The sequence below is a fragment of the Ambystoma mexicanum genome, chromosome 1p (genome assembly GCF_040938575.1).
Source record: "Ambystoma mexicanum isolate Mex_15411 chromosome 1p, UKY_AmexF1_1, whole genome shotgun sequence".
In the NCBI taxonomy this organism is placed as follows: Eukaryota; Metazoa; Chordata; class Amphibia; order Caudata; family Ambystomatidae; genus Ambystoma; species Ambystoma mexicanum.
Window position 1 is genome coordinate 147,938,812 of NC_090921.1, and position 72,089 is coordinate 148,010,900.

Below are 72,089 nucleotides of genomic sequence, written 5' to 3' on the forward strand. Positions count from 1 at the left end.
CCGGGCATCCCGTGAGTTGTTGCATGGGGACCTCCGCACACTCATCCTCCAGAACCAGACCTACCACACCCGCATGCTTGCAGCCATGGAGGAGCAGACTAGGGCCTTGCGTGGGCTGCCTCCCATAGTGCAACCACCTCCGGATGCAGCTGCACAGGGTGATAATAGCGACAGCAGTGATACTCCCACAATAGGGTAGCCGTGTGGGCCATGAGCCCATGGAGGTTTTTTTTTTCCCAGGATCCACGCAGGTGGGTTCTGGTGTGCATCCTGTCCTCAGACCTCCTGGGTGGCCTCCCCAACCCCCCCGGGCCCTTCAATGGCCATTTTTGATTTTTTTTTATTTTTATTTTTATTTTTATTTATTTTATTCCCTATTTTTTGGGACGATTTGTTGGCTTCCGTGGTTCCTGTGGGCATACGCTGCATTGTGGCTGGGCACATGCAGGCTTGTAATGTATTTGGTTCAGATGCTTGGGTTTGAGTCACACACACCCCTCCTGCTTCCCGTTTCCATGGGCTTGCAAAGGGTGTGCCCAAGTGACAGTGAATTACACAGTGACGTTGGACTCCCATGAGCTGTGTGGGCAGTCTGTAGTCAATACTGTGTATACATTCCTAGTGCATATTGCTGTTGTGTTGTACACTGCATGTTGCATTGATGTGTAACTCATCTTCTGTGTCTACCTCCCAATTTGCAGGTCCCTTCCTCATGTCTACACAAGGACCTCTAGTCTGGAGATGTGGTCCATGTTGGCAGCAGTGCACCTACAACTCTACATGGCGCCAACACTGCACAGTTGGTAGTGGTGGGAGTGCAGGCATTTCCAGGTGGTGAGACTACTAATATTTAACATTAGTGATGTCATGTTAATGGTAGTACGTGCTCAAGTTTGTTGTTGGTCCGGCATTACTGTGAGCATTTCAGGTGTTGCAAGTATCTAATAGAGACACTGTACATTGTGACACTAGTGTCATGCTGTGTGGATTACTTTGTTTACCTGCAAATAGCATGACATGGCACGGTGTGTGGTGTGGCGGTGCTGGGGTTGGGTTGGCTGACATGGCACTGTCCCCTTGTTGCATTTTGCAAGTGGGTATTCATTTTAGCTGCTTGAATGTGCAACTTCACAAAACTGCATTGGTGGTGTCTGTGTGGGTAGGGATGCACACATTGTGACACTTCCAGGTGAACAATCTCAGGCTGATATGGTTTTCACGGTTCTTTCTCCAGACATTCAGGGTCAGTGTCAGGTTGAGTCATCATTGATTGTCAGATGGAATGTGGCAGGGCAGTGTGCACTCCACAGGGGTGTGATTTCTATGTGAAGTAATTAGCCACTAGCTGTGTACGGGCTGCCTCCCCCCATGGCCTTTCCCCTCCCATGCGCAGCTGCTGTGCATGTGGTTGGGGATGGGGGGGCACCACCATGTCCACGGCCAGGCCCCGGCGCGTTGCAACGTTGTGCAGGACACATGCTGCCACTATGATCCTGCACACTACTGGGGGAGTGTACAACAGCTACCCGCCAGAACGGTCAAGGGAGCAAAAGCGTGACTTCAGCACTCCGAATGTGCGCTCCACTATGCCCCGGGTTGTAATGTGGCCTGCGTTATATCTTACCTGGGGTGGCGTGGTGGGTTTTCCGAATTGGCGTCATCATGTGGGGGCTGAGAGGGTAGGCACTGTCCCCTGTGGAGGTGGTGATTGGTATCATTGGTGGGGTTGTGACCTTGCTCAGTATCTGACATGCATGCATGTGCAGTGGCATTCATACTCACCAAGCAGCCATGTATCGCCATGCCGCCCAGCTTCTAGGTCCCGGCTTAGGGTGGACATTCGGTAAATGAAGCTGTCGTGGGTGGACCCGGGATAGTTGGCATATACTGAGGTGATGATTCCCTTGGCATTACATACTACCTGCACGTTGATGGAATGCCAGTGCTTGCGGTTCCTATAGATGTGCTCAGATGCCCTGGGGGGACGTAGAGCCACATGGGTGCAGTCGATGGCAACTAGCACTTTGGGGAATCGTGCCACAGCGTAGAAATCCAGGGTGGCAGCATGCCTTTCTGCAGGGGTTCTGGGCAGGTATATGTGCCTGCGGACTGATGGGCGTGCAGTGATGATGTTCAAGACCTGGTGTGGGCAGCGTGACTGGGTGGCCTGTGATACACCACCCACAATGGCACCTGTCCGCTGAAATGATCCAGTGGCTAAGAAGTGCAGTACATTGAGGAACTTCTCCAGGGGGCTGAGTGCTTGGGAGCACAGGGTGGGTGATGTGAGGTCATCCTCCCACTCACTCACCAGGTCCAGTATGATGTGTGGTGGAAACCTGTACCTCCCATGCACCTGGTCATCAGGCATCCCGAAAAGGCTGGTTCTGGGTGTGAATATTCTGGCCCTGACTATCCTCCTCCTCCTCCTCCTTTGGTAGGCCACGCCCACTGCTGCTAGGAACGGTATGTTCATCCTGGGTCTGAGCTTGTTATTTTTTTAGCGCGCAAATTAATGCGTCGCGCGTGTTGAAGGCGAGCGTGTGACCCGCGCACCCCTGATATCCAGTACCCAGTCCAATAGCGTGTGGAAATTCCCGCGCACACCGGGATACAGGTGCGCTGACGTACTTGCGTGTGTAAGTGTCCGCGCACACCTGATATACACGTACATAGGACAATCGCGTGTACGCGCACTTTTGTCCAATTACACGCGATGACACCCTGACGTGCTGTCCAATTACACGCAATGAGACTCTGCCGTGCTGTCCAATTACACGCGATGACACTCTGACGTGCAGTCTTTCCACGTGTGCTCTGTCATCATGTGCTGTGTGGGAAACACCCGTGCGGGTCACGTCACAGACGCGCTTATGCGCTGAGGGCCTTTGGTCCAATAGATTCGCGTATGCGTGCTGACGCATTTACGCGCTAAGGGCCTTTCCTCGGTTTTCACGCTGACGTGCAGGATTTTCACGTGCCAAATCACTCCGTACCAAGCTGGCCACGAGTAAGCACACGGAAGACCACGCTCCTGCCCAGAAGGCCGGACTACTGCCCCCCAGAGTCCCGAGCACGCTCCCACCTGCCATCTGCTGCTGCCTGACTGCCTGCTGCCCACGTGCACTGCCATTTGCTGCCTGCACATCAGCCAGGGGTGCTGTTGCTGTGACCACCCCTGCTGGAACCGAAGACTCCCGACTGGAATTCCATCGCTCCACAGCCCAGCCCCAGGACCCAGTTGCCCACCCACTCCTGCCTCTGGGGTTGTCATGTCGGGGCAAACACCATCTGTGACCACTGACAACCCCCGGCCAGAGAGGCAGAGGGGCACCAGCTTCAGTGCCACCGAAGTTGGTGTCCTGGGGGAGCAAGTCCTGGGGCAGTATGATGCCCTCTTCGGAAGTTCCCGCGGCGACAAGGAAGGACGGACTCGGATCTGGACTGACATCGTGACTGCCATCAACGCAGAGGGGGTGGCAGTCCGGGACTTACAACATGTCAGGAAGCGCTGGGAGGACTTCAGGTCCAGGACCCTGGACAAGGCCCGGCGCCTCTTGAAGGCAGCGGATGCCAAGGGGCGCCGGGGCTACTTGTCGGAAGAACAGATGGGGGTCCTGGTACGCATATCCCCAGCCCTCCACGTCCAGGTCCTAGAGAAGCAGACCCGTCTGGAGTCGAGCGGTGAGTGTACATGCATCCTGATTGTGAGCAGTGCGTGTGGTGATTATTCGGCATTGTGCCGGTTGCACATCTGTTTGTATGGGGTCGAGTATGGGTGGGGGTGTACAGGGCCGTGACACATGCGAGGGCTGTAATGTGTGAGACATAGATGGTGTTTGTGTGTGTGGGCTTGCATGGCAAATGCAGTTGTGCGTTCACACATGTTTGGATGAATGTGTATGTAAGTAGACATGTCCGTGATGTCAGGCATGTATGTTGTTTTCGGCTGCATGTATGAGCACTGTGTACATGTGCATGTGTGTGTATTTGTCAAGGGTGCAACAGTGATGCAACATGGATGCATGTGACAGCGGTATGTGGAAGCCTGATTGGCAGATGTGACATGGATGCCCGTCTGAACAGTGCAACACTTGGCAGAGGTGTAGACATGCATGCAAGTGTGGTGCTGTGTGTACATGTGTGGTGCACTTCCTGTGTTGCATGTGATGTCTGGCTCCCCTTTGGCTGCTGATGCTGTTGTATGTGTAGGGATGGTGGTGGCAGTTGCGATATGGCTGTGGTATGGCTCATGTGTTTGAGTTGCAATGACATGTGTGTTGGGGATTGTGATGACATGTCTGAGGTTTGCCAATGCCACTCATGTGCAACTGTCATGCGTGTATGTGTCCATTGTACAGTGCCCTGATGCCTGTGTTTTGTTTCTCCCTGTCTGCAGCGTCAACTGATGAAGAGGGCGGAGAAGGTGCTGTGGAGCACAGCGCCGGGGATCCGACCGCCAGCCGGAGACGCAAGGCCCAGCTCCCCTCCCGTGTTGTCATCTCGTCGGGGAGTGAGGAGTCCGGTGCCGCGTCCCAGGCCGCAGCTGCCAGGAGGAGGTCCAAGAGGCGGAGGTTGCAGTTGGACTCCTCGGCAGCAGAAGGGGCAGCTGGGACCCCAGAGGGCCCAACAGGGGAAGATGGCACGGAGTCATCCAGGTTGGTGGGGGGATTGGTGGAGGAGGGGGCCGTGCAAGCACCAGAGACGGAGTCTGGAGGTGGGGATCCCACTGGTGCTAGTGGTGCAGTGCAGGACCAGGGACAGGAGGCAGCACAGGCGACCGCGGAGGTGCCTGTGTGCTATCCTGTCCCCGATCCTGTCCCTGCATCATCTTGCACCAGCAGGGATGCCTACGTCCAGACCCATTTTCAGGCAGGGGATGAGCTGACGTCAACTGGCCTTCCACTGCCTGCGGACGTGGCCATCCAGGTCCGGGTTGAGCCTGTCCTGGCTGGTGTGGCGTTGCGTCAACGGGCCATGCGAGGTGACCTGCAGTCTTTTCATGGAGAGACTGCACGTCATCTCGAATGGCTCGTTGACCACGTCAGCCTGCTGGGACAGGTCACCCAGGCCGGATTCCTCCATCTGATGGGGCTTGCTCCGACCCCCTCCTCAACTGGACCCCCTACGCGCCAGTCGTCCTCTGTGCCATCTTCCCACCCATCAGTCATCTGGGTGCCCTGTGGAGCTGCCTCTGACGGTGCGGCCAGGCTGGTGGAGGAGGCATCCCTGCCACAGTCGGGAGTCGGAGGTCCAGCAGGGGTCGCCACATCAACAACTGCACCCCAGCTGGCGGAGAATGTGCAGGCAGCAGGAGGCAGTGCATGGGCAGAGGCAGAGCAGCAGCAGCAGCAACATGGTGGGAGACATGAAGGCTAGGGGCTTTCGACATCGGAGGGGCAGGCATCGGCCGGAGGGCAGGGGGACCCAGGACAGAGAGTGTCTTCCGTGTGGCAGCGGTTGGGCCACGCCTTAGGTGCGGAGCGGCGGCGGGCGGAAGAGGCGCGCCTCACAATGGTCAGGGCGGAGAACTCCATGCGGAGGGCCCTGAGGTGGGCCGAGTGCCTCGAGGCAATCCGCAGGGGGTTTGAGGAGGACACAGCATCATCCCTGCGGACCCTCGGGGCCATGGAACTGGACCGCCTCCGGGACATCGAACAGGAGTTCGATGATGCCCTGGCCCGGGACACCACGGAGTGAGCCGCTGGACTTGCCCGCCGCCTTTGTATATAGTTCTTTAGTTTTAGGTTTCCTTTCTTTCTTATTATGATTTGGAGTCGACGGACACTGCTCCACTTTTTGTATATAGTTGATTTTTGGGTAGGTTTTTTAGTAGGTTTCCTTTGTTCAGTTGGGCTCATGGACCCTTGGTAGTTTTTTACATAGTTCGTTATTGCATGGAGATTTGTTAACTTTTGACTTTGGGCAAATATTTTTAGTATTCTGATTTTCAGTTTTGTGTTTTTATACAGACATGCAGCTTTTTTTTCTCATTCACATTGTAGTTTGTTTTCTTTCTTTAGCATTCTTTATTTTTTTCAATACAATTTTTGTTTCCATACTTCACTGTGTGGTATCATCTCATTGGTTTCATGCATGTCATGTTGTGTGTTTTCCTATTCAATTGCAACCATTGTGTGTGACGGACATGGGTTCATTAGCTTAATGAACATTGGGTGTGTAACATGTGATTTCCATTTCCATGTGGGTGAATGGGTTACTTGGTAGGGCTTTTTGGCTGTGGTGGCTGTCCATTACGCACATGATTGGGGATTGTGAGGACCTGGTGGGGGCTGCCCCTGCACTGCTGGGGGGTGGGGGTGGTGGGAGACATGAGTGGGGGCTTGGTGGAGGGTGCCCCTGCACTGCTGGGGGGTGGGGGTGGTGGTAGACATGAGTGGGGGCCTGGTGGAGGCTGCCCCTGCACTGCTGGGGGGTGGGGATGGTGGTAGACATGAGTGGGGGCCTGGTGGAGGCTGCCCCTGGTGGCTGGGGGGTGGGGGTGGTGGGAGACATGGGTGGGGGCCTGGTGGAGGGTGCCCCTGGATGCTGGGGGGTGGGGGTGGTGGGAGACATGAGTGGGGGCCTGGTGGAGGCTGCCCCTGCACTGCTGGGGGGTGGGGGTGGTGGGAGACATGGATGGGGGCCTGGTGGAGGGTGTCCCTGGTGGCAGGGGGGTGGGGGTGATAGGGGACATGAGTGGGGGCCTGGTGGAGGCTGCCCCTGCACTGCTGGGGGGTGGGGGTGGTGGTAGACATGAGTGGGGGCCTGGTGGAGGCTGCCCCTGGTGGCTGGGGGGTGGGGGTGGTGGGAGACATGGGTGGGGGCCTGGTGGAGGGTGCCCTTGGATGCTGGGGGGTGGGGGTGGTGGTAGACATGAGTGGGGGCCTGGTGGAGGCTGCCCCTGGTGGCTGGGGGGTGGGGGTGGTGGGAGACATGGGTGGTGGCCTGGTGGAGGGTGCCCCTGGATGCTGGGGGGTGGGGGTGGTGGGAGACATGGGTGGGGGCCTGGTGGAAGCTGCCCCTGCACTGCTGGGGGGTGGGGGTGCAGGGGGACATGAGCAGGTGTGCAGGGTAGTCCCCTGTTTTGTGGGCTGCCTGCAGGGGCTGTCGAGGGTGTACAGGGTACACCTGTGAGGACCCACCCAGCCTAATAGCGTGTGGAACTTCCCGCGCACCCCTGAAATACACGCGCCCAGGCTATTCGCGTGTGGAACTTCCCGCGCACCCATGAAATACACGCGCCCAGGCTATTCGCGTGTGGAACTTCCCGCGCACACCTGAAATACACGCGCCCAGGCTATTCACGTGTGGAACTTCCCGCGCACCTCTGAAATACACGTACCCTGCTGAAATCAAGTGTAAAACTTCCCGCGCACCCCTGTAATACACGCGCCCAGGCTATTTCGCATGTGGAACTTCCCGCGCACCCCTGAAATACACACGCCCAGGCTATTCGCGTGTGGAACTTCCCGCGCACCCCTGAAATACACGTACCCTGCTGAAATCGCGTGTAAAACTTCCCGCGCACCCCTGAAATACACGCGCCCAGGCTATTCGCGTGTGGAACTTCCCGCGCACCCCTGAAATACACGCGCCCAGGCTATTCGCGTGTGGAACTTCCCGCGCACCCCTGAAATACACGCCCCCAGGCTATTCGCGTGTGGAACTTCCCGCGCACCCCTGAAATACACGTACCCTGCTGAAATCGCGTGTAAAACTTCCCACGCACCCCTGAAATACACGCGCCCAGGCTATTCACGTGTGGAACTTCCCACGCACCCCTTAAATACACGTGCCCAGGCTATTCGCGTGTGGAACTTCCCGCGCACCCCTGAAATACACGTACCCTGCTGAAATCGCGTGTAAAACTTCCCGCGCACCCCTGTAATACACGCGCCCAGGCTATTTGCGTGTGGAACTTCCCGCGCACCCCTGAAATACACGCGCCCAGGCTATTCGCGTGTGGAACTTCCCGCGCACCCCTGAAATACACGTACCCTGCTGAAATCGCGTGTAAAACTTCCCGCGCACCCCTGAAATACACGCGCCCCGGCTATTCGCGTGTGGAACTTCCCGCGCACCCCTGAAATACAGGTACCCTGCTGAAATTGCGTGTAAAACTTCCCGCGCACCCCTGAAATACACGCGCCCAGGCTATTCGCGTGTGGAACTTCCCGCGCACCCCTGAAATACACGTACCCTGCTGAAATCGCGTGTAAAACTTCCCGCGCACCCCTGAAATACACGCGCCCAGGCTATTCGCGTGTGGAACTTCCCGCGCACCCCTGAAATACATGCGCGCAGGCTATTCGCGTGTGGAACTTCCCGCGCACCCCTGAAATACACGTACCCTGCTGAAATCGCGTGTAAAACTTCCCGCGCACCCCTGTAATACACGCGCCCAGGCTATTCGCGTGTGGAACTTCCCGCGCACCCCTGAAATACACGCGCCCAGGCTATTCGCGTGTGGAACTTCCCGCGCACCCCTGAAATACACGCCCCCAGGCTATTCGCGTGTGGAACTTCCCGTGCACCCCTGAAATACACGTACCCTGCTGAAATCGCGTGTAAAACTTCCCGCGCACCCCTGAAATACACACGCCCAGGCTATTCACGTGTGGAACTTCCCGCGCACCCCTTAAATACACGTGCCCAGGCTATTCGCGTGTGGAACTTCCCTCGCACCCCTGAAATACACGTACCCTGCTGAAATCGCGTGTGAAACTTCCCGCGCACCCCTGTAATACACGCGCCCAGGCTATTCGCGTGTGGAACTTCCCGCGCACCCCTGAAATACACGCGCCCAGGCTATTCGCGTGTGGAACTTCCCGCGCACCCCTGAAATACACGTACCCTGCTGAAATCGCGTGTAAAACTTCCCGCGCACCCCTGAAATACACGCGCCCCGGCTATTCGCGTGTGGAACTTCCCGCGCACCCCTGAAATACAGGTACCCTGCTGAAATTGCGTGTAAAACTTCCCGCGCACCCCTGAAATACACGCGCCCAGGCTATTCGCGTGTGGAACTTCCCGCGCACCCCTGAGATACACGCGCCCAGGCTATTCGCGTGTGAAACTTCCCGCGCACCCCTGAAATACACGTACCCTGCTGAAATCGCGTGTAAAACTTCCCGCGCACCCCTGAAATACACGCACCCAGGCTATTCGCGTGTGGAACTTCCCGCGCACCCCTGAAATACACGCGCCCAGGCTATTCGCGTGTGGAACTTCCCGCGCACCCCTGAAATACACGTACCCTGCTGAAATCGCGTGTAAAACTTCCCGCGCACCCCTGTAATACACGCGCCCAGGCGATTCGCGTGTGGAACTTCCTGCGCACCCCTGAAATACACGCGCCCAGGCTATTCGCGTGTGGAACTTCCCGCGCACCCCTGAAATACACGTACCCTGCTGAAATCGCGTGTAAAACTTCTCGCGCACCCCTGAAATACACGCGCCCAGGCTATTCGCGTGTGGAACTTCCCGCGCACCCCTGAAATACACGCGCCCAGGCTATTCGCGTGTGGAACTTCCCGCGCACCCCTGAAATACACGTACCCTGCTGAAATCGCGTGTAAAACTTCCCGCGCACCCCTGAAATACACGCGCCCAGGCTATTCGCGTGTGGAACTTCCCACGCACCCCTGAAATACACGCGCCCAGGCTATTCGCGCGTGGAACTTCCCGCGCACCCCTGAAATACACGCGCCCAGGCTATTCGTGTGTGAACTTCCCGCGCACCCCTGAAATACACGTACCCTGGTGAAATCGCGGGTAAAACTTCCCGCGCACCCCTGTAATACACGCGCCCAGGCTATTCGCGTGTGGAACTTCCCGCGCACCCCTGAAATACACGCGCCCAGGCTATTCGCGTGTGGAACTTCACGCGCACCCCTGAAATACACGTACCCTGCTGAAATTGCGTGTAAAACTTCCCGCGCACCCCTGAAATACACGCGCCCAGGCTATTCGCGTGTGGAGCTTCCCGCGCACCCCTGAAATACACGCGCCCAGGCTATTCGCGTGTGGAACTTCCCGCGCACCCCTGAAATACACGTACCCTGCTGAAATCGCGTGTAAAACTTCCCGCGCACCCCTGAAATACACGCGCCCAGGCTATTCGCGTGTGGAACTTCCCACGCACCCCTGAAATACACGCGCCCAGGCTATTCGCGTGTGGAACTTCCCGCGCACCCCTGAAATACACGTTCCCTGCTGAAATCGCGTGTAAAACTTCCCGCGCACCCCTGTAATACACGCGCCCAGGCTATTCGCGTGTGGAACTTCCCGCGCACCCCTGAAATACACGCGCCCAGGCTATTCGCGTGTGGAACTTCCCGCGCACCCCTGAAATACACGTACCCTGCTGAAATCGCGTGTAAAACTTCCCGCGCACCCCTGAAATACACACGCCCAGGCTATTCGCGTGTGGAACTTCCCGCGCACCCCTGAAATACACGCGCCCAGGCTATTCGCGTGTGGAACTTCCCGCGCACCCCTGAAATACACGTACCCTGCTGAAATCGCGTGTAAAACTTCCCGCACACCCCTGTAATACACGCGCCCAGGCTATTTGCGTGTGGAACTTCCCGCGCACCCCTGAAATACACGCGCCCAGGCTATTCTCGTGTGGAACTTCCCGCGCACCCCTGAAATACACGCGCCCAGGCTATTCGCGTGTGGAACTTCCCGCGCACCCCTGAAATACACGCGCCCAGGCTATTCGCGTGTGGAACTTCCCGCGCACCCCTGAAATACACGTACCCTGCTGAAATCGCGTGTAAACCTTCCCGCGCACCCCTGAAATACACGCGCCCAGGCTATTCCTGTGTGGAACTTCCCGCGCACCCCTGAAATACACACGCCCAGGCTATTCGCGTGTGGAACTTCCCGCGCACCCCTGAAATACACGTACCCTGCTGAAATCGCGTGTGGGACTTCCCGCGCACCCCTGAAATACACGTACCCTGATGGAATTGCGTGTGGGACTTCCCGCCCACCCATGGAATACACGTACCCTGCTTGCACTGGCCCATTCGCGTATGGAACTTCCCGCGCACCCCTGAAATACACGTACCCTGCTGAAATCGCGTGTGGAACTTCCCGCGCACCCATGAAATACATCTACCCTGATGGAATCGCGTGTGGAACTTCCCGCGCACCCCTGAAATCCACGTACCCGGCCAAATCGCGTGTGAGGCTTCCCGCACACCCCGGTATACACGCACACGTATTTTTTGTCAGCGGGTGTCCGTGTTTGTGGGTACCCCTTTGCACGTCATTTGTCCTGGAGGGCCACAGTATAGGACATTCATCATGGCAGTATATAGGTGCTATTTGTTGGCGCACCTTTTGGCGCACATTTCTTACAGCCGCAGAGACGCTACCGCCTGCTTTCTTGTGGCGGTCGTGTTTGTGCCTGTGCGCTGGTTTGAGCGTGCGCTTTTTTGCCCTATTCTATTCCGAATACGTGTTGGAGGCGAGCGTGTGGGCGTTCCGCGCACTTGTGCCCTGTACTTCCCCCGTGACGCCCACGTTTTTGCAAGTTGTTCCCCATTCCGAGTGTTACGCCCGTGTTCCGCCTACTTTTGTTGCGTGCGCCGCGCTATGTACGAATTTCGCTGTGGCGTGTGCGATTTTCGCTGTGACTTGGCGCACGCTGTTAGATGGCCTGTGCGCCAATGTGCGCGGCGCACTTTTTTATCGCACATCCGCTGGTTTTCTCGCGCACGGACTTCCATGAATCGACGTGCGCTGCTTTTCGTGTGATTTTTGCACTTGCACTGCGATTTTCGCTATTCCACTGCGATTCGCACGTTTTTTTTACCCACTTGCGCCGCGCTAATTATTCCATGAATCGGCCTCTGTGTTTTTAGTTGCGGTCACTTCCGCTCGTAGAGCGAGTGAGTTACAGGCACTTTCAGTTAAGCCACCCTTCACTGTGTTTCATAAGGACAGGGTTGTCCTTAGAGTTCGTCCTTCCTTTCTTCCGAAGGTGGTGTCAGAATTTCATTTAGGGCAGAAGGTTATTCTTCTGGCATTTTATCCTCCTCCGCATCCTGCTAAGGAAGAGGAGAGGCTCCATAGGCTCGATCCTAGGAGTCAGAGTGGACGATCAACTCTTCATTGGTTACGCTGGAAAGCATTTGGGACAAGCTGTGACTAAGCAGACTTTTGCTCGATGGATTATTTTGGCAATTTCTGAATGTTACCGCTTGGCGGATAAGGACCCACCGGTCGGCACACGGGCCCATTCTACCAGGGGTATGGCTGCCTCTACTGCCCTACAGAGGGGTGTTCCTATTCGTAACATCTGTGATGCAGCCACCTGGGCTTCGGTCCATACTTTTGTACGTCACTACTCCCTCGATTCCATCTGTGGGCAGGATCTGGCCTTTGGCAAGGCGGTCCTTTGCTCCACAATTTGATTGGGCATTCTAAATTTCTGTATTCTAAATTCTTTTCCCACCTCCTTGCATTGGTACTGCTTTGGGAGTCTGTCATAGATATGGAATACGTCTGAGGACCCAATCCCCTGGAAGAACAAGTTACTCTCTTACCTGGTAACGTTCTTTCGATGGGATGGTCCGACGACGTATTCCATATCGCTCCCTCCCTGCCTTCCCCGCTACAGAATTTCTTATGCGATTGCAGTTTGCGTTTCCAAAAGGCTTTGTGTAGTCAGACTGGCAGAAGACTGGTGCCACACGTTCTGGGAAAAAAGTACAACTGAGGCTACGGGCGTCGTGCGTCCTACTTGTAACATCCAGTGACTTCGGCTGTCGGAGGAGGTCCTCCAGGGTGGCGTATCGACGTCATTGACGCAGGACGCAGACACCGAAAGATTTTCCGAAGCAGCACAGCTGTGGTGATTACTGTCATAGATATGGAATACGTTGTCGGACCATCCGATCGAAAGAACGTTACCTAAGAGAGTAACTTGTTCTTCCATATTACCTTTGTAATATCACATACCACACCATGTTGGAACTTGTGCTCCTACATGCTGTAATAATAGGTGTCATTGTCCAATACAATGATACTTGAGTGCATCAACCTCTGATGGATGAAAAGCTTAGATGCCCACGCCCTGCAAGTATTTGAACCTGTAACCGCAGGCCAATATCACTCAAAGGTTCTATTCCTCCAGTGTGCTATTTTCTTTTCCTTTTGTGTCTTCTCCTGACTTGTCTTGGCAGTCTATGTCCCCAGACCAGACCCCTCCCATGTTCGGATGTCTGATGTCATGTTTGCGTGCCCGTCCCCTTACTCCCATTCCTTGATGCCCCCATGTTTTTGGTACTACTACTCACTTCCTACCTAAAAGTGAGATTTCTGAACCACCAAAAATGTGTATTCTTCGACTTTTATTGTGTCGTTGTTTCAGGTTTTTTGTCTGTATTTTATGTAGCTCTGATGCACAAAAGATCCATGTCCGAAGCATGATTTAATTAAAAATGTCATTGACATGGTGCAAAGAGAAATGCTACGTTAAAACGTACTGTCTGCAGGGGAGGAATTGGGCCGGAACAAGGCAGAGCTACACTCCAGAAAAAGTTGTTTTGCTGGAGCGCCGTTCAATAGATGTGCAAAGCCCAAACCCACCCACGTTGAAGCAGCACTGTGCCCCCGAATGAGCATTCTCCTGGGGCTGTTTTAAGTTTGAATGTGCCTCCAGGAGTGTACATAGCAGTAAGCAATTGATTTGGAAGCTGCACTGAAAATTCGTCCTTTGCTCAGCAGATCAGCCTAAACCAAAAGGTGGAAGTGGTCCAAAAGAGTGCATATGCCTCGCAGTTTGCGGACATGTTACTATTAGGGTGAGTATTGCAACAGATGCATTAAGCACCACGCCCTGCTGTGTGCAACACATGCTTAGAAGGATTTCATGTTAAATCACTATCATGGGCATATCTGTCAAATCGCTGGTCATCCATATGTTCCCAAAATGTACCTTAATTGTATGCAAAGCAGCCAGCATCCGAAATGCAGGGCATCTCACATCATTGTACAAATATAAAATATTATTCCAGCAAAACAAGCGGTCTATTCCTCCAAGATGAAACAAGCGGCCAATTCACACAAATGCATTTTGCAAACCTTTTGGCTTTTAGAACATAAAACCACCCCGCAATTCACCAATGCTGTCACAATTAACTGGCTTCAATAAATTCCTTTAACTACGGAAAACAAAATCCAACATATACGAGACTCCATTGTTCAGTTAAATACTTCAGAGGACCCCATTCGCCCTGCCCGATCCTTTGACTCTAACACACTCTTCCCTCAATATTAATTTAAGACTATATCCGATGACCGTATTAGATGGATCGTTAAAGTGATGCGTCCCGCTTCTTGCCTGGCTAATCTTTGTCCTATCTTCCTGATCCAAGACACTTTGGAACTCCTGCTTCCTTTTCCGAAACGTATGAGGAAAATCCGATTACGACAACACTTTGGTGAACATGATGTAGAAGAAGATGTTAATAGACAGAAGGACACCACTGGACTCCAACCGAAATCGACTTTCTCTCCACAGAACATATCTGCTGAATCCATCACCTTTGAGAAGGCAATCATTAGAAAACTGGAAACTCTTGAGAAAAATGAAGAAACTACTTTTCAGAACATCTCAAAGGAAGAACATGAATTAAGTAACAACAAGGAGGTCATAATAAAACCAGCAGACAAAGGAGGCTCTATCGGTGTCATGAACACGGTCGATTATGACCAGATGGTGACCAAACTTCTGAATAACAGGACTCATTATTAAATCTTACCCTGCGACCCCCCTGAAACTCTTCATACTTTGATTACTGGGATTGTGGAAGAAGCAGCTTGTGAAGGCCATATTAGCACCAAAGAAGCAGCGTTCCTCTGTCCTAGATTCCCTAAAATACCTGCTTTCTATGCACTACCAAAAGTGCACAAGGGTACTCTACCCCCACTGGGACGCCCTATTGGGGCAGGTATACAGTCAATTCTTGAGCCATTACCCGAATTCGTGGACTTCTTCTTAAGACCAGAAGTCCCTAAAATGTGGTCTTACCTTAAAGACACTACCAGTATTCTGAAGATGGTTAACAACTTAGTATTTGACCCGGAGACACAGTATCTAGTAACACTTGATATAGAGGCTCTATATACTAATATACCACAGATAGAGACCCTACAAATTGTAGAACAAGTTCTCTGGGACATGAGCCCTACTTTGGACATGTCCATTCAATTCATCCTCCAATTGACAGAAATCGCACTTACAAGGAATTATTTCCTCTACAAAATCATCTTCTTTCAGCAGTGCTCTGGAATTGAAATGGGGGTGACCTTTGCCCCTTCACTGGCTAATCTCTATGTTGCTCATTTTGAATGGAAACACATATACTCTGTCACCAATCCATTTCTGGCCAAGATCGCAGTATGGACTCGTTATAATGATGAAATTTTACCATTTTCACAGGTGACTCAATCGCCCTTAATGAATTCATGTGTCATGACCACTGTCAGGGGCCACAAGCGGTGCCACAAGCAAGCCCCCACATCTACTCCAAGGGCCTCAACACTTCTGCAAAAAGGCTCCTGGAGCCAGTCCTGGCGCATCTGGCACCAGGCTCATGTACTGTAAGGAGATACTTACCAGGCTTACCTTCAATTGACTACATGGGTCTTTAAATCCAACATGGAAGAAACCACAAAGCCTAGTTCTCAGGAACCAAGCCATGCGGTCTAGTGTTCTGGGCGTGGCAGGTCTGGAACTACTTTCCCTGATACTACTTTATCTGGGCTATATAAACCACACCCTGACTGCAGAACACACTTTGCGTTATTCTGCAACTAGCAGCGTGACACTCACTGTGTCCAGCTCCTGGTCTTCAGCATCTTCCTGTAGTCCTGCAAGAACAAGATTATTATGTCTTACCTGAGAATACACCATCCAGCACTCAGCATCTCATCCGGGTTGCAATCAGTGGAACCGAGAGAAGAAGAAACATCACTCACCTGTGAGTACTAGTTTAAAGACTTCCGGTGAAATGCTACCACAGCTGCTGCTCAAACATCGCGACCTGCAATAACGAGAAAAGGAAAAAACAGTATTAGAGCGCGCGCGCTTCCAAAACATCGAATTCCATCAGTCTCACCTGAATTCCATCGTGCTACACTGCGCTTCCATCCACAGCACCACAGCAACATTCTGCAAAGGAAAAGGAGACATATTCAGGTTCGCTTTCAATATACAACAACCGCACAGCACTTTACTTACCTTAACGGATTCCAGGGGCCAGTTTTTCATCGCGCTCTCACCCACCCTTGCTTGGACAAGCTCTTGATAACAAACTCCTGTCCCTCCGTCAAGGAAATCAAGATTTGCTGACTTATATTGCCACCTTTAATAGACTGGTCGTGGAAGCGGGGTGCCCTGAAGAAAAAGAATCACGTTGTTCCATCGGGGCCTACAAGGCGACCTGAAGGATATCCTTGCTCAAGTTGTAGACCCACTTAAAGACAGCACAGAGTTTATCAACCTGGTAATGCAGTTGGACCACAGATTACAGGACAGAAGAACAGACTGAAGTAGACTCGAAAATCATGCCATGTACGTACATTCGAAAGATAATGTTCAACGTCCATCAGAAAATACCACAGAACCCATGCAGATTGGAGGAGTACGACCTCTTTAACCAAGGTTGAAAGAGACAAGAGAAGATAGCTACAGTTATGCCTATATTGCGGTAAATCGGGGCACTACCTCAAAGAATGCCCACTGAAACCTCCAGGGAAGGTAGTTGGCGCTACAGAGAAAGAAGATGATGGAAAGGAATCGGAAAACTACCAGGCCCGGCAAGCATAGGGGTCCGCTTGTCGAGCGAGAAGGATGAGTCACATCATATTTCACCCTGCCAGTAATCTTGATCAATCACCAACAACCGTCGCAGATGCATTCCATAGAGGCATATATAGACAGCGGAGCAGTTGGCAATTACATAGATCGAGACCTGGCAGCAGAAATGGGGCTTCCTTTATGCACAAAATCAATTACTGAAAAGGTAACTACTGTTGACGATACAGAAATTGCTTTGGGTCCAGTAACTCAATGCACAACAGAATTAACCCTTCTGTGTCAGGATGGACATCAAGAAGCAATCACATTTGACCTCATCAAAGCTCCTCAGTTCCGGTTGATCTTAGGGATGCCATGGTTAGTAACTCACAATCCCCACATAGACTGGCGTGCAAAGAAACTGACCTTTTCTAACGATTGCGCCCACACTTGCTACCCGAAAGCTATACCACAGCCAAACCTGAAATCTGTCCAAGGAATAGCATCTTGAATCGCGGAACCAATGGACACTTTACCAAGAGAATATCCGGATTATCAAGATGTTTTTCAGAAGAAACAGGCTAACACATGACCGCCACATAGGCCCTATGACTGTCAGATCGACCGGATTCCTGGCGCACCGGTTCCTTGTGGTCGGATTTATGCACTCACGTAAACCTAAAATCTCCACTTGAAGTCCTATCTGGATCAATACCTGGCTAATGGGTTTATCCGCCCGTCAAAGTCACCGGCAGCCTCCCCCTTATTCTTCGTGCCAAAGAAGGGAGGAGATTTGAGGACTTGTATCGATTACTGCGCACTTAATCAAATCACAGTAAAAAAACGCTACCCTTTGCCCCTTATCCCGGAACTCTTGGACCAAGTCAAGGATGCCCAAATTTGCACCAAACTAGACCTCAGAGGAGCATACCATCTTGTATGTGTAAAGAAAGGGGATGAATGGAAAACCGCATTTCGCACCGAGTATGGCCTGTACGAATATCAGGTAATGCCCTTCGGGCTGTGCAACTCTCCCGCAGCATTCCAATACTTTATGAATGATGTACTGCGGGAGTTAATCAATGTCTGTGCCCTGGTCTATATTGACGACATCTTGGTGTATTCCCCCTCTGAAGAAGAGCATGTTGAACATGTCCACTCAGTCCTTGCAAAACTTTGCCAAAACAAACTGTACGCTAAACTCGAGAAATGCTCCTTCCATGTCACCCAAGACGAGTTCCTCGGTTTTGTCCTCTCGCCAAAAGGAGTCAAGATGGATACACATAAGGTTGATGACATTCTTAATTGGCCGTCAGCTTCTTCACTTAAAGGAATCCAAAGCATGCTTGGCTTTCCGAAATGTTATCACCGATTCATTCCAGATTTCTCACAGATAGTATACCCAATCACATCGTTATTGAGAAAAAACAGCAAAGAATTCCAATAGACTGAAGAAGCGGGGCAGGCCTTTCGATAACTCAAGATATAATTCACCCCTGCGCCAATACTATGACATCCTTGCCCATACCTACCCTATGTAGTGGAAACTGATGCTTCCAGCGTAGCTATGAGAGCAGTTCTCTCTCAAAGAGATCCAGAAAGGGGCCAATTACACCCCATGGCCTTTTAGTCACATACATTCTCACCACCAGAACTTAACTATGCAATTACAGACAAAGAATTGTTAGCAATAAAATCGGCCTTCAAAGCCTGGCGGCAATATCTATTAGGTGCCAGACATACCATCACAGTAATCACACATCACCGAAAACTTCAATACCTAAGGTAAGCAAAAGGTCAATCATCATGACAATTACGGTGGGCTTTATTCTTCGCAGAATATGATTATGTGATAACATACCGACTGGGAGTTCAGAATGGCAAGGCCTTATCTCGTATAGGTGTTGAAGAAAAAATGTACAGTACCCTGGACCCTGTTGCCATTATCCCAAGTGATTAATTACTGGGACTTACTACCACATTGACTCTATGTGAACTTCAAGATAAGATTCGATCCTTAATGTACCTCGAGATCTTGCAAAAATGGAATTCCCAAAATGAACATCACACGGTTCTGGACGGATTACCACACTTCAGGGAAAGACTATATCTACCAAATAAAGATCTGCAAGAGTTGGTCATGTCTAGCTATCATGTTTCCCTGATTGAAGGCCATCCCGGAATTGCTAAGACTCTAGCCAAGGTTAAGTGGAATTATTGGTGGCCAACCTGGCGTAAGGACATTGCTCAATTCATTCTATCCTGTGGGGTGTGTGCACAGAATAAATCACAAAAGCAGAAACCAGCTGGCCTTCTACAACCACTGGATATTCCACCAGCTCCCTGGCATACCCATTCTCTTGATTTTATTACAGACTTACCTCCCTGTCAAGGATTTAATACCATCTTGGTGGTTGTAGATCTGTTCTCTAAAATGGCGCATTTCATTCCGTTCAAAGGATTTCCTAACGCTACTGGTCTGTCAAAGGTATTTCTTGAACAGGTTACAAAACTGCATGGTTTCCCCTCAGTCCTAATCTCAGATCGTGGAAGTCGATTTATATCCAATTTCTGGATGAAATGCTGTACAATGTCACAAATCGATGTTCAATTATCCACTAGCCATCACCCTCAAATGGATGGACAAACTGAAAGAACAAACCAGACATTAGAACAATATCTACATTGCATGCTGCACCAAGTGGAAGAGAGCTGGAAAGACTTGTTATGGATAGCGGAATACGCATACAACAACTCCATATACACCAGCACTGGACAAAGCCCGTTCTACATAATATACAGAAGACATCCACGTACCTCTGAATTAGACTCCCCCACAACCTTGGAAATGCCAGCAGTAAAGACTCTACACACAAGTATAACCCAAGCCTTCAAAAAGGCAACTGAACAATTACAGCAAGTCAAAGACAGACAGACTTTTTTTCTGGACCAACACCGGAGGAAGGCTCCTGATCACCAGATTGGGGACAAAGTCTGGTTAGCATCAAAACATGTGCCCTTTAAAGGAACCTGGACCTTTCGTCCAAGATATCTAGGACTCTATACCATCAAATCTGTGATAAATCCAGTGGCCGTCAAATTGGCCTTGCCACCAAGCATGCAAATTCACCCGGTATTCCACGTATCACTTATAAAACCTGTCAAACCTGGGACCCGAGTCATAACCCCACCAAAGCCTGTCCTAATCGATGGAGAGCCTGAATTTGAAGTTAAGGACATCCTGGATTCAAAACGTACCAGATCTAAACTATATTATTTAGTGGATTGGAAAGGGTACAGACCTCAAGACAGAACATGGGAACCAAATGAACATATCCATGCACCACGTCTGATTAGCACCTGAATAATCCCACCAAACCAGGACCGGACAGGAAGAATACCATGAGAGGGGCCTTGGGAGGGAGTGCTGTCAGGACCACTGTCAGGGGCCACAAGCTGTGCCACAAGCAAGCCCCCACATCTACTCCGAGGGCCTCAAGACTTCTGCAAAAAGGCTCCCGGAGCCAGTCCTGGCACATCTGGCACCAGTCACATGTACTGTAAGGAGATACTTACCATGGTTACTTTCAATTGACTACATGGGTCTTTAAATCCAACATGGAAGCAACCACACAGCCTAGTTCTCAAGAATCAAGCCATGCGATCTAGTGTTCTGGGTGTGGCAGGTCTGTAGCTACTTTCCCTGGTACTACTTTACCTGGGCTATATAAACCGCACCCTGACTGCAGAACACGCTTTGTGTTATTCTGCAACTAGCAGCGTGACGCTCACCGTGTCCAGCTCCTGGTCTTCAGCATCTTCATGTTGTCCTGCAAGAACAAGAACAAGAACAAGAACAAGATTATTCTGTCTTACCTGAGAATATACCATCCAGCACTCAGCATCTCATCCGCGTTGGAATCAGTGGAACCGAGAGAAGAAGAAACATCACTCACCTGTGAGTACTAGCTTAAAGACTTCCGGCAAAACGCTACCATAGCTGCTGCTCGAACATCGCGACCTGCAATAACGAGAAAAGGAAAAAACAGTATTAGAACACGCGCGCTTCCAAAACATCAAATTCTATCAGTCTCACCTGAATTCCATCGCCCTACGCCGGGCTTCCATCCGGAGCACCACAGCAACATCCTGCAAAGAAAAAGGAGACATATTGAGGTTCACTTTCAATATACAACAACTGGACAGCGCTTTACTTACCTTAACGGATTCCGGGGGCCAGTTTTTCATTGCGCTCTCATCGACTCACAGCACCACCGCGGCCTGTAAGGAGAAGAAGAAGAAAACACAGGTTAACTTTAAAAGATAATAAAGGCGCCGTGCTTCGTGCTTTCTCTTACCTAAAAACGTGCCTCTCCATCTGGCACGCCAGCAGCAAAACCTTCGCACCTGAAAATAAAGTGATAAAGACATTAACGGAATCCCACCACAAACAGAACAAAGACTTACAATTAACAAACCTAAGTGCCTATCAGCAGATTCAGGGTCACAGCAGGCCTGGGCCCAAGCAAGGCGCACTGCACCAGTGAAGCAACTCGGGCAGCTCGCCAACAAACCTCAAGGATCCCTGCACAAGAAACGCAGGACGGATAGCTCACCCTACAAATAACTAAGGTGAGAAAGAACCAATGGGAAGGGGACCGGTCAGAGGGAGGTGGCATTAGAGACAGTTATCACAAATCCTCCCTCCTATAATTGCAGATTCATTCTTCAGCACTGAGCAACTACGCATCCAGAGTTCCAGATCTCAGAGCCTTCCAGACACCCCTGGGGATATCAGGTGAGCGTAACATCATGGTGTGGCTCAATTCTAGAAACAGATACTTGAAATTCACCTACAATGCCACAAAACAGATAACACAATTCCTGGATATTGAGATACGTACAGAAGCAGGGAGGTTGAGTACAACGGTATTTAGAAAACCCACAGACCCTAACTCACTCCTGGAATATTCTAGCTTCCACCCTAAAACCCTCTGCGATAATTTGCCCTTTGGCCAATTTTTACGGTACAGGAGAAACTGCTCTAGTCTTCAGGAATATGACATCCAATCACAGATTCTCATAGATGGTCTGCTTGAGAGAGGATACCCGAATAAGCAAGCAAGAAAACGTGCTAGAAATATCCCACGAGATATAACTTTACAACAAAAAACAAGAGCAGAAGGACATAAAACCATTACTGCAGTCTTTGGATACTCCACTAAAACCAATATGATCAAAAGGGAAATTCTAAAGCTCTGGCCGATCCTCAATGTGGGGACTGTTAGTCTCCCACCACCTAGGTTTGCAATAAGAAAAATGAAGAACCTTCGAGACACCTTAGTCCACTCTTACCAAGAGCCGAGTGACAACATGCAACAAACCACATTATGGGACACCATGCCCACAGTTGGACACTCCCCCTGTGGACATTGTAATGTCTGTACGCTTACACACGCACCAAAACGTTGGACTTGGGCCTCCGAACAGCATGGAGACAAAACTCGTTGACGAAATGGAACGTCTTCTATATGATCAAATGCCCTTGTAACCTTATTTATATAGGGATAAACAGCAGACCCGTAAACAAATGGATACAAGAACATATGTCTTGTATAAGGACCAAATGGGAAAATACCCCTTTAGTTGCACATTTCCTACAAGAAAAACACACAACACAGGATATAAGATGGAATATTGTGGAACAGGTAAAATGCCCCAGGAGAGGAGGAGACGTTGCTAGCATGTTGCTGAAACGTGAGCAGAATTGGATCTTCCGTCTAAGAACAGACCATCGAGGCCTCAATGAAACCATCCCTTGGCAAGCCCTGTCTATTATAGAATACACTTTTTATCTTGCCTTACATACAAGATGGATATTTCCTGTTGGCATCATGCATTAACACATGGGGCTTATAGATAGTATTTATCGACACAGCAGATAATATGAAGTAAATAACCTAAAACATAAAACATAAAAATAAAAATGCAAATCAATATAGCAACTAACTTTATCACCTGATGGGCTTATTTCAAGCTGCCCGTGTAGGCACACATATATGTACTATACTACTTTGTAATGTTTAATGTATAGATGCCAGCCTTAAGATTTCCATCATATTGTGGCTTTTTTGAGCGTTGGCAGTGGTGCCTGACTGGCCTGGTTTGCTGCGGTCTCGTCGGGTGGAGCGCATTGGGACCACAGTTTCCCTTTCTGGAGAAGCGTCCTTGCGCGCCAGTCCGGATGTCAGACGCAAGCCCGGACACGTGATTGTTACACGTGATGTATCAGGAACTGCCAGCTGTTACGTTCTGGCTCCGCGTGGAGGCAGAACGTTGAGGGCCTCTGAAGTAGGCCGCAGTGGCGCTGCTCCGGCCGGAGCGAAATGAAACACGCCACACGTTGTTAGAGTCTGTGCCCAGAACTGCCTCCCTTGCGCAGGGGCGGGGCTTTTATTGAGACGCCCTGCGTCCCCGCGTTACGGGGCGCAGGGCGGATATAACATTCCTCCTTTATTATAAATAAATTTAACAACTAAGCACACACACAAAAACATGCCCCTGCTTATGAACACAACAACACAGGCACTTTTCGCTTCATCAGTTCTCGTGGTGCAAACTACCACACATAGTCCTTGAGCCGAGCTGGTGGGTTGGTGGCGGTTCTTAGTCCATATCTCCCACCCTGGGAGCTGGGCTCCACAGTCTCATCTGAATTCTCACCTTCCACCTCCGGCTCACACATGTCCGGTTCACTCCACTGCTCCCACATTCTGTCACCGGCATTGTCTTCACCCTGAAAGTTGGCGGGTTCGTCTTCGATCAGCGGGGAGTCCTCATCTTCTTGGGGACAGTCCCCATCAGTCCAAAGGTTGCGCGGCACAGCCTTGAACCACGACACATTACGCATCACCAGACCGTGCCCTCTTTGCACGGTTATCATGGTCCCTTGTGTCTCGCTGACGGTCCATGGGAGAGTCTCATAGCGGGAGTCCAGCTTGGACTTTGTCGGGTTCCGCAACATGACCACCTGGTTGCCCACCTGGTGGTTGGATGGTTTCGACCTCCTCTTGGCACTCATGTGGGCATTGGCATCTGTTCTCCTTCTTTCGGTGCGCCCATTGTCGTGCTCGTCCGGTCTTCTGCTGGGGTGATGTGGAATGGACGACTTTATGACGGTGCCGAACATGAGATCAGCTGGGGGGACACCAGTCGTGCAGTGCGGGGTGACCCTGTACTTTCTCAGGAAGTGATAGAGGTCGACTTTCCACGGACTGGCATTTGCTTTTGATAACCTCAGCACTTTGTTGATTGTTCTCATGAACCATTCCACATCCCCATTCGCCTGGGGCCACCTTGGCATGATGTGGTGATACCGGATACTCAGTTCTTGCAGGTAGTGTTTAAACTCCTCCCCTTGGAAGGGTGCGCCGTTGTCACTCTTAATCGTAGTGGGTAGTCCATGTGTCGCAAACATCTTCTCAATGGCCGGGATGACCACTTCTGCCGCCGTGGATTCGACCACCTCAACTTCGGGGTATCGGGAGTGATCATCGATGGCTACCAGGAGGTACAGGCCTTCTTGTAGTTTACAGAAGTCAATGCTTATTGCGTCCCACGTGCCAGAGCTGCGTTCTGCCGACTGGATAGGTTCTGGATCAGGTGGGGCTCCGGTTTTCAGGCATGGTAGAAAGGTCTTGACTAGCCTTTCCACCTTTACATCTATCTGTGGAAACCACACCCGGTGTCGAATTCGAGCCTTCGTCAAGCCATCCCTTGGTGGTCCTCATGGGCGAGGGCCACTATTCGGTCCTGCGGGCCCGGCGGGATGATGATGCGATTTCCGCAGAGCAGCAAACCTTGCTCTGTTATCGACAGATCCTGGCAGACGATGAACATCCCTGTGAGGAACGCCTTTGCTACCTCAGTCCTGTTGTGGGTGTTCTTCATGAAGGACCTCCAGTCACCTGAAATGATGGCATCCTCTACCAAGTCGCAACATGGGTCCTTGCATGTTTCCCCTGCGATGTCATCGATGCCGACAGCCTTTGGCCTCATGGCCCGCACCACCTGGCAGATGTGCTCCTCGGTCTCTTCGGCCATCTGAACCTCCTGTGGCGTCGCCGCTCGAGGGTGTCTTGATAGGAAGTCCGCCGGGTTGCCGCTTCCCGGCTGATACATCAATTCAAAATTGTACTGCTGAAGATGGAGCAGCCATTTGGCTATTCTAGCCGGCGGGTGCGAGGAGGTGCCCATGAAGATTGGCAGGAGGGGTTTGTGATCCGTGATCGCCGTGAACCTACGGCCATACAGATAGAGGTGGAAATGGCGACACCCCCACAGTACGGCGATTGCCTCCTTCTCAATGTGAGAGTATCGCTGCTCTGTCATTGTGAGAGCTTGTGACGCATAGACGATGGGTCTCTTCACTCCCTCTTTGGTGACCTGCATGAGGATGGCCCCCAGGCCGACAGGGCTGGCATCCACAAAATTTCAGTCGGAAGCGCGGTGTCGTAGTATGCCATTTTCGTGTCCACGGATAGTGACTCTTTGATACTTTCAAAGGCTTCCTGCCACGCTTTCCCCCATTCCCACTTCGCGTTGAGCTTCGTAAGTTCTCGAAGGGGTTCCGAAAGAGTGGCCAGCTTCCGGATGAATCTCCCACAGTACGTGGCCATCCCCAGGAAGTTGCGGACGTCGGTGGGTGTCATGGGCGGACTCGCGGCCTGTATGTCAGCAACCTTCTGAGGGTCCGGTGAAATGCCAGTGCTGCTAAACTAGTAGCCAAAAAACGATATCTCTGTCTTGAAAAACTCACATTTATCCTTATGGATGGTTAGGCCCGCGTCTTCTAATCGGCCCAAGAGCATCCGTAGTCTTCTCGAGTGTTCAACTTTGTCCTGAGCATGGATTAGGATGTTGTCACTCACATTTAGGACACCTGGTATGCCTCGGATGACTTCTTGAATTGTCAGTCGGAAGACTTCGGCCGCCGAAGATATCCCAAAGCTTAGCCGCTTGTATCTTTGCAGAACCAAATGTGTTGAAAGAGTAGTTATGTACCGAGAGTCCCTATGCAGCTTCAGCTGGTTGTAACCTGCTTTCAAATCAACCTTCGAGAAGATTCTCGATCCCGTGAGGTCAGCCACAATTTCATCGAGGGTTGGCGTGTTGTGGCGCTCCCGCTTGATGGCGGTGTTCGGGAGGCGCATATCTATACAGATACAGACATTTCCCGGCTGTTTGGATTTCTTTGTGACCACCATCGGGGACACCCATGTTGTTGGCCCCGTCACATCTTCTATAATGCCAGCTTCTTCCAACGCTTTGAGTTCTATCTCCACCTGTTCACGCATGTGGAATGGGGTCCTCCGGTGTCTGACGGCCTTTGGCTGGACCGACTTATCAATATGGAACTTGATCGTCTTTCCCTTCAAACACCCAATCCCGTTTTGCAGGTTAGGATAATGAGCAAGGATGTTCTCGACCTCTTGGGCTTCCTTGACTTGACTGACGAACTGTACCAGCCCTAGGTCCTCAGCTGCATCGCCACTCAGAAGGCATTCAATCCCCGCATTTACTACGTAGATCTTGGACGGTAGCCTGTTTTCACCAAGGCTGAGGGTGGTGCGGAATCTGCCAACCACCGGTAATGGTTTTCTGCAACCATATGCAAACAGAAGAGTGTCTGTGTACTTGAGGGCTGGTCGTGGTTGCAGTGTTTGAAAAGTGCTTGCGGGCATGACGTTTACCGAGGCTCCCGTGTCTATAGTCATCTATAACTGCTGGTTTTGGAGGGTGACCTGGCTTTTGCGCCTCCGGAGCCCTTTTTTCTGCGTAGCGTGCTCATGATCCAGAGCTGACACCAGGTAAACTTTCCTCCCTTTTGTCCGCTGCTCTCTACCGGCGTCTTGTTGAGTCCCTGTGACGTCATCCTCTTCCTTCTTCCTCGGTTGAAGAGTTGGTCATTTCGACTCGCCTTGTGATCGCCTGCTTCTATTTCTTGGTTCCACTCTTCTCCTGGGGATTCTGCGGAGGCGGTAGTGGAGCGCCCGATGATCGGCACACCTTGGCATAGTGGTCCTTTCTGCCACATGCTCCACATGTTGTCCCTTGCGCCGGGCAATTTCACCGTCCATGCCGCGATCCACCACACCATCCACACTCCGTGGGTGCCGGGATCCGTGGCTGCCATCTGGCTGGTGAGTTGTTGCCGCCAGATTCATCTCTAGTGGACTGTCTATTGGTGACATGGGCCTCCATGGATGATGCGAGGGCGGGTTGTAGTTTTTGCAGAGTCATCCCCATGTTGGCGGCCATGGCATGTGCCAGCTCCCTTTGACGACCCAACTCCAGACTGCGTGTTAGGGAGATGGCCCTCTCACCCAGCACCATCCTTCTTAGTTTCTCTGATTGGATGCCGTTAATGAGTTGTCTCTGGATTTCTTTCTCGACATCCGTGAATTCACACGAAATCGCCAGCTTCCTGAGTCGGGTGTGGTAGGCATTCAAGGTCTCCTCTTCTGCCTGAAATGTGGTGCAGAACATGAAAGTTTCATAATCCGGGTTGAGTTGTGGGAGAAAATGAGCCGTCAAAGCGTCTTTTCATTGTTGGTAAATATCCTGGCCATCAGCAACGGCTAGCGAGTTGAAGATTCGTAGCACCTCGTCCCCCACGTTTAACAATAGGTGCGATCTCATTTTCCTGGCGGAGCTTATGTCCTTGCACTCCATTACCATTTCGAATTTTTGGAGCCATAGCTGCCACCGGGGGCCAACAGATGATGGATCCGTGAATGGGTCAAATGGCTGAATCATTGTGGAGGAGCTACCTTGTGGGCGAGCTGGCAGTGACTACATCGACAGATTTGCCGTGAGTCTGGAGGGCATTCCGGGCCTAGGGGTGGACATGCCGGTCGCCATGGTGGGGCGTTGCCGTCACTTGACGGTGTCTATCGTCCTCTCCTTGGTGTGTGGTTTCAGGTGTCAGTGGTCCCTTTTGAGGCCGACCTATGAAGCAGTAGCGGATGGGACCGCTGCCTCGCTCCACGTGCCTGCTGCCGTGATCGCACGTGCGCGCTGCATGTGTGGTGGACTCACACGTCATGTAGCGGCGCCTGTGGTCCCTGGATGCCAGTCGGTCGTGTGTCGCAGGAGGAATCAGCTGGTAGGGCGTCGAGCACGTGTGCTGGATCCCATTTCCTTCGTCGCCAGTGTTACGTTCTGCCTCCGCGCGGAGGCAGAACGTTGAGGGCCTCTGAAGTAGGCCGCAGTGGCGCAGCTCCGGCCGGAGCAAAATGAAACACGCCACACGTTGTTAGAGTCTGTGACCGGAATTGCCTCCCTTGCGCGGGGGCGGGCTTTTATTGAGACACCCTGCGTCAATGCGTTACGGGGCGCAAGGCGGATATGACACCGGCTATGAGCGTATTACAGCGGGATACGCCTATGAACGGCTCCTGTTACCGTGAGGGACCAGTTTGTGTTTAGATTCAAGTAAGTACCCCCCGCAGCACTGATACGAGTGCGCGGCCCTGGCCCTTGTGTGTGTTTTTGTCATTTCGCGGCTGTTTGGACAAACAAGCAGTTGGTATCCCAACACGCCAACAATATAAGATGCAAATGGCCATTCATAGCGGCACTAGTGTTTTGGTTCACACTATCTAACTCATTGACATGTTTTACCTAACAATCCATCCCATTAGGATTTAGGATTGTTTTAGAGGATCATAATGGGACAAAACCTGGCACAGGGACGTTATAGAATTAATTACTGTGTTACATGCTATATGTAAGCCATCTTCAAAGGAGACATAAATATAGGCCAATACATACATATATATATATATATATGCTCGTCCTTTTTGCATAGACTTGCATAATAGCCTGGCACTTAAAAGAATCATCAATATAGACTTCAGATTTAAAACAGGCCTACAGGATATAAAACAAAACAGCTAAAAAGGGCTGACATTAAAATATGCCATCAGACACTTGGCTATGTATGTACAAACCTAAGAGATAAAAAGCCATCATATGAACGATTACATTTACATCATGACGTTCAAAAAGTTTTTCACACGTTTCGTTAATGTTTTCAAGGTCAAAAGAATTGTCATAGGCCTTCAAGTATTTCAGTCTTAGCGTTTCAAGACTCTCACAGTGACCTAGAATGTGCTCAGCTGTTTCAATTGTTTTAATCCCACATAGCCTACACCACCGACTGTTTCTTTCAATTCCGCGCTTTGCAGCGACAATTTTCAGACATGTTGAATTTAAACAGTAGATATCGCCTGATCGATTTCCTATCTGGGAATGCATTCAAGTATCTGGGGGTTGCAGAGCGCTTCAGCCATTGCTGTATAAAGGTACCACTGATGACATGTGTTGCCAAATGTACCATGTCTCTTTCTTTTCCTGCATCATGTATGGCTTGTAGTTCTTGCGTGCACTTCATTTATCCACTCGTTTGCTCTATCCGTGGCCCATTTAATATGAATAGATCTAAGGTATCCCAGCATGCAAAGATTGTCGATGTTATCAATTCCTCTAAACGCTTTCAACAATAATTCGACAATAGTAGTGTCATTATCTAAGGTGCATAACTTAGCATATAGCATTGCGACTTCATATTCCATAGTATCACCTACTCACATCATGTTGCATTCTAGTAATATGAATTCAATCGGAAGTGATTTAGGCATTCTGAACAAAATATTTCGAAATTTTCCCTTTAAACCTATTCAATTCCTTTTTTTAAATTTTTCCCCCCATATGTCAGCCTGATGTAGGAGACAGGGGACAACTTTTGCAGAATATAACAATAGGATGGTACTTAGGGAACATCGACCTTGTCTTCCAATAAAGTGACTTACTGCCATAATGATTTTCATACACTTGTCTTTGGTCTCGTTCCACTGTTGGTTCCAACTCAACCTCTGATCTACAAAAATACCCAGATATCTATAGTGTTCCGCCTGATATTCTGACCAGCAATGATCCATCTTGGTTTGTTTATTTATTCATTTTTTTAAAGCGCTCACACAGCCCATGGGCATCCAGGCGCTATTACAGAACGTTTTTGTTTGTGGTTGTCTTAGTTGCTTATTTATAACGCGCTTAAATACCCAGAGGTTTCTAAGCGCGGACCCGGGGATCGAACCTGTGTTGCTTCGTGTCGTCTTGTTTCCGGGGATCGAACCTGTGTTGCTTCGTGTCGTCTTGTTTTCGGGGATCGAACCTGTGTTGCTTCGTGTCGTCTTGTTCCCGGGGATCGAACCTGTGTTGCTTCGTGTCGTCTTGTTTCCGGGGATCGTCTTGTTTCCAAGGCGAGCACGTTGCCACTGAGCTAACCTCCCGGGATGTTGGCTTTTGTTTTTCCCAAGAAAGCTATCATTTTTGCCTTCCAGGAGTTCATTTTTAGCCCATTCTCATTTGCAAACTTCTCCAGCGCCATCAATTTAAGCTGTAGCCCCTTGGGGCTATAATCAAGTAGCAATAGGTCATCGCATAACCTAGCCAACCGGTTTTTAGAGGGCCCATTCTGATATCATTTGAGAGGGTCGCATTTAGTGCTATGGCCAATTCTAAGTACAAGTTAAAAAGGGTGGCAGCCAGTATACAGCCTTGTTTCACTCCTCTACAAGTCGGAGTCGAGTTGGTAACTTTGCCCTCTCCAACGAGCCTAACTCTAACCGAGGTGTTACTATACGGTAGCCTAATCATGGTTAGCAGCCCGTGAAGGATACCCCATCAGATGAGTTTGTTCCGCAAATTGTTCCTTTGAATTCTGTCAAAGGCGGCCCTAAAATCTATAAATGCTCCATATACTGGGAGCTGACGCCTGTTCCACGCTTATTCAACAGATGCTACAAGAATGGTGACATTCTTAACTGTAGAAGTCTTTCTCCGGAAACCTGATTGACGGGGAGGAAGAATGTGATTTTCAGCAATCCATTGGTTCAACTGTTGTAATAATACCTTAGCGAATACTTTTGCCGGGATGTCTAACATGGCTGGCATATGGTAGTCGGGTCTTTCCAATGGCTACAATGGAACGCTCTCTCCAGGTGTTGGGGACCTGACCGTGTTTGTCTAGCCACCGGAATAAGAGGTATAAGGCATGTGCCCAATGTTCAGGAGAGAGCCCGAGTAGTGCCCGAGTAGTGCATTACAGGTGCCATCGGTTCCTACTGCTCGTGAAGTAGGAAGGGCTTTAATCATTTTTGGGAGTTCAACCCATGCTGCCTCATTGTTAGCATATATACAGAGCGCCAGGGGACCACTCCGGTGGTCATAGTGCACGGTACAAATATCCTTTAACATTAACATATATCTCATCTGCTTCATCTTGAGCCCCCAGGGATTTTGGACATGAGATAACCAGTCATGTTCGCATACGCTGTTGATGGGCAAGGTTTTTTTTTTTGGTGGCGTTACTAACAGCCCAAAGTCCTCTGTTATTATTGGTTCTGGCGAAATGAGCTAATGACCGCCAAACTTCATTGGCAGCAGTAGCTCTGTGCTGTCGCAGCCATTTTTGTGGTCGCTCTTCGCTTTTTTAATTCTGAGAGGAGAATCTATCTGGTCGTTATTTTTTAGCAGACTAATTGTAGTTCTTTGGGGTTTTTTTTGCATCGTGGGTGCCTCTATAAAAAAACGCCGGTTCATGGTGGTGAGCGGGATTCCCAGGGATGTCATTTGGGGGTCACCAGGGGTCGCAACTGCGACCTCTGTGGTGTCCCTTGCGACCTCTGTGGTGTCCCTTGCGACCTCTACTAAAAAAAAAAACATTTTTTTTTTTTTTTTAAGTTATGCAAGCTCCTGGGCTGTGGCTCTTTACTTCTGGGGTGGCTGGCTTTCTTGTTGAGGCCCCTTAAAAAAAAAGACTTGAGGCACTCCTGTTCTTATTTTTCTTCTAACACTTTCAGCACTGACCCTAAATAAGAAAGAATAGGAATACCAAATAATGTGTCTTTCTGGAATTCTATACAGTAATTGCTGGCCTCATTAAATGTTTATTTCAGGCACACTCCAGGGGATGAGTCACTGATTTAGTCTGTTCTTAAACGCCTCACTAAGCCTAAGCCGTTCATCCTTCTGAGGTCGATAAATGAGTAGCAACACAGGTTGGGTGATATTGGGTGTATATTTTTTCTATATAAAGCGCTTAATGATGTGTTATTATACAGCACTTACGCTTATCATTTGGCCTTGGACGTCTGCTTGCATACACAGTCATTTGGTAATACGGGCCAATAAACACTGAACTTAACGATACATATGGCGATCCATTCTTGTATGAATGTACATCATATAGTGATATCATAACTATATTTTTCATAGTGTACAATGCTATGTGATGCCACTTCCTGTTTTGTCAACGGGTGAAATGTCGTGTTCCATCGCTACCCGCTATATCACTTTGGGGCGGGGTCTAATGACATCACTTCCTGTGATGTCATCAGGGGTCAAGGGTCGGGTGATGTCACTTCCGCTACCCCTGGCATTTTGGTGAAATGACGTCCCTGGGGATTCCATCTTTCGGACATACTTGTACAAGATCTTTTCTGGCACGAGACAGCCTGAATGGCTAAAAGGACTTGCTCAAATGCTTGTAAAGCAAAAGGCTCGTCTTTGGCTTGAAGCTCATGCATATTTTGTGTGAAGTGCGGCAGCTCCTGCTCCACTATCGCTCTTCCTTTTTTCTAGTTTATCGGGATTCCATTTTATCCTACTCTTCCGATTATTTACAAAGATGTTGCCATTCAATTCGTGGTTACTTTAGTCTTCCTCCTTGGGAAGCAGCAGATAAAGAGGTAAACGATCGCTTTCCTCACGTATCCCAACCGTCATGTCCAGCACAAATTCACGTGCTCTCTCATTAATTACTATGTAATCAATGGGGGTCATACTTTTCCCACTTACTTGAGTGGCACCTCTATTGGCATCACTTTCACGGTTGTGTGTCTGAAACAATTTGGCCCAGCCTTTTTCCGTGCCTATCGGGGAATTTTTGCCAAGAGGTCCTGATCCGTGTTTCTCATCTTGGCAAACTTTACTTAATTTGTTTAAGGCGTTAAAGTCCCAGAGCATTATAATATGGATCTCGACATCACATTCTTCTAGAATGCAAGATACAGGGCCTCATTACACAGTAGGCGGTAAGGGTTTACCGGTACCGGTATTTTACTGGTACCGGTAAATCCTTACCGCCTTACTACGAGGTCCCTTTGCGGATTGGGGAATTTAACGCCTGCTTTTTGCAGGCGTTAAAAATCCAACCCGCAAAGGGACCAGGGTGCTAATTACGGTACCGCAATTTGTGGTACTGTAATTAGCGCCTTCCCCATTCCCATTATGCCCTATGGGGCAAAAATGGGAATGGGGAAGGGCAATGGAGGAAGGAGGAATTACCGCCTTCCCAACCTTGGAATAGGGCGGTAATTCCCCTTTCCTCCAAGGCGGTACCGGTAAATTACTGGCATGAACCATGGCGCTAATAGGGCCATGGTTTACCGCCTACCGTGTAATGAGGCCCACAGTCTCAATGTTTATTTTGTTATATACACCATTTGGAGGGTTGTGTACGTTCACCATTAATATAGTGAGAGTCTTAGACTGCTCACGTCGGATTAGCACAGCTTACACTATATCAGTAGACCACACAGTGTCGTGGGCCACCCACGGGTGTCTAACTGAGACCAATAGTCCTCCTCTGGGTCGTCCCATGGGGCACTTTGTAGCTAGACTTCGCACAGTACTACGCCCATCTATATCACACTGCTCCCACAGCCAGGTCTCTTGTAGTGCCACCACGAAAAACAACTGTATGTTGGATAAGAGGCCATCTTCTGACGTGTAGTGTGAGTTGACCCTAGTGTTCTATGACATGATAATATCACTGTCATCGATATTTCTTGCCGAACTGAGATTTAAATGCTACAGGCAGCCATTGCCAGTATCCTTCGGGTGTCTCTGTGGTATCTTCATCAAATAGTTCATCACATGATTTCTTGTTTTCCTCTTGCCTGTTTTTAGCTGTATAGCCATTTCTCTCTTTTTCTGGTGACCCACCCAAGGTAGCCCCATGTCTCAGGCGAGTATGGGGGCCCGTTCCGCTTTGACGGTATTCATTAATATTTCTTCACAAGAGTAGCCCAATTTCCTAAACTCACTTTGCTGCTGCAATATATAATCTAATGTAGATATTCTAGAGCACCAAAAATTGGATGTCACAGCCTTCGCTGCCACCAGTTGGTCGACAATTCTGATATCGTCAGGTACTATTGTGTGGCACAGTTGGATGATCCGATCTCTGCTTAGCAATATTCTATCATTAGCACAATCTACAGCTTGAAATTGGAGGGCTCGTATTTTATCCTTTGAGGGTCTTTCATTTGATTCATTCGGCTAACTCTCATGCTGTCTATACCTCTTCTCTGTGTGAACTAACTCTTCCTGTCTGTCGCATGGATTTAGTCATTTATTTACCTTGTGGTTAATCTTATTAGGTACATTGCTCTTGGGGTTGTTGTCCGTATCTGGTGTTTCCTCAAAGATACTCTGGATGTCTTCTAGGACAGAGTCTAATACTCCATTATCCTTCCTAGCTTTCTTCTTTCCCGCTGCGGTAGGTTTACCCCCCTCCGGCCAGACTGGGGCGGGTGAATTATGCTGATTCTCTATTGATCCTGACAGATTCTGTTGTGTGTCAGTAGCCTTTTTCTTTACTTTGCTCGCTGTATTTGTGAGTACTTCTTCAGCAGGGTGAATAGCCACCACATGCTCAGTATTGTTGGTACTCGCTGTCGCTGGGGGGTTATCTGTCTGTGCTAGTTTCTTGGAGCAGCTTCGAGTGTATTCACCATATCTCCCTCTATGAGCGTTGCCCGATGATCAGGGATAACGCAGCCGTTTTTGACATGAATGTGCCTTTTCTCTATGTACGTAGCCGCTTGGGAGATTTTCTTACCCAGCTTTTCTCCACTTCTGAGTTTATTTCTTTTACAGTCCTGTGTTGTATTATTTTTAGTTCGTGCTGTCTTGTTCATACGTCTCTCACTCACGTTGTATCTCGCATCCACTTCATTCTGTATCACACATTCTTGTGGTCTTTCATCCTCTCCAGTTCTTAGGGGCGTCGCTCATATTCATACTTCCCTCTTCCGTATTCATGCTACAATCTCTCAGTCAGAGGCGTGGCTAGGAGGGTGCCTGGGGGGGCTATAGCCAGGGTCATCTTAAGAACATCTCGGGCCTGGGGCACAGACACGTTTGGGTGCCCCACCTCCACCAAACCAAAGGTATAAAAAGATCCAAATATCTGGTCGCGCCCACCTCATCGCGATCACTAACCATACGCATAGCTTGATATGGTCCCTACAAACGATCAAAATGTGTCAACAACTAGCAGGGAATAGCTTTAGCCTCAGCAGCATGCCACAACATATCCTGGTGTGTGCCGTTCATGTTTGGTGAACAAGGGACTGTGCCTTCTTTAGCTCAGGCAGCCTTGTGGGGCCCACTTACAAGGTGGGGGCCCCGGGCAAGTGCCCCTTTTGCCCTCCCATAAAGACGTCCCTGGCTATAGCCCAGGGTCTTTTGGTTCTAGCCCCGGATAGAAGCTCAGGAGTTACAACCAAAAGACTAGCTAGCCCCGACTCTCGACAGTCCCAACATTAGCGTAACCCCGGATATTTTCCAGAACTAACAACACCCCTGCTCTCAGTACTTTTCTGCCCCTATTGATACTTTTGTAAAGTAATAGAGATTCTACATCCAATTTTCGTTCTATATTAGCACATTCTTCTGCAAGGGTTGATGATAGGTTTTCAAGCCCTTCAAACATTTCATGTGACCTCATACTATTCTTGCTAACATCTAAATAACATTTAGATAGACTACCATCCTGCTCGGCAACCCCTATACAGATTACCGGAGAACCGTAAGGTGGGATAGCATCTCCACCCAGGCAGCGTGCCTCAACTTTTACCCTTGTTACGTCATTGATTTCAAATCTAGTGGTAGTTTCAGGTCCCAACAACATATCGTGCGGGCATCTCATGGGATGGTAAGACACAGTGCTCAGTAAGACTCACAACTCCGTTGCTAGGCACACCTTCTAGGCTATTCTTAAGGCCTCATTACACGGTAGGCGGTAAACCATTGCGATATTAGCACCATGGTTCATGCCGGTAATTTACCGGTACCGCCTTGGAGGAAAGGGGAATTACCGCCCTATTCCAAGGTTGCGAAGGCGGTAATTCCCCCTTCCCCCATTGCCCTTCCCCATTCCCATTTTTGCCCCATAGGGCATAATGGGAATGGGGAAGGTGCTAATTACGGCACCGCAAATTGCGGCACCGTAATTAGCTCCCTGGTCCCTTTGCGGGTTGGTTTTTAACGCCTGCAAAAAGCAGGTGTTAAATTCTCCAACCCGCAAAGGAACCTCGTAGTAAGGCGGTAAGGGTTTACCGGTACCTGTAAAATACTGGTACCAGTAAACCCTTACCGCCTACCGTGTAATGAGGCCCTTAGTCTCCCTTAGCTTGGGTGATTCATCAAGAGGTTCTCATACACAGCGATCCATTGCCTCTAGGATTTCTTGCTCTGCTTGGGCTGCTGTGTTATAATGCCCTAGAATCACACTGACTGCACAAACAACCCCTCCCCCCCTCCTCCCTCCATCCCCATCGTAGTCATGGCACCATTAACTGGATATGCGCAGTCAGCAGCAAGGACATCAGAGAGATTCTTGATACCAATGTCATCCCACAGGGAGGACAGGATAGCTCAGTGGCAACGCACTCGCTTTGGAAGCAAGACGCCATGAAGCAACATAGGTTTGATTCCCGGGTCGGCGCTTAGAAACCTCTCGGTATTCAGCAGCGTTATAAATACGCAACTAAATCATATTCCTGTAACAGCGTCTCGATTCCCCCGGGCTGTGTGAGCGCTTTAAAAATGCAAAAAATGAATAATAAGCCCCATTCAAAACTTCAACAGGGGCACCCCTCCCGGTTTGGGGTTCTGGAGAAGAGGCTATCTGTTGGCCACATGAGTTCTCATCAGTTCTTATTTCTCCCCGTTGGTTCACAACATTTGAGATAAATTTGGTTCCTATGCAAGATAAAGCCGCATTTAGTTTCGACATGTATCTTAAGTGCTCACTCTTCATCATGGTACTTAATGTCTTCTGTTCCCGTCCCTCGTGACAGTCTTTCTTTAGATATGTTAGTTTCAGTCAGAAGGCCTGGTTTGTGAATTGACTTACGCGGACAGGCTCTGCTTGCACGTTTGGGTCGCTCTGCAGCCACGGCACCCATGTGCTGTTTCTGCATAGTGGTGCCACCTGTACCCTTCATCGTTGCATCGATGGCTACAGACTCTGGCAGCATAGGCTCAGTGCTTTAAGCCGGCCGGCAGTCTCCAAAAAGTGGGGCTGAGCCGGGGCCCTGCTGGGGCCCTGGTCCCACCACAGCATCGGCGTGACACATTATCCTGCCACGGCCACAGCCGTAACGGTAGATGCACCTGCTATTTATTTTCGAGGAAGGCAAGCTGACAGAAGTGCCACCCAGTCACTGTAACTTCCTCCTGTGACCCATCTCGCGAGGTTTGACAGGAGGAAGTTAGTGTACTTTTGTTTCCCCCTCCCCAGGTCACCGAGGTGTCTTTGACCTTCGGCGAACCTGGGCACTGTGTGATAATTTCTATATTTATAAAAGATGGCTTGAAAAGTGCACAATTCAAGCCATCTTTTATCAAGCTTTGCCAACGGACAAAGACGCCTTGGGCTTTGTCCGTCATCAAAGCTTTATAAAAGATGGCTTGAATTGTGCACTTTTCAAGCCATTTTTTTTATAAACCTAGAAATATGGCTTGAAAAGTATGCAAACCATAAGGTATGCACACAAATATATTAATATTATATATTTGTGTGCGTACCTTACTATGGTTTGTGTACTTTTAAAGCCATCTTTTATGAACGTAGACATTTGTAACATATTTCATTGTTTATTAAAGATGGCTTGCATAGTACACATCACAAGACTCAGAAAGATAAGACTAGGTCCTATATCAACAGTTATACATTCATCTAGATTCCATCAAATGATTCAAAAATACACATTTTAATATAATTTCATTACAATTGAGATTTACAAATTGTCTTAAATACATACTTAAACCCTCTAAAAAGATACATGTGTATCGTTATAACAATGACAAAAATCACAAACATTCAATTCATGCATAGTACAAAAACCGCATTAAGCTATGCATACACATATATAAATGCTTACATGCATTTATATATTTGTTTGCGTACCTTACTATGGTTTGTGTACTTTTAGGCCACGCCCATCCCGTAAGCCATGCCCCCAAATGAGGGCCCCCTCTCGATTTTTTACCCCACTTAAAACCCTGCATAGACTCCATCAGTAAGGGGGATTACGTAACAAGGCTGCAAGTTCAGGCAGTTGGAGGGTCGACAAACAGTTCACCAGGGTCAGACTGGAAGTGATGTCATTTGATCCCACCCCAAAGTGACATCCCGAGAAGCGATGAACCATGACCTTTCACCCCTTGACAAAACAGGAAGTGGCATCAAATAGTATTGTTCCACCTAAGTACACTAAATTACTGTGAATCCAAGCAGACGTCCAAGGCCAAATGATGTGTTATTGTATAGCACTTGCGCTTAAGCTATTTTTTATAGAACAAATATGCATACAATATCACCCAACCTGTGTTGGTACTCATTTATAGACCTAAGAAGGATGAAAGGCTTTTTGAAGAAAAAAAAAACGAACATTTGAAAATAAAACAATATATTTTTTTTCATTTTTATTTTCTTCCAAACCGGCCCAGGCATGGCCAGAAACCGGCCTCCACTCCCCAGGGACAATTTCGGCCCGGCCACGGGCCGAAAGGCCGAGGGGCCAATCCGACCCTGCTGTTGGCAGAGGCTCTAATACTGCTCACTTGTCTTAAACTATCTATGCTAATAGATAAAGTGAAACTATCACACATACTTGAACAGGCAGAGAGTGATTTCTTACCAGGCAAGCACTCTTACTGCTTGAAGGCTGATGGAGGTAGGGTGGCCAACTGTCCCGGAATTCGCGGGATTGTCCTGCAATTAGGGACTCCGTCCCGCCGTTTGCAGAGTGGCTGTGCAGGACGCAGGTTGTCCCGACTTTCGTCAAGACAACCTGCCTCCAGCACAGCCCCTCTGCAAACTGAAATGGCCATGTACACAGTATGGCGCTTCCGCCTGCTGCTTTATTTCCCTGGGCGGCTCTGCTGCCCTGGCTCTTTTGAGCCTCTAGGTCGAGCTGTAACGCTCGGTCACCTGGTTTAATTGAAATGCTAATGCTTTGTTCCTGGGTCGTGTTGGTCATGTTTGCAGTTAAAAAACGTGACCATCACCTCCCAAGGACAAACCATTTGCTTTTCAATTAAGCCAGGTGTTAAGAGCCATTAAAAAAAATTTAATTTGAAAAGGGGCGGGTCAAACGTGAATGACGTTGTGACGTCATCACCGCCTTGGGGGCAAGTGTCCCGTGAAAGACTATCAAAGAGTTGGCCACCCTAGATAGATGGGGTCCAACCGACACCAGAGGCGGTCACAGGGATGAAAAGGCCGTGCTGACAGTGGAGGGCGGAGGGGCGGGCAAGGTCGCGCCAGGTGGCAAGTGGGAGGGAGGGAGGCAGTGTGCAACACAAAGCAAACACGCACACGACAACCTGAAGAAGTATAGTGCGCTATGTGAGGTCCAGGCCGAGCAATCTATACGTGAGCGAGGAGTTACCTTACAGAAAGTGGGCAGATACTGTTGCTGATGTTGTTGTTGCCGCCACGAGCCAGCGGACAGTTAACAGCGCTTCACCAAGCACTTCCACCGATGAACGGATGCACACATGCCCACCCTTTGTAGGGGTATGAGGTCCTGGGGGCAGGGCTTATGCTAACGGCAGCGGTATGCTGTACAAAACTGCAAAATCTGCCAAATCTTTAACTTCAATGAAGGCACTCAGGGAGCATCCGGCCGGCTAACAGCACTTCACCGAGCACTTCCGCCGATGCAGACATATATGATGTATTTTGTGTTTTTTATGGGATTTTACTATGTTTTATTAATGTATTCTCAAAAAGTCTTAATGTGTACATTTATAAATGTGTAATACGTTAATATGTCTTAGTGTGAAGGATAATGTGACTAAAGACACATAAAGAAAAAAAAAATAACTTACCAACACTGTTCCTGCAAATGGCTCAAGGGTGAGGGGTTCCCATAGTACATTTCGTCCATTTCTAGCACTGACCGTGAAATATCCCTGCGTGCGGGGCTTTATGTGGGGTAAGAAATTGAGGCTGGGCCCTCATTTGGGGGCGTGACTTGCCTGATGGGCGTGGCCTAGAACTTGAAGGCGTGGCCTGAAGACGAGCATGTAGAAATTAACAGGGGTGGTCTCGTCTACATACTGCAACACTGCTGGTACAACCAAAATGTATGTTTGTAGGCTCGTGGTGAAGCAAGACGAGAAGTTCCCCAGTGAAGTACGTCACAATACGAGACGACGTATTGAGCTGAGCGAGGGCAACATTCAAATACAAACGATTGCTCGGCAGCTGGTGGAGCCTGACAGCATACATCCAGCGTTCCCCATATATATATATATATAGTTATATGTGTGCACTTAATAAAATACATAAATCCACCTACCTGTTACGTGCCGTTCCTGATACTTCACGTGGCGACGAGGATTCGGGCTCCACCGCCTCCTTATACCCGCGCGTCCCGTTTACAGTCTCCTTACAACCGGAGGAACCGGGCCGCTCCGCTCTGCTCCCCGAGCGTGGTAGTGGCCCACTACAGACTGTCGGCCGCTCCGTTCCCACGAACGTAGCAGCGGCCACAATTGCACTGCTGCCGAGCCAAGTAAGTGTAATTGTTTCCGGGTCTGTTTCATGTGCAACCAATCATTTTACTCTTAGCTGTGCGAGGCAAGTACCGTATAACACGGTATAGAGGGGCAAGATACTACATTTCAACACATTACCTGTTGTAAAGTGGCAAGAGAAATTAACACAACACTCAGTGCATGTCAAGGAGAGCAACATTTAATTGTAGATGCAAACAGGATTCCAAGGACATTACAATAACGCACAGTCATCACTGTGTACAATCTGAAGTCTAAAAAAAAAAAAAAAAAAAAAAATAAACAAGGAAGTTTCATCATGGCATTCGGTGGTGTTCCACCTCCCATATTTTTCTTAACAGATGTAGGGGAACCCTCGATACCCTGGAAAAGGTGGATCAAAGCATTCGAACACTATGCAGGAGTAGTGTGCGGCCAGAATTGTAGTATAGAAAAGAGAAAATCTCTTTTGTTACACTGCTTAGGGCCGGCTGGACAAGAAAAATTTGAAGATTTGCCAGACCTGTCACCTGAAGAAAGTGCTGGTTTGAATGACTATGAATGTTCAGTAAAGAAAATTGGCAAACATTATGAAAAGAAGATAAGCACTATCCTAGAACGGTACAAATTCGGAAAGAAGGTTCAAGAAGAGGGTGAAAGTGTTGAACAGTATATAACCAATTTAAGGAAATTGGCCAGAACGTGCAAGTTCAATGCACAATTGGATGAGAGACTACGAGACCAATTCATGTTAGAGTGCAGAAGCAGCAAAGTGAGGGAAAAATTATGGGCTGAAGATGATCCACCCCTTGACATAGTTCTCAGGATAGCCAAAGAAGTAGAACATACAGAAAAATGTGTTCAAGAACTAGAAAGCAGAATGCAGTCTGTGGAAATTAAACAAGGAATCCCAAAGAACATTAGTAATATGAACGCAAATAAAAGCAACGAATCTATAGCCCAAGTGATGGAAGTAAACAGTGGTAAAGACAAACCGGAGAGATATCGCAGGTCATCATGGAATGAAAACAGAAGAGGTAGAGGCGGACCCAGAGTATATGAGAAAAGGAGAAGCCCACTGAGACAAAAAGTTAACACAAGGAGAAAGAATGATGGAAAATGTTTTAGATGTGACGGTACTGACCATTGGGCTGATAATCCGGAATGTCCAGCTTTAAAAATCATATGTGGTAAATGCAAGGGCAAAGGACACTATGCCAAGTTTTGCAAGGCATCGAATACCTCTATGAACTGGATTTGCAGTGATAATTACAGTGATGCTGATGACGATGAGTGTGTGTTTGTTATATTGGATGAGGAACATGAAGAAGAAATGGAGAGTCCCAAAGCCACAGTGTGCATAGATGGTGTAGATATGCAAATGATGGTTGATTCCGGTGCAAAATACACACTTATACCACAAGGAATGTGGGACAAAAGGAAACATGAATATTTGCATGAACCCGATATTCGACCCAGAGCCTACGGTGGGATAAAAATAGATATCATTGGATGGTTTTGGGGCACACTCAAGTTTAAAAACAGAAAAGCAAATGGGAAGGTTTACATTACAAAAACTGGAAGAATTCCTTTGTTAAGCTGGACCCATCAAAGCAAACTTAAAGTGAAGTTGGATGCAAGTGCTGATGAATCAGTGATGAATATTGAGAGTGATATAGCAAGGAAGCATTTAACACATGAGGAAATAGAAGAAGTGATGAAGAAAGTTTTCAAGAATGAGATTGGATGTTTACGTGGGTATTCGCACAAAATCAAAATGAAACCAAGATGTGTTCCAGTAGCACAGAAAATGCGCAATGTTCCTCTTTCTATGAGAGAAGAAGTAAAGACGGAGATAAAGAATTTAGTTGAGCAAGGTATCATAGAAGCCATTGATGCCAGCGAATGGGTGTCCCCGTTGGTTGTCTTAAGGAAGAAATCTGGGAAATTAAGAATATGTGTTGACATGCGAGAATTGAATAAATGTGTAATTCCGGACAGGCACCCACTTCCGAACATTCAGGAAATAGTTTCTACGATTGGTCCATCGAAACGATTCTCGACCCTTGATTTGACCTCAGCCTACCATCAAGTGAATTTACACAAAGAATCTAGATGCATGACGGCATTTATTACACCTGACGGCCTATATCAGTACAAGAGACTACCTTTTGGGCTTATATCAGCTGCATCTGTCTTTCAGAAAATTATGCATAAACTATTTGAAGGAGAACATGGCATTATATGCTTCCAAGATGATATATTGATACATGCTGTTGACCAGAAGACACATGATGAGAAATTACAACATGTGTGCAAGAAACTGTGTGAAGTTGGCATGACTCTGAGTAAGGAAAAATGCAAGATAAATTGTGATACAATTGAATATTTGGGACATACCATATCGGCTGAAGGAGTAAGACCCAAGAAACAACTCTTGGATGCGATAGAGAATATGCCAAGGCCCAAGTCTAAGGAGGAAGTACGTACCTTTATAGGTATGGCAGAGTATTATTCGAAATTCATGCGTAATTTTGCTATGCACACTGTTCCCCTCCGTGAGTTATTGAAGAAGAAAACGTTTGCATGGGACACAGAATGTGAAGAAGAATTCACATGGATAAAACGTGAACTAAACAAAGCTCCGTCATTGAGGAATTTCATAAGTGGGGAAAAGACCATTATCACAACAGGTGCCAGTAATGTAGGTCTTGGTGCAGTCGTGACGCAAGGAAGTGATGGTAAAGAGAGATTGGTAGCCTTTGCATCCAGATTACTGAAAGGAGCCGAGAAAACATATGCGGCTATTGAGAAAGAAATGTTGGCTATTAAATGGGCTGCAGGAAAATTCCTGAATTTCATTTGGGGCACAGAGGTGGAGTTCCGCACGGATCACAAGCCATTGGTCCATGTTATAATGAATAAAGGATTGGACAATGTCTTGAATCGTATGAAAAGATGGGTCATACTCCTGCAAGAATATAACTGCACAGTGAAATATGTGCCAGGCACGAAAAATCGTGCTGCCGACTGTCTTTCGAGGCTCACTAATGTCTCTGAGGTAGATGACGTTGAAGATATGGAATCTGAAGTTGTATTAAATATTGAGGGATTATCTATATCAGAGAAGGAATGGAATGAAGCAGAGGATTTGGACGACACATTCAAAAAGTTGAAACGCATCATTTTGGACGGTAGTTCAGTAACAAAAGCCAAATATGAGGAAAATGGACTATTAGAATATTGGAAAGTTGCAAATGAACTAAAGGTGGAGAATGACAGGATCATGAGAAGTGACAGGATTGTTCCGCCTGTAGGTTTACGTCAAAAGATAATTGAGCTAGGTCATGAAGGCCATCAAGGAATTGTAAGACGAAGAGAAGAATACGAGATGAATTCTGGTGGCCAGGATACGATCTGCAAGCTGAGAGAGTTATACGAGATTGTATCCTTTGCAAAGAGAGTGATAGGAGTTGTGTGAATGAGAAATACCCCATGGTGGTGACTGAACTCCCAGGTAACATTTGGGAGGACCTTGGTATGGACATAGTAGGTCCAATTTACAGTGAGGGTAAACAACAATATTGTCTAGTGATTATTGACCTTTTGACTAGATGGGTTGAAGTTATAATTAAACCATGTATGACGGCTAAAATGGTGGTTGATTTTTTAAAAGAAGTCTGTGGAAGGGAAGGTTTACCCAAAAGTATACTGACAGACAATGGAGTTCAGTTTCGTTCAAGAGAAATGCAGAAATTTTGTGTGGAAAATTCCATTGTACACAAGAAAAGTGCTATATATCACCTGCAAACCAACGGGGTGGTTGAGCGTTTTAACAGAGTGCTTAAGGGTGCTGTGCGATGGGCTTGGGCAAATGGTGTAAAATGGGAAGAAGCTGTTAGACAAAAGATTAATGCACACCGTTTTACAACACACTGCACGACTGGCCTGTCGCCATTTGAAATGAGTAGAGGTCGGAAAGCAAACACTAGGTTAACACCATCCTGGTTGAAAAGAATGACTGTGATAAGGAAAGATTTCGGAGATGCATGTCAGAACATAAGAACCATGCAATTGAGGAATAAGAGGGCTCATGATGTGTCCGTGGGCAATAAGGGGAGAAGACTACCATTAGAAGTTGGAGGACAGGTGAGAATTAAACTTCCGCCTGTTTTAAGAGATGGTCCATGTAAATGGTCCAAACCTGTTGGAGTCGTTGAAGTGTTTAAACATGCAGTGAGGGTTGAAGACGGAAGAGTGTGGAATATGGAGAGAGTATGTGTGTGGGACACTCCTACAATGAATGCATCTATGCATAAAGATCGTGAGAAACCAAAAACAGGTATGAATGCTAATAGTGATGGTGTTGGTAAAAAATGTCAGAGAGATGTAATACGAGAAAAAGAATCATCGATAATTTCCTTGCCAAAACCGAAAACAGATATTTCACGCACTTCGAAAAGAGGAAGAGTCATTCGTGATCCCTGCGGATTGAAAGACTTTGTGTGGGAACACTAAGTTCAGAACTTTTGTATATAGTTAGAATAGTTGTGTCATCAATTAATGTGAGAAGGGGAGATGTGTAGTATTATCAATACTTCATCCCGGCGTGAAGGCTCGTGGTGAAGCAAGACGAGAAGTTCCCCAGTGAAGTACGTCACAATACGAGACGACGTATTGAGCTGAGCGAGGGCAACATTCAAATACAAACGATTGCTCTGCAGCTGGTGGAGCCTGACAGCATACATCCAGCGTTCCCCATATATATATATATAGTTATATGTGTGCACTTAATAAAATACATAAATCCACCTACCTGTTACGTGCCGTTCCTGATACTTCAATGTTCCTGGGCAAATCATTTAATTGCGCTGTTGAGGGTGAGGCTTTTAAAAAAGAGAGAAAGTTGACTGCTTTTAATATAAAATACAAGCAGTCTTTGCATTCGGGGAGGGGGGCCTACCAACAACTTTTTTACTCGGGGGAGGGGGGGCTCGACATAAAAAAGTTTGTATACCACTGCCATTGCCCAATGCGGCCGGGGCATGGTTGCAGAGCCCAGCGCCTGCACGTGGGTGTGCTGCTGACAGGGTAAGGTGACAGGTGGAAGATGTTGGCTACGAAAGCACACTACCCCCACCCCAACAAGCAAACAAAAATGTTTACAAATGGTTCTGTCTTTAAATGCACTGGGATGTCCTTTGAAGTGAAGGCCGCGATGCCTGCTCGCAGGGGGTGTTGTGTAAGAAATAAGAGACGGTTATGACCGTGTGAGGAAGAGAGGGTGGGAGCAGGGGAGGAGCGGGGCAGAGGTGGGGTGTGTGTTTGGGTTCTACTGATAGGCCAAAGTTGTTAAACACCTCTGCGTCTGTTTTCAGCTCTGTTCTGTTTATGTGAATGCTATAACGGCCCCTAAAATAACTTCCCAGGCTAACACCCGCCATCCATCGCTCCTTTCTTTCTTTCTTTCTTTCTTTCTTTCTTTCTTTCTTTCTTTCTTTCTTTCTTTCTTTCTTTCTTTCTTTCTTTCTTTCTTTCTTTCTTTCTTTCTTTCTTTCTTTCTTTCTTTCTTTCCTCTTCTGCCCCCTCAGAAGGCTTCCAGCCTCCCCACATTCCCTCACCTGTCCCTCCCACCTGTACTTATTCTGACATCTGTCACTGCACCCCCAAGCACCCCCCCCACCCCCGCCCCGGCATTGTGTGCCTCTCCTGCCGAGCATCATGCTGCCCCCCTGGTTGTCCCACTTTCTCAGGTGTCTGTCACTCTTTTTTCTTCCTCAACCAAGCAGTGGCATAGAAGGCTGGGCACCTTTTGAGTCCCGTCATGGGGTTAATGGGTCAACCATTAACACCCTTGTGTCTCCACTCCTGTTGTGCCTGTTACTCTCAGCCCAGTGCAGTGCAGCCACAGCTTCGTGTGAACTAGTTTGAGCAAAGCTGTGATTGCCCTGCACTTCTGTCAGTCACAGCTGCCTGACTTGATGATGGCGGGCTCATCTCTCGTTGCGCTGCGGCCATGGCGAGACAATGACCAAGCGGTGGGATCGGAGGGCCCCGGCAGGGCCACGGCTTAGCCTCACTTTTTGGAGACTGCCGGGGCCGAGCCCGGCAGGCCCCGGTCCACTTAACGCACTGCCTGTGTGGGCACATACACAGCCACTCATGTGCAGTCACAATATGGCACTTATGTGAGATGTCGAGGCAGCAAACAGGGATCGGTGGAGCAGTGACATCCAGTGGCCGGTCACAGTATGGCACAGGCTGTGGTTCTGGAAGTAGAAGTGAGGGATGGCCACAGCATGGCACAGGCTGTGGTTCTGGAAGTAGAAGTGAGGGATTGATCGATCAGTGAGTATAACAATGGATGAGGTTGAGGTTGAAGAAAACAGACACTTGTGCAACAGTGGCCCCCAATGGTCAGTCACAGTATATCATTGTGTGTGGGTCTGGATAGAGCAGACAGCCATTGATGGGGCAGTGACATCCAATGACCAATAGCGGTGGAGCACTCACTAAGGTGTGGGTGGAGAAGAGAAGGCGCTGGTGCAGCAGTGACACCCAGTGGCCAATCACAGTACAGCATTGGCTGGTTGTCTTCGGGGAGCAGACAGACATCCGAGGAGCAGTGGCACCAAAGAATGTATGGCAGTGGAAGAGGTTCTAGTGAAAGCCAACAGTGGCCCCTGTGTCCAGTCACAGTATAGCATTGCCTTAGATCCTGGGCAGAGCACACAGACCCAGCCACAGTAGAGCACTGCCTGGGCCCCAGTAGGAGCAGAGAGACATTAGTTTAGCAGAGGCATGCAGTGGCTACTCATAGTATAGACAGGCAATAGCGTAGCTGCGATACTAAGTGACCAGAAAAGACCAGAAAACAAGCCTTCTCTGCCTATGCCCCGAGACTATGGAACCTCCTCCCGGTCAGCATCAGACTTGGTCCCACGTTCCTACAACTCAGAAAATAACTCAACACCCACCTCTTCAAGGAGTTTCTCCTCCTCAACACCTAGGCCATCACGCTGCCCCTCGAGCCGCCTGACTTGCTAGACGCCGCCCGCCCCTCTCCTCCCCGCCACCTTGTACAGCTGTACCCCTCCTCGGTGTCCCACGGTTTCCTACTCCAGCTGTATATCTGTTCTGTTGTTAGCGCTGAAAAGCACTCAATTATGTATCTATATTGTTGTACACCTCTGGAAAGCGCTCTGTTGCTTCTCGAAGCTGGGTCCACGCTCAATAAATACCATAACAATGATAAGTGGGCAGCTAACGTATGCCACTGGTAGAAGACCCTAAGGGAGCAGAGAGCCATCAAAGGAACAGTGACACCCAGAGGCTAATCAGTGTATAGCACTGGCTGTGGGTTTGGGGACAGGAGACAGACCACCAGGTGCCACTGCTGCACCTATGTCTGCCACAGTATGGCACTGGATGAGACTCTGGAAGGAGGGAGAAAGACTTTGATGGAACAGCGACACCTAGCAGTCAGTCATGGTACCCCACTAGAAGAGATTATGGTGAGATAGGATAGGAATTTAACAGTGTGGGAGTGGTCGACCGTAAACCAACCACAGCATGGCAATGACTGAAGTTCTGGTGAGAGCCACCAGTGACACCTCGTGTCCAGTCACAGTACGGCATTATCTAACACCTGGGATGGAGCACACAGGCACTACAGACCCTAAATTAGTCATTTATGTGGCGCGCCAGTTTTCTTTATATGTGATGGTGTAGCAGTGACACCTAGTGGTCGCTCACCGTTTGGCATTGTCTGAGGTGCTTAGACAGTCTCGGCGCATAGGTATTGTGGGAGTCTTTTTTTCCACAGTTTAATAACAACATACGATGTATGTATCGCTGTTTGCCACAAGCTTTCGCTTTCCAGTGTTTGTGCACACCATGTGCTAACTGTTGCTTCACGTTCTAGTGACCTCAAACCAAATCAGCCAGGCTACGATTGTGATCTGTGACATGCTTATTGCACATCGATGTCAGCAGCACGCCCGTGAACCTACTGAGCTAGCTTGCCAGCCAGGGGAGTTGCTAGGTCTGGAAAAGACCCGGGGATAAGCTGATGTCGGAACTGTTGGGACTGGGGGCTAGCTAGTCTTTTGGCTGTAGCTCCTGAGATTTTGTCAGGGGCTACAACCAAAAGACCAGGGGCTATAGCCCCTTTGGCCCCCCTAGCAACGCCCCTGTTGCCAGCTAAGTCCCCGCCTCCTCTAGCCTCTTCTTTTCTGCATTGGCCCTCGCTGTACCCCTTTTCTCCGGGTTCCTCCTGTGCCACACGGACACCAGCCGCCCCTCAATAAACCGAACGCAAACTATGTGCCACTCCCGTGTCACGTTATCTACCCGCGTTCGTCGCACCCCCATCAGCCATGTAAATTGGCTGCCGTGGCACCGATAATTCCCTGTCACTCTGGCTTCCCTCCCGAATAATTCCCCTGACCATTTCCCGTCGCTCAGCCCCTGCTGGCTAATTCCCCTGTCACTCTATTGCTCCTGGCCCCTGTCCCCGCCACCGCCTCGGGTTAACCCCAACGGTGCCGCAGATCACACGTCACCTTCGGGTGGATTTATGCTGCCGCCGGGCTAGATAAACAATGCTACTGTGCTCGAACGCATGCCCGGACTGGCCTAGAGGGCAATGCCCGAAGGAAAGGCCCAGCATGCACATGTCTGTCAATTCACCGAGTGACCAGCTAGCAGTTTTGACCAGTGTTAATGAACATATATTTAAAATGCACAATTTGCAACACATTAGAACAAACATCTTCCCCTTGTGTACTACTCAGCCTCTCACAAAAGGGCCATTACAACTGTGGGCCACTTTTTCATTGGTGTCAGGGTCAGTGACATGACGCAGTCCGTCCGTCATGAGAAGAGTGGAACAGGAATGTGGGCTCTCTGGAATGGACTCGAGGTGTACAGCCCACAAGGCGAAGACCCTGGACTGGGCCCCCAAACCTCAAAACCCCATGGACTGTGGTGCTTCCCAAAGGACCAAGACGCTCGGCTGGATGCCAATGCACGCTGGAAGGGACTCTGTGTGCAGCCTCAGGAAGGAGAAGAATTAGTGTTGGGATTACTTAGCGGTAATCCTTATTACTCTTAGTCCCGCCCTTCCTCGTCTCAGTACTTACTTGTAAGGCACCGGCCTCCATGGCAAAAACCCTTCTCTTAATTGTTGTTTCACCCCCTCCTCCTTCCCTTTGAGATACATCCCCTCCTTTCCCATGATGCCTCACTTAACTGTACCAAGCTTAGCAAGGACCCGAACAGAGGATTTTTAGGCACGGGGGGCAGGAACTACGTGTTGTATCGAAGAAGAGTAAGACTAGGAGTAATAACGTTTACCAGTAATTAATCCCCACATTACCTGAATGACCCTAATATGAAAAAAAAATACCAGGTAAAGTAATGTCATTTGTCATTTGTATAGCGTCTTTTCCCATTGGTATGGCCTCAAAGCGCTGTAGATGATCACCCTCGTGGGACCGAAGTCCAAGGCATGGGAAATTCATCAAAGGAGTTTAGAATGAGTGTGTGCATTTTTGCCAATATTAAGGTGGGTTTGGGTGGCCAAGTCCCTGTTAGCCACCCATGTCGAGCTGGCACGTGGATGGGTTCTGTGAGGTGGTCTGGAGATTATGCAAGTGCAGGACTCATTATGTGTCCAGCTAGACTGAATTTTTGTCATGGAAAATAGCTGCATTCTTATGGCAGAGGCGTTGTGTGATGCATCTTAAGTCGTGTACGATAGCAGATGCATGACTTTGGGTGGCCGTGCCTTCGTCTATCTTTCCTACGCATGGAGTGTAATATGTCTCCTTGTGTACTGGCGGGTTTCTTGGTTTCGTGGAAGTGGCGTTGGATTCTGTCCTGTGGTCTGCCGGAGTTTATTCTCTCAGTCGCTCCGTACATTTCATGCTGGGTTCATTGCTGCCCGGCCTAGCTGTGAGGTGGTTAAGTAGCCAGAAGAGAGGCATGGGTTCGTTAGGATGTGGCGGGGGGGACGACAGATCTTGAGGGCCCTCTGGCAGGCAAGGTGATCCATGACCATACAAGCCGCATATCATACACCACCACTGGTTTCTAAATCACATGAACCCCTTCCCCTGGCACTCAGAATCCTGTGCCGAAGGCTGTGGCACAATGAGCCGGGATGTTCAGTCCATACTGTTTCACAAACGTGCTGGGATCCTGTATCGAAAACACCCTGTGTCCCTGCCCAGAAAATGGACGTGCCCCTTGTGGACCTTCCCTGTATAACAGCTGCTGGGGGGCATGCCACCGCCTGGTATGTTTCAGAGATAGCCCACGTGATCCATCTACTGAGGGTATGGGCCGTAGCCTTTCTCCAATGACTTTTCCCCCAAAGGTAACGAACAAACCAGAACGGAATCAGATTTCCTAAAGGATTGTGTCCTGTCTACATTAGTACAGACCTCTAGATGCCAAACACCAAACATATGCCAAATGGAGAAAGGCCGGGAAGTACCACGTTCTGCGTATAGAGGAATTTAGAGAGCACATTTGGTAAAACCCTGAATCCCATCTAAGGATCAGTGAATCTTGGCAGATGTATAGGTTAGGGGGTCAGCACCCCATTATAACACCCTTATTTCCCGAAGTCTTCTTGCCGAGGTTATGCTTTCTGGACTACGCCTGCTCCTGCCAAGCTTGCCTCTTAACTTCAGCCACCCTAGCGGGAGTTATTTATTTTCCATTCGTGCGTTATGTATCTGATCAACTGGGGATGAACAGGGAAACTGGAGCCAGAGACGTTTTTATGGGAGGGCAAAAAGGGCACTTGCCCAGGGCCCCCACCTTGGAGGAGGGCCTCACAAGGCTGCCTGACCTAAATAAGTAAGATTTCATTGTTCACCAGACTTAAATAGCACACGTCAGGATAGTTGATGGCATGCTGCTGAGGCTCTAAACCTATTGCCTCTCTGTTTTGAAAAGTACATTCTGCCTTGATCAATTCATTATGTAATGCTTTCTGTGTTCGCTGTGGTATGCATAGAATGTGTGTTCCTTGTGGCATAACTCGTATAGCATTCTTTCCTTTCTGATGGACTTATGCTGGTCATGTGCAATAACCAAAGTTGAAATGCATATTGATATATTGAGTTCCACAATGGTTCTGAAGTTAGCTCAGTGAGTTAAGCACTCATTGCAGACATATGTGTTCATATGCAAGATTAGAATAGCACATTCCAGCAAGGCTGGCTGAGCCTTTCCTATGTTTGAAGTTTATAAACTTGCCTGCATATGTACTTGGTTTTGCAACACAACAGGGTCTATTATCAGCAATGTACCTGCACCAGATAGGAGTTGCTATAAAACATGTCAGCTGTATGATGAATGTCTAGAAATTGGTTTGTTCAGATGGGGTGTTGTCAAACCTAGCCAAGTACCTCCAATAATGAGCATAAACATTTAGACCAAGTGGTGAATAAGTATCCAAATTCAGGACTGTGAAACCAAAGCGTTCATGCTTGTATCCTGGCTTTGCCAGCAGACAATTCGGTGATCCTGGTCAAATCATGTGATATCTCTTACATTACTTTGCTGTCTTCTGTGATGTTTGCCTTCTCGCATGCTGGTGGCATCTTTTAGCCCATTACCAGTGGTCAAAGTGTATGAAAAGAAATAGTGGAACTATGTTCCCTGCTGGCCTGCCCCCACGCCCCACAAACCCCATCGCCAAGCTTCGTCCCACGCCAATATAACTCCCCGAACAAATGTGCCTGCTGTTTAAGGGAACGTTCAGTGCACTGCAGTGCCAGCATCAACTTCTTCCTGCACTTCCATTCCAGAATGGTTTCTTTTTAAAATAAAAGTATAGGAACAGTAAATCTTAATTAAAAAAAAAAAAGTAGAGGAACAGCGCTCCCAACCACTCCTGCCCACTTCGACCACTGGCCATTGGTTGATCTTTTTTCTTATGTAGGCCATTTGAGTGGAAGGAGTGGTAGACAGAAGAGAGCAGACCAGATGTCGCAGGCCTCGGGTAAGCATATTCTAAGGTCCGCTCAGTTGACACAAAAAACGGTTTGCTTTTTTGTAAAAGTCAAAATATTTTTGTATAGCCTAACCTCTCAAAATTGCAAGTCCCTAAACCTTTCAAAATTGTGAGTCCTGCAGAGTGATTTCCTTTTCAGGATATGAGCTTCAAAAAAGCTGCACTCGTGGTTTCACTGACTACTGCGTTGCTTACACTACATTAGTGAGCATTGATATTTGTACACTACAGGCACATGTTCCTTTGATCTCTAATGACAACACTATTTGAAAACAATGTCCCACTTCTAATCTCAGTCTGTCTGGATACAGACAACATCCTGGTAGCTTCTAGTCTGCATCCACTATCCATGCTATGGTATGTGTAACTTTCTCCTTCCTTGCAATCGGTCTCCTCTATATTCTGTAAGGCCGATAATGCGAGTTCTCTATTCTGGATTACATGTACCTTTTACATAAGGTCCTGCATTAATACTACAGGCTGCATAGCTTCCTGGATGTTATTGAAAAAAAGTCTCCTGTATCTATACTAGAACAGAAATAACCTCTTCGTAGACTGCTAATGTTGGCCATCAAATGCTGCTTGTTTATCATTCTGATTAGAGCAAGAGTGAAGAGTGTAATGGGACCTAAAGGGAGTAAACATGCTTATTTTGAATCACTTAATTTCTTGGGTTTGATGGAGGGGGGCCCCAAAGATTTCCGTGCCCAGGGCCCCAAAAGTGCTTAACATGTCCTTGACTGGAGCTATTGCTAACTCCAGAAGCAGGGCATACCAGCCTCTCCTTAGCCATAGCTAGGCTACTACTAGCACTTCTGTCCTCAGGTCCCTGATTTCTATCAGTAATTTTGGAAACATCGGGAGAGGAGAAAAGGTATACATTAACTCACTGGGCCACTGGACCAACATTGCATCCACCCCAATGCATTCAGTCTGGAACCTGGACCTGAATAGAGGAACTTGTGCATTCAGTGGGAATGCACACACGTGCAGAACAGGGGTATCTAGCATCCTGCACACTTCCTGTAAAGCAGACTGCAGTGAGAAGGTAATAATGGGATTAGAATGTTGAGGACTTAGAGTTTTTATAGGAATGGTTGGAGGTGAGAGATGCAGTTGCACTGCTTAGGGAGAAGGCGGAGTGGTGACGTGTCTATGGGGTCATTAGAAATACATACTTTACAAATAAACGCAGAGAGAGAAACCTACCTGTGTAGACTGCCATACTTCATTTGGTGATGAGGGGCTGGAAGAACAACACGTGTGCAGGACCGAAAGAAGAAGACCATGTAGTGCCAGGTGTATGCGTTACGGTGTCTCCGTGGTGACCAGATTGGAAACAGGTCGGATGGCTTCCTGTAGTCCAAAGACTGTGGATCTGAATGGAAGATCCCTAAGGTAAAGGGGTATGGGCTGAGGGGGTTGAACGGCTTGAGCTTGAGTGACATTCAAGTGCCCAAGTTAGCACAGACTTGTGTGACATTAAAGTGCACAAGCTCGTGCGAGCCTGTAGTACCCGTTGGAGACGGAGAAATTGAATTTAGAGGAATGGACCTCTGAGCCTGCTGAAACACCTACCAGTAACAGCATGGCATGATAACAAGGAGGTTGGAGGAAAGGACCCTATAACGTACAGTGACATTTCTTCTGTTCGTCTTTGTATCAGTACTAAGTGGACAGAAATAATTTTCCTTCTTCTTTGTGTCAGTACTGCTGGTGAGGTGTGGTACAAGTGCAATAACCATGCCAGGAGTCACCGTCCATCCACCACAGCCTTTTTTGGCAGTGCCTAGCAAGCCACCCATTCCATGGATGGAGTGTAAGGAGTATTGGGCGAATTATATTGTAGCAATTAATAAAGAAAATTTCACATTTATAAAAAAGAAAATGTTATTATTGCACTCTGTAGGTTCAGAGGGACACTGCATTCTCAGAGAATGACCTCTTTTGGGATCAGGTGAAGAAGATGGAAGCAATGAATACGAGCTGCCACTCAGATGCCTGGATAAATACTATTATCCCAAAGCAAATGTGATGGTAAACAGATAATTAAATTCTTGGGTGGAAGTCGCTTTTGTTGTGGAAAAAAGAAACATTAAGCCAATTCAAAAAATGATTCTGCTTTAAATCAAAAAAGTTCAAGCTGTTGGATGAAGGGTCATTTTGGAAGTGTATGCAGGAATAAAAAGTAGGGTAATAGAGTAAGATGGGTGCAGGAAGATGAAGAAGAGGAAAGAGAAGAGCAGGATGTGGAAGCCGCTAATAGAGTTTGAGGCAAAGGAGAAGGCTGAGAAGAGCACATTTCAAATTGATGGATTGTACTCAGAGTTCATGGTTGATTCAGGATTGCCATACACCATTAGTATGAGAGATAATTGGGGGGAGCTCTGTAGAAAGGGTTACAACCCAGAGTTGAAGAAATCTCATGTTAGAGATCCAGGAGCCATTGAAGGTTCAGTGATTAAAATGCTAGGCTACAAAATGGCCTTAACTGAATTCAAAGGGAGATTAGCATAAGTGAAGGTGTATGTGACTAAAAAAGATAGAGAATACTTTGGGCTGGAAAGATCAAGCCAAACTTAAAATTAAACTTAATCTAGGGAGTGAAGAACCTGTATCAATAGTGATGGTAAGTGAGAATATATGTAGGGAAAAGTAAGAGAATTGTTCTCTCATGTATTTAAAGACATTGGGCCTCATTCCGAGGTTGGTGCTAGCCATGGCGCTATTAGCGCCATGACTAGCACCAATGCCGGTACCACCACCGACTTGGTGGTATGGGGACTTACCGATCTATTCCGACCATTGTGGGACCAGTAAGTCCCCATTTGAAAAGCCATTCCACATTCCCATTCGAGCCCCCATAGGGCTCAATGGGAAGGGGGAAGGTGGCAATAACGGTACCGTAAATTACGGCACCGTTATTGAGCCCGGTTTCCCTTTGCGAGTCCCGTCCTTAATGCCTGCTAAAACCAGGCGGTAAGGAAGGACCCGCAAAGGGACCTCGGAATAGGGCGCAAAGGGATTACCGGCACCCGTGTCATTACCGGTGCCCGGTATCCCTTTGCGGCCAGCTTGTAATGAGGGCCATTATAGGAAAGCTTAGGGGATATTGGGCCTCATCAGAAGTTGGGCAGTATCCCGGCAGTAAACACACCGGGATACCGTAAATGGGCAGTAAGTAGCCAGATTTACATCTCGCATAAAGCTCGAGGTAAATCTCCAACATTCTGCACAAACTCAGGATTGTGGGGAGCAGTAATGCGGCGGTAACGCTATTACAGCCACATTTTTAACTGCTCTGTCTAACCCCCGATGAGGCCCATTGTCACAACATTGAACTCATGGCAGGTGTCAAGCCAATGTCACATGCTGTGAGACATATACCCATAGCGTTAAGAGATGAGTATGATAGCACAGCGAGTAGAGCGCTCGCTATGACATCTGTGCAGAGCCTGCTTACACAGGTTTGAATCCCGGCAGGGCCAATCTCAGCCTTTCATCCTTCTGAGGTTGATAAATGAGCACCACATGCCGTGGGTAATAATAAGCAGCGCTCAGATGCCTGAGGGTTCGTAGCACTATATAAATGCTAAATTAAATTAAATGATGTTAAGGAAAAAGTAATATGTTTAAGAGAGAGGGAGTAATAGAAGAGGTAGAGGCATCAGAACAGGTGTTTCCAATAGTTGTAGCCAGAAAACCTAACAGTAAAGTAAGAAATTGTTTGGACCTGAGGCAGCTGAATAAAGCAATTACGGTGGAAAAATATTGTTTGCTAGTGATATCTGAAATGTTGAACTTGATAGGTAATGCAGATTTATTTTCCACAATTGATTTGTCTGCGGCATATAATCAAATCCAATGACATCAACAGTCAAAAACATATCATACGTTTATAACTCCTTTCTGCATGTACCATTACGTGAAGATGCCCTTTTGTTTGGCATCGACAACAGCTGTATTTCAAAGGGTAATGTTGCACATGTTTGGAGAGATGACTGGAGTGCAGGTATTTTAGGATGATATTTCAGTGTGTGGACAAGGGGAAAGACAACATGTTGAAAGGCTAGGCAGGGTGTCGAAGAAGGTAGAAGAGAAGGGACCTACAGTGGATCATAGTAAATGTAAATTTGTCATGCCAGAAGTGGATTATTTGGGCCACACTTTGTCTAAGGTTGGATAAAGACCAATGTTGAAAGCCACAAAGGCAATAGGGGAAGCTCCATGTCCCAGTAATAAAGAAGAATTGCACTCCTTCCTGGGCTTGGCAGAGTATTATTATTGATTTGTTGCAGGATTAGCAGAAAGTACTCAGACTTTAAGAGAACTCATTAAAAAAAATGAGTAGACGGAGAACCAAAGACAGGCTGTAATGGAGGTTCAGAGGCATAATAGAAGAACCATTGTTGGGAGGTTTTATGTCTGGAAGGAAATCCATAATTACAGTTGTAAAGATTTGGGTGCAGTCTTATCTCAGAAAGATGGAGATCGAGAGAGTATAGTAATGTTTGCATCAAAGGCAGTGACTGATACCGAAACACGTTATTCAGTAATAGAAAGCAAATTGTTAGCGTGTTGTAGGGGAGCCGAACGTTTTAGGCAGTATGTTTGTGATGAGGACGTGTCATAAAACATTAGTAGAGGTCAGAGGAATGTCTAAGGAAACTACAAGGATTGTTAGATTGGGGCTGAGGTTAATGGAATACAATTGTGAGGTGGAATATTTGCCAGGAAAGAGAAATTGTGCAGCAGATTTCTTGTCCAGGATGCCACTACCGATGAGTAGTACAAATGCTTCAGGGGAAGAAGCAAAGGAACAGGTATGTGGAATTGTAGAAGCATTAGGAAGAAATGAGTGGGAAAAAAATAGTAGAGAAGAATTTTTTATTGTCCCTACGGGTCGGCCATGTTTTTTTAAGCCTAAGTGGCTCGATTTTAGAAAACTTTCCTATGGACCTTACCCGAGTTTTCGTCCATTAAACGCACGCGAAAACAAGCACCAGGGAGCCGCCATTTTCTGATAACCCTATCTTTTCCCCGATCGCCCTGGCTGACCTGCCTTTGCTGCACTAAATCAATTCCCCCGCCCCTGAGCCTGACATTATCAAAACATTCATATTCCCCGCCTCTCCCCGTGACGTTACTGTGCTGCGTAGGCAAACGCGCCCAGTCGTCTTCTGCGCGACTCCACACAGAACCCGGAAACAATTCGGAATATGAAACTGTACTTTAAAATGAAACAGCAACACGGTACATTTGGTAAAGTACATTTATTTGACATTAAATGTTTAGAGACTATTCAGCAATTGCCATATGAACTCTGGAAGCCATTTATTTTCTTTTATCTGTATCCGCAATAACTGTTCTGTTTCATCGTGAGTCACGTGCTGTTCCTTTATGGTACACAGGGTGTTCATTTTAGTAAAAAGAATCACTTTGGAAGCACGGTGAACCGCAAGGCTGTTCCATCAACTAGGCACTAGTCCAGCCTAAAGGTTGTTATGTTGCTTCTAGCCACTAGTACAGCGTAAGGGCATGTGGGCCCTTGGCGATCGTCCCATAATATGGTGATCATGCTCCAGTTGTTGACACGAAGCTGCAGGTGTCTGCTGAAGAATCCATCCGCCGGTGTCTCAAACAGATGGCAGTGGCAGAATGGGATCAAATACCTGTTATGAAAACAAAAAAATGATAATTAGTCTCACTAGCCGAACTTCATTAATATTACTCATTTTATTTATTACGGCCGATCAGAAACTATTTGCTTGCAAGGATAGTTCAATGGAGTATGTTCGTCTCTAAAATCAATGCGAAAAGTAACGAGATAAATCGAGTCCAACACACAATGATAAATGACAGTTAGTCTACATGCGTGAGGAATGATATGATATATGATATGGCATTTGTTGCGCGCCTATACTAAAGTGTTTCTAGGCGTGACGAGGCAGGTGGGGAACAAGGGCAGACAGACAACGATCCTACTAGGCCAGGTGTCTTTCTGATCGCGCATGGGGAAGGGCTGTACATGGTTAGTTGAATACAAATATTATTATAGTTGAATAATAGGGCCAGCTGGTGGCAAGTGCAAGGTAAATGCCGGGAGAAGGGGCTGAAGGATACAGAGACAGTCCCGTAGTGCAGGTAGGCAGTGCAGGGAAAAGTGGCTGGGCCAAGGACCGAGATCGGTGAGACCAGTGGACCTGCATGCCCATGTGCCCACTACAAACAGTTTTACTTGCTTTTCCTAGCTCTTCATTCATTCATTTATTCATGCATCCATTCATTAAATCTTCATTCCGGTATAAAAGCGTGTAAAGATTTACTTACATTATATTTGAAATTTCCATTGTGTCTCTTCGTAATGCAGTCTGTAAAACGGACCGTGCTCTTGACAACGATTTTCCGTATAGTGACCTAAAATGAAACTCGGTCTAGTTTCTGAATGTTCTGCCTTATCGTCTCTTACGTTATTGCGCACTCCCTTCAAATGTAGTTCTTTCGGCATGGTCCCTGTCAAAGGTCAAAAAACAATAGACCCTTATACTTCCAGTGCGACTTGTGGGCCTCATCTGGGCGCTGTCCTTCGCATTCTTTATTTGCAACATCACGTAGTATAGGCATCTGTGAGAACTTGAAGTTTAGAATCCGTCTATGTAGTGCGCCTCAATGTGCAAATGCGAACTGGCTTCTCTCCCAAATGCCACGGCCCGCTTGGCTGGCGCGTTCTAAGTGCCCCAATTGTGTCCCCGTTGTCTGCGAGCTTTGCAGCCCAAATTGAGACATTTAATTTTTGGTCAGGGAAAGTATAAAGTACCACAGGAGTTGAGTTAAAAGTGAGATTTATTGTTTGTTTGTTTGTTTTATTATTTGCAATACGCAAGCCTCCCCTCCGTTAACAGTGCGCAGCATTTACATTTACATGAGATGAGACATGAGAAAAATATATACATACACATATGTGAGGTGAATAGAGAGAATTCAAAGATGACACCCAGCTTGTTCGCCACCCATGATGGTGAAGGTAGGGGTTAGGTTTACAGGTACACTGTACAATAACATTTATTTACAAAAAGCCAATCGTATTGCAATTATTTAAACCGGGATTTGTACTTCACAATCAGCTGTGCTTCGGGTGGGCATGGCACAGTCGCAATGTTCGGTGGCAATGGATCACTGCTCTGCACAGAAACATCCAAAATTCCATATCTGTGCTTCTCTAACACAGCAACAATAAGACCTTTCACAAAGTCGAACTGCATTTCATCATAGACTGGTTTGATCACCCATTGGTTACTTTGTTTTGAAAACACCTTAGTGTAGCGAGGCATCCTTATTTTTACCCCTAGTCCTAGATTGTTCACGTCCGACATTGCTGTTATGGGCCAAGACCGCTAGTAGAGTGCGATGTTTCATGCCCCGAAAGCTAAAATGCAAGCACTTTGGCCTGTACTTTAGGCACATATTGTGGAACACCTCCAAATCTCCTGTGTGACAGAATTCTGTCAGTCCTCTCAAATCTCTTGATAGAGTTTTGTCGAAAACAATCTTCTCAATGGCTTTGTGTGTCGGTGAAGATGGAATCAACCACTTCTTCTTCCGTGCCTCCTCTGGGGACAAAGGGCCATGTTCACATTGGTGGAAATGTTCATTTGCTGTCCAGCGGTGAACGTTGGTACAGTGGTGCATCAGTGACCGCCATTTTTCAAGTAGTATTTCCACTGACCCCTCACAAGTTTTTGAGCTCCACCAAAGATGGTTGGTGATAGAATGTGACCACTGCAAAATACTTTCAAAACCTTTTTTTTTCCCTGCAGCCGAGATTTTCTTATTGATTGATTTAGCAAGATGCCATACGTCAAATTGATGTTTAATATGTGGGAACTGCTCTCTCATTGTCTTGGCAATTGAAACGTGTCTATCCGTGGCTATGAGGTTGATGTGCATTCCCCTCGATTGTAGATATTCCACTGATTTTATAAAACCTAGTTTCTCCATGGCCACTGAGGATGTACATTGTGTTACCTGCACGACCACCGAACTCACAATTTTCTTACTATCCATGCCCTGAAAGTGGTAGGTGCAGTACTTGGCAGAAAATCCAGGGCTGTCGCACTGTCCATCGCCGGCTAGCCTGAATCGTTTGCCTTCGAATGTACTTGCTAGAGACAATTGTTAAATTTTCCAAGCATCACTAATGGCCGGAAACAGATAATCACGTTGGTATATGTAGTACAGCGCTTTAGAAATGAAATGGAGTCCCACAAACTGAAAGAAAGCCTCTAACTTTCTAAAACTGGAGCCACTAAAAAGTGATGCAGGTGCACACAGTAGATTGCCTGCTGGCAGTTTCCCCAGCATCGGTTGTGCAGACCATGAGAAACTATGATTTAATCTACAGGCGGCATTTATTTTGACGTTACTGCCTTTTATTTGACGAGTCACATTAATCAATGGCTTCCCACATACTTTCCCTCTAATGGAATGCACACATTTCAGCATACTTATAATTTCCATCAAACAACTGTCGAATACAATGTATTTGCTCTCTTTCATTAGACTGTCATCCTGCGTCAACGTTGTTTCGGCCTGTGACGTTGTGGAGATTTCAACACATTGGAAAGTAATATCGCTGATATCAAGTTCTGATGCGTCTATGGATGCTGCGGCTGGTTCATTCTCTGTCATTTCAACATCTATTACTTCAACATTGATGGGAGAACACAACAATGTCGACAGGTTTTTGGTGGCAAATTTTTTGGCAGGTGTAGATTGTGTAAATTGATCTGCAACTACTTCAATACATTCAATAACATCTTCTTGTGGTGGTGCGGTCGCACTGTAGCTATGGTCCAATGCAACTTTGCTGTAGTCTCCAAATACAGTTAATTCATGTTCTGGCCATTGGACATGAGCATCTCGAGCCTGAACACGCCTCACCTCAATTAATAGTTCCTCCATAGTGTACACGGTCTGGCAAGCCACATCTCTCATTCGCTTCACTGTCTGTGTGTGTATAGTTCTGACACCCACGGGTAACTGGAGGAGAGATTGGAAAAGGGATGTTCAGTTTAAACACAAGATGGAGTGTAGTAGAATTGACTGGAAAAAAACATAAAATAGTCCCCAGCACAAACATTTTTTTAAAGTTATGAACTGTTTGTAACTAACCTTTTTTTGTTGTTTTTTCTTTGCAACTTTTTTGACTCGACCTTCAACATCTGCACGCTGTAGCTCCAATTCGTTTCCGCATGTCCTCCCTTCCTCTTGCGCTGCAACGACTACATTTTCTGTATCCGCATAGACAGCACGGAATGAGGCTCCATCGTCTCCCTGAAACATAGTACTTTCATTACTATGTATCAAAATATTGTTAGCATAAAACACACGTGAGGACGAACACACAGGTACATCTCAATAGCCAAACACGATTTAAACATTGTGTGCAACAATCAAACGACAAGTATTCGACCAGTGATGATCTATTTCGATGGAACTGTCAGTATCCATACCTCTGGCTCTGCATGGACTGCCATGAATGGTTGTATTGGAGAGGAGGCATCCGCATCTCCCTGAAACACAGTACTTGCATTAGTATGCTTTTCAATATTGGAAACGCAACACACACTTGGGGTCGACGGCACAGGTACATATAAAGAGATAACCACAAATGATGCATTGTCCAAAAGAATCAAGGAAAATCCAAATATGATCACATTTCATTGACTTATTTCACCGATTCCTTTACATCTGCATCATCTAAATGAGATGTTGTGATTGTGGTGGAAGCTCTGTCGTCTCCCTGAAACACAGTACTTGGATTAGTATGGTTTTCAATATTGGAAACATTGAGATGTTGTGATTGTGGTGGAAGCTCTGTCGTCTCCCTGAAACACAGTACTTGGATTAGTATGGTTTTCAATATTGGAAACATAACACACACTTGGGGTTGAACGCACAGGAACATATAAAGAGATAACCGCAAATGATGCATTGTCCAAAAGAATCAAGGAAAATCTAAATATGATCACATTTCATCGACTTTTTTCAACAAATTATTTACATCTGCATCATCTAAATTGGATGTGATTGTAGTGGAAGCTTCGTCGTCTCCCTGAAACACAGCACTTGCGTTAATAGGGAAGAAAGTATAGCAAATGGAATCACGTTATATGATCACGCATGATGGAGCTGTCATTATCCATACCTCGTGCTGCTGAAGAATATCTATGGATGTTGCAAATGTAGTGCGCACTTCCGAAAGCTGTTGCGCCGATTCGTATACTTGAATGTCAGGCTCTGCATCAAGTGCAGGGGTTGACGCTCCATCAACTGCCTGAAACATAGTACTTGCATTAGTGAGGATTACAATTGTGAAAACATAACACACACCTGGGGTCGACAGCACAGGTACATATCAACGGCTAACCACGAATGAAACATTGTGTAGAACAATCAAACGACAAGAATTCCTGCTCTGATGATGATGCTCGATGGAGCTGTCAGTATCCATACCTCCTGCTGTTGAAGAACATCTAGAAATGTTGTAGATGTGGCGGACGCTTCAGCATCTCCCTGAAAGACAGTACTTGCATTAGTATGGATAACACTAATTATAACTGAAAACAAACACCAGTGGACGATAACTAAGGTGTATATCAATTGGAAAGCAGTAACCAAACATTCGCTAAAATAATTACACGATAGAATAAAACTATTACTTGACATGCATAAAACAAGTATGTAGCGGATTAGCCTAGTAAGATTACCTGATACGCGCTAGAAGTGGTTGATAACTGCGACCACGTCAAGGATGTAGAATGTTCTTGCTTCAGATTGAAGGGATAGTCAAGAAGTTGTAAAGGTCAATTAATGATTGATAATGAAATGCCAATATTAAAAATAGCCATGTAAGCCGACAGAATACTTGAAAAATGCTCAATACAGCACAGTTCCCTGTCCCCATATATATATATACATTGCGTTTGTGGGTTATGAAATCGAAAAAGAATATATTGATAAATGTCATTATTCAAAAAACTATACACTCATATCAATATCGAAATTATTACAAGGGATAGAACACCTACAATATCAATTAATCCATTCGGCTACCTACACACTACCGCAAGGCCTAAAGCTAAATCCGGACACTTGACTCACCGGTGGCGGAATGTGGACGAATAGAGTGGGAATAGCGTTTTCGCGCAATATCCGTGTCGTTCGCCGTTTATTCGCTTTTGTTACCCAAGAAGTTGTGTACATGTCCAAGGAAAAGTGCCGGCTGCAGATGCGGTATCGATCACCCCTCTTGTCCTGTAAGACTTGTTGGACTCTACTTTCCAGCTCATCCAGTGGATATCCGCAATGTCTGACCCATTCTCTTATTCGATCAACAGTTTTCGGGAATACATGCATTGTAGTGCCTTCAGATTTAGCATGGGTCTTCGAAGGGCAACCGCTAATCGAACAGGCAGACATTGTTGATAAATCTGAAAAGTAAATATTGACATTATTATACAATCTTCAAGAATAAAGATTTGATACAAAAGTAAATGAATCATACAATGATCAAGGCAAGGTTTGTTTTGGTCGCAGGAACTATTCCAGTTCATTATGTGCGGCTTAGTATTTGCATAAGTTGCAGAAATATATAAATGATGTGACTAAAAACTGAACATGTGACTCATCCCTTGGATGTTCTGTATTGCACGAGAAGGAAACATGGTTACATTATAGACTGGACCCCCGAAGGGTGCAATTAGATGACAATAGACACAGATGAAAATAAATAGATCTATTGATAGCATAGCAATGGAAACTCAAGTCAATAGCAATGAGACCAATGAACCTAGCACTATTGTGTACTCAACTCGTAAATAGATAGAAATTTAAAAATCTGCGAAATATGACCAGGATACATGGCCTTACCTTGACCAACAAACAGTTGGATTCAGCAAGCAGAGCAGTATGTTGCAGGAGAATAGGTGGGTGGCCACGGGTAGCACACTGATGGGTTTGCTCTAAGCGGTCACAGAAGTTCACGGATAGCACGACGACGAGCAGATTAGCGTAGATCTCAGTGGTTGCCAGGTAACACATTCAGGAGTTGACTTACAAAGCACAAAGATGTTCTCATGAGACATATCAAGTGGTTTATAAAGTATTAGAAACAGGGGTGTGTTTATGAATGAATGACGTATGTATGTCGTGGTTTTAGGGGGGCGGCCTGCTTCAAGGGGAGGCCTGGCTGGAGACACGGGGTCTGAGGAGGCCATGTGACCGATGGCCCCTGGGCGTGGGACACCTTTTGAAGTGTACATGTAGTTTGGCACCTTGGCCTTTCGCGCCCCTGACAGCCCCCCATGCCAGCGGGCATCCACCGGCGCGAACCGCCTTTGATACAGGGGGGTGGGATGGATGGGCCTGGGGCGTGCAGATAAGGCACAGGAAGACTGCTGAATGGAGACACACTTATGTGGATTGCAGGGGGGTGGCCTGCCTCAGGGGAGGCCTGGCTGGAGACACGGGGTCTGAGGAGGCCATGTGACCGATGGCCCCTGGGCGTGGGACACCTTTTGACGTGTACATGTAGTTTGGCACCTTGGCCGTTTGCACCCGTCACAGCCCCCATGCCAGCGGGCATCCACCGGCGCGAACCACCTTTGATACAGGGGGGTGGGATGGATGGGCCTGGGGCGTGCAGATAAGGCACAGGAAGACTGCTGAATGGAGACACACTTATGTGGATTGCAGGGGGGCGGCCTGCCTCAGGGGAGGCCTGCCTGGAGACACGGGGTCTGAGGAGACCATGTGAACAATGGCCCCTTGGCGTGGGACACCTTTTGAAGTGTACATGTAGTTTGGCACCTTGGCCATTTGCGCCCGTCACAGCCCCCCATGCCAGCGCGCATACACCGGCGCGAACCGCCTTTGATACAGGGGGGTGGGATGGATGGCCCTGGGGCGTGCAGATAAGGCACAGGAAGACTGCTGAATGGAGACACACTTATGTGGATAGCAGGGGGGCGGCCTGCTTCAAGGGGAGGCCTGGCTGGAGACACGGGGTCTGAGGAGGCCATGTGACCGATGGCCCCTTGGCGTGGGACACCTTTTGAAGTGTACATGTAGTTTGGCACCTTGGCCTTTCGCGCCCCTGACAGCCCCCCCATGCCAGCGCGCATCCACCGGCGCGAACCGCCTTTATATCAATATACAGTATATCGCCTTTATATCAATGATAGTATATCGTTGCTTATCAATAACAAATGCCACATACCGGAGATTCTTGTGAGCACAGACCCACACTTCAACCGGTGTATTATAGTGGTCAAGACCCTAAGGCCTGTATAATCCAATGGTAATTGTTAGCATAGATATATGTGTGACTTTTATAGAGCCATAACCTACTGAAAGACTTTGAACAAGTGTTATTTAGTGCATGCATTATCGAGAATATGTTATGTTAGCTTAGATAGATAGTGACCACCCTGCTTCACAGCGACCAGACCTTCACCCATTCGGAGCACATATGTCTGACGTCCAACCTTGAATGGAGACACACTTGATTAATTTAAAAAATCGAGACAACCATTGTTAAAATATATGTGGTGTATTATTTTGTATCTTAGTTTCATGACACAAATATACAAGACTTTAAAGATTATACAGGTCAGGTTGCAGCACAGCGAGAGAAAATCCCCTGTACTGACCGCTGTCACTCGGGAACGTTTCTCTAATGGCACGAACGGCACAGGCGGGTATCACTCTTCGAACGCGGTGTCCAAGCCTCCCGTGAAGCCACCATGTAAAGGAACGATAGGCCACCAGCCTGTACCACCTGTGAAAAGGAATGAAACAAACTGTTTTTAAATGACCAAGATAAGTTTAATAAACGTTTGTTGTCAATGACAATTCTTGTAACTAATGGCATTTTACACGGACAAATGCTATCTAGACAATGCACACTATTGAACGACTTACATGCGTTACAATGATATGTAGATGTAATTTTGGATATAGTAGAAGAACATGAAATAGGAGTGGCATGACAAGCAGAGTATACTTACTCGTTACTCGGATTACGAGGACAAACAGTTGCTCGAAGTTCGTGCATAAGCACCATCATTATTCTCAACACGGCCCGTGTGAGGCAGGCTGCCCTGAAGTCTGGCAGCTCGGTGATGCATTGCGGTCGTGGCTCGCCTTCCGAAATGTAGGCCAGGCATCCCGAGTTTTCTCGGCAGCAGCAGTTCTCATCCTCAGTTGGCATTAGCTCGCACCGATTGCATGTGCACCAGGTGGAGACGCCGTCCATTCGACTAGGCCCAGGCTCTTCATCTGTTGATTCGTCCTGCCAACTGCCGTCCGAATCCCCATCGGTTTCGCGTGCTTCCCTTTCCAGTAGTTCCTCCTCGGTATACTCGGGCTCGTACATGTAGGGCATTATTGTAGCCATTGTGTGTTAAACAAACTAAAATAATTTATAGCGGTGGTACTGGTATCTGTTCACACGGGCTACAAGCGGCGAAGGTAGCTGACCAGAGCACTGAAACGAGTCACAGAATACTCCAAGTAACACAGAGAGAGGAATGGAATCGAAAATCTGCTGCTGTGTGTTGTGAAACTGTCTGTTTATACTCATTGAGGAAAGAGGCATCCTGCCATTTCCATGGGGACACGTCATTAGCTGAAGCGCAGCGAATGTTGACACGAGACGTGCTTTGGCGTTGGGAAATGGGCGGTCTGCTGATGACAAGCTAAGGGGCGGGGGAATTGATTTAGTGCCGCAAAAGCAGGTCAGCCAGAGCGATCGGGGAAAAGATAGGATTATCAGAAAATGGCGGCTCCCTGGTGCTTGTTTTCGCGTGCGTTTAATGGACGAAAACTCGGGTAAGGTCCATAGGAAAGTTTTCTAAAATCGAGCCACTTAGGCTTAAAAAAGCATGGCCGACCCGTAGGGACAATAAACATTTTTACTAGACCATGCCTTTAATAATGTGAAAGAATGGATTGCCAAACGGTGGACAGAGAAGGACAAATTAGAGGAAAAGTATAAAGGGTATTTTATGGTTAAGAAGGAGGTATCTATTGAAAAGCGATGTATTATGAGGAGGCCTAAGGCGATACCTCCTGAACAAGTGACAGATAATCCAATTGGCACATGAAGGTCACCCTGAAGTTAAGATAACAAAAAGAAAGGTAAGGGAGAGATATTGGTGGCCAGCAATTGACGCACAGGTGGAGAGGATATTGAATATGTGTGCACCTTGTGCAAACTGTGATAAGAATTTGGTAACTAATAAACTACCATTGAACCCTATTCTTGTGCCAAAGGGGCAGTGGATGGAGTTAGGAATTTACGTTGGGGTCCTTATGAAGGATTAGGATGGGGGAACAAGTTCTTGCTTATAATCGTAGACAGGTATTCATGTTGGAAGTGGCAGTTGTGAAAAAAGTGATATTAAGGAATGTTATTGTGTTTTTAGATACAATTTTGGAAGAAAAGGCAATGCAGAGGTTTTGCTTAGTGATAACGGCCCACAATTTAGGGTGAAGGAAATCAGGCAGTTTTATGATAAATCAGGACTTGGATGGAGGTTTTCATCTATATATCATCCACAAATGAATGGCATGGTGAAAAGATTGAATAGGGTTATTGGGGAATGTGTACAACTAGCTTTAGCAAATGGTATCGACTGGAAAGGGGCTTTAAGTGAACTGATATGGAACACTAGAGTAATGTCCTCATAGTGCTACAGGGGTTTCACCTTTAAGTTTGATAAGGGGTAGAGAGCCTAACAGTATGTTTTCCCCAGCATGGATAAATGAGAAGTTAGGGATAAAGGAAATGAATGAAGGATTCTACTGGCAAGAATGTTGTAGACTCAGAAGAAAAATAAGGAGTACTATGACAAGAAATGTATGGCATGTATAAACAGAGTAACGGACAAGATTCAAGTGGGTGAAGTGGTGCAGGTAAAATGGGGAAGAAGAGTTAGGAAGGGAATATCAACATTCTCTGGTTAAATGAAAGTGTTAGTGTGACCAATCAACTTCTGGGGCAGGGATGATATCAGTTTCTAAACCCTCAATCAACTCCACACCTCAAGCACACCAGAAGGGACCCAAACAGATTGGAATACAAGTGAATTATAAGACGTCCTTGTCCAATTTTGATAACGTGGATGAAACAGCAGGCTTATCTCCGCAAGGTCGCGGATTGTTGGTTAGATGCAACAAAGTGAAAAAGTATAAAAATATCTACTTTATGATTACTAAAACAGACGGTTCTAGCACACTACAAATGCAATCCACCCTGTAAAGGAACACAGAGGACAGACAGTTTCACAAAGGAAAGGGATGCACTCTGGATACTGACAGGAGGGTAGTTGGCAAAGTAATCAGTCTTACTGGTCAAGGTTATTTGGTTCCAGCACCAAAGGGGCAAAGGGTCGTAACTGTCTCTAGGGGCCTTCGGAGAAGCATCAGGGGGAAGAACCACTATGCACCTGGTGCTGAAGAGGTTCTTGGTGATCGACAGCATTGAGGCAGTTCCAGGGCGATTTGCAGCCCTTGAGACAGAGTTAGTGGCGGGACACAGCTGCCGGTATTCTGAGGCAGGCAGTTCGGAAAGTGAGGCTGGACAGACATCTGCAGGCTGGCCGGCACAGTGGATCAGGGCCAAGAATCATTGTCTCTGTGCTGGTTTGCTGATCTGGAATGCTGGTCAAGGCGGCTCGGATGGCTCTTGTGACTGCAATGTGATAACAGTCAGCGGTGCAGCCAGATGCGGTTTCAGGACTCGACTGTCTCGAAAAATGTCCTTAAAAGATGGATGCTGGTTGATGCTTGTGTGGCACTCCTCCGACCCAAAGCTCAGGAGAGTGTTTGCAGGCAACAGCATTGTCCTTTGTCCAGAGAGACTCTCTGGCACTTCCCACCTAGGAAGGTTGCTCGCAGAACCTAGGGCATGCTGTTTGCTCGCTGGGTACTGGTTCTAGAACTGTTGGATGGGTCCTCTGAGTCCAATATCTCCCTCTGTTCCCTGGGAGATCTTGGAACACCTGGCCTTCCTTCACTGGCAGAAGATGTAGACTGTACCTTCAGCCCGAATCCAAATTAGTCCTTCTTCTTACTCCTTTTGAAGTTGTCAGATGATCTGTCAAGTGAGGGGTTCAGCCCTCTCTTAAAGCCAAATCGGCCCCAGTGAATGGTGCAGGCTAAGCCTACCTTAATGAACCAATCCTGGGTCCCCAACAACAATCTTCTGTCACTAATGAGGTCAGGACTAGAGGGCTCTGCAACAAGACAGACAAGGGGTGACAACACATACCTAAGTCCCACCCATCTTCCTGTCTGTCGTAGATCAAAGTGTCTCTCTGGTTAACTGAGCCCTCTGTGAATCTTGATTAAAACGCAAGTCTCTGATGAAGTTTGTGTTGGGAGCAGACTTCCTGTCTCTCCCAAATCACATCCTTTGAAAGGGGTTTGCTCTGCAGGGACACCTGCAGTAACTGCTGGACCCAGACAGGCCATTCACTGCCTTTCATACAGAGAGGTGGGAACTAGCTTCAAGTTGACACATTGCATACCAAAGAGTTGTTAGTCCCGCCTTTCTGTTATCTGTCCGGAAATCAAGCTTCTCCTCTAGGCTTGCGTCAATGATCTCGTTAGCATGCACTGTCACCAGCCAGAGTAGGCAAAAGGAATGCAGGTCCATGCATGGAGCCTTTGATATTTGATATCAAATCACCACCAGGGGGTGCCAAGCATCGGATGCCTGATCTGACGTCTCCCTCATTCAGGCTGAATCTAACCTTTTGAGAGCGGAATAAAATACAATTTCAACCTCAACTCTGCACTTTTCATCTTCCAAACACCTTGTGCTTCACCGGTCTGCCTCAGCCTCTGGATCACTTCTCTTCATTGCTTGTTTCACCTCCTTCAGGCTCCCCTCCCGCCTCATGGGCAAAAACATGGCGACCTTGTGCTGAGTCCCGGTGGTTGCTCCCGCCGTCATCCTGCCGAGCTGCTGCTCTTAGGACTCGCACCATCTGAGCCAGACTACGGTGCCCACCGCATCTGGCAATCATCGCCCTTGCTGGCTCCTTGTGGACCTGACTTTAATCCTGCGGTAACCTGATCCTTTAACGGCGGGCTACCGTGCTCTCGGCATCTCCTGGCTGCGACCACTGCCTGAACGAGGCTGTGATTAGACACCTGCTGCCCTCGATACTACTGGGACCCGATCCTTCTACCACGGGCAGTTGCGCTCTCTGCGACTCGCAGCTGCGACCGCTGCCGGCTCACTGTGATCCTCTTTAATCCTGCTGCCTGTAAAGACTGGAGTGGGGTGTCTGTACTTCTGCTCTCTATATGGTAGAGGAGAGGCACAGAGTACCCCAGCCAAGATTCTCTATTATTGGTAACGTAGTCGAGCAATCAAGGCCTAGCTTCTCAGGAGGTGATGCAGGCTGGTTCTTAAGTACAGTGTAGTCCCCAAGCCCCCACAAAGGAATGTCCACACACTGTATTATTGAAAACACAGTTTTTATATAATTAATATTCAAATGTATGTACACTATCGCAATAACGCACTTTCTACTCAGAAATCAACAATGGTAAATATATACAATTCTAAAGTGGTACCACCAATATTATCAGATCTCATTAAAGTGCATCAACTATACTGTTAGAATGTCACACAGATCAATAACAAGGAAACCAGCAATAGAGGTAGGTGGGAAAGCAAGATGGTTGAAACAATAGGCAGAATACTGGCCTCTACCGTTAAGGACAATTCTGTGTGGAGATCCCCCCACCTGGGCAACCTGTAAACTAAAGATATATAGCACAAGCCCAGTCCATATATTGCTCAATAGTCTTGTTCTCTCCTATAATGTTTTTACCCCCCAATGTACCTGGTGCAGGAGAGTTCTTCGAAGAAGCGTCGGCGGATCCTGCTTGAGTGACCCCCTTTCAAGCGGGAGTCACGGATCATTGAGGGGCGTCGAAGAAGGTGAACTTGGCGTCGATGAGAAGTTCGAGGGTGCCGAGACCACTATGTCGATCCAGGCGGTGCTCGTCGGCAACGTCCTGCGAGGATGAGGTGTGCGGGGCACCTCGGCGATTGATTGTTCAGGACCACAAAGAGTTTCAGAAGAACTGTGGCCCAGCAAGGGCGTCGAGTCGTTGAAGTCTTTGTGGTCTCTGGGTGGTGGGAAACCCACCGGCGGATTCTCCTCGGCGCGTCGGCGGCCTCCACTTTCTCCGGCGGGAGTAAGTGGTCGTCGGTGCGGACAAGGG